We start from the raw sequence: 68,133 nt of genomic DNA on the forward strand, positions 1-68,133 counted from the left end.
CAGAAAGAAGCGGGCCGTCCTGATCTCTCCCATGTGGAGCCCCAGAGTGAAGAGCCCTGGCTCAGTGGCCTTGATCAGCTGGTAGGAGAGCCAGGCATTCTGGCCAGAGTCTGCATCCACGGCCACCACCTTAGTGACCAGGTAGCCTGGCTCAGAGGAGCGAGGGGCCAGCTCTATCCCCGTGGAGCCGTCAGTGGGAGGAGAGGGGTACAGGATTTGGGGAGCATTGTCATTCTGGTCCAGGATGAAGAGAGTCACTGAGACGTTGGAGCTGAGTGGTGGAGAGCCTCCGTCCTGGGCCTTGACCACAAACTTAATCTCTTGGATCTCTTCATAATCAAAGGATCGTAGGGCATAGATTACTCCAGTCTCAGAGTTTATAGAAAGGCAGGAGGAGAAGTAGGAATAACTCATCTCACCTTCAGTGATTGAATAAGTTATTTTGCCATTCATCTCCCAGTCAGGATCAGTTGCTTTTAGTGTTAAAAGAGAGGATCCAGGTGAAGTATTTTCTGTAACTGAAGTAACATAGGACCTCTTTTCAAAGGTGGGTGGATTATCATTTTTATCTAATATTTTCAGCTGAATAATGGTGGTTGTGGAGAGAGGAGGATTTCCTTTATCTGTTGCAATAACTGTAACATTGTAATTAGATACATCTTCTCGGTCCAGGGTTCCGCTAGTCACTAAACTGTAATAATTATCAAACGTTTTCTCTAAATGAAATGGCGGGTTGCCAAAGATGGAGCATGTAACCAGCCCATTGTCTTCTGAATCCCTGTCTATTACTTTTAACAGTGCAATTACAGTTCCTTCTGGGCAGTCTTCACTCACAGCATTAGTAAGAGATGTGACTGCAATTTCTGGTGCATTATCATTTACATCGGTAATAGCCAACAAAATATTTGCTCGACCTGATAACCCTCTTCCATCACGAGCTTGAACCTCCATTTCATACAAAGCACATTCTTCAAAATCTATCTCCTGCTTCACCCTTACTTCTCCAGTTCTCGAATCCAAATGAAAACTATTCGAAGCCTTTTCTGATACCTGCCTGAATGCATATGTTATCTCTGAATTAATGCCTTCATCCAGATCAGTAGCATTGACTGTTACAAGCAGGGAATTAACAGGAATGTTTTCTGCAGTGGTCACTTTGTAAACAGATTCCGAAAAAACTGGTGCATTGTCATTTGCATCTTCAACGGAAACTTTGATGTGTGCGGTTCCGGATTTGACAGGATTCCCCCCATCACTGGCTGTAAGGATTAAGTCATGGAAAGCTTCTACTTCTCGATCCATAGACCTTTCCAGTACTAACTCAGCATATTTGGCTCCACTTGCTGTCATTTGCACATCAAGAAAGAAGTGTCTGTTAGGGCTGATTTGATAGCTCTGTAAAGAGTTCACTCCTAAGTCTGGGTCTTGTGCATCTGGAAGAAGAAATCGAGATCCCACAGCTGTATTTTCTCGGATATTTAGCTGCAATGTCTCCACTTGGAATGCCGGTGCATTGTCATTGATATCTTCGATTTCAATTTCTACTGTATAGACTTTTAGCTGCTCCTGAATAAGAATCTCCAACTTCAAAATACAAGTTAACAGACGTCCACATATCTCTTCTCTATCTAGTCTTTCATTAATATATAAATAACCATTTTGGAAATTGAGGGCAAAATATTGTGTCCTACCTTCTGTAATAATCCGGACACCACCAGGCAAGAGTTGCTTCATATCCAATCCCAGATCCTGTGAGAGATCCCCAACAAAAGAACCTTCCTGCAGTTCCTCAGGAACTGAATAATGGATCTGTCCAGTAACTGCCTGAAAAACAGCTAGCAGCACAAGGCAGGATGTCTGTCTCCTTCTATCCAAGAGTATACAAGCCATTTCAGCCTCTGCCAGGTCCTATCAGTCCATAGATAACAGGCACCAAACTAGGCTCTCTTAACAGACTAATGTGCCTATTTAAGACTTCCTTTTATTTTCCATCAAACAAGATCCTCCTTTTTCCTTTAGGTCAGAGATTATAATAAACCTTTTGTGTTTTTGCATCTCGGTGGTCTAGCTGGTTCAATCCAGTTTCTCTCCTTATTGGTGAACAGTGACACCCAATGGATTAGTCAGTAAATGCAGTGTTTTAAAAAACTTTGCAAAATAACATTTCATTCCTTTTTATTTAATAATAGGTATAAAAACAAACAAATAATAGGTATAAAAACATACTGCACCCTGTCTAGAAAGCTCAATGGAGATTACACAGTGTACCTCCTCATCAACAGGATTGTGTCGAAAGTAACCAGTGACTATTGATCTAATGACAATTTCCATCTTAGATATATATTTAATCAACCTAATTCAGAGTACAACCACATGGTTTTTTTTAAAGTGTCTTCTCCCAATGTGGGAGTAGGGTTGCTGGAATGAGGGAGAGAAGGGGGAGGAGCCGTGTGTGTGTGTGTTTGGAGATGTGGGCTCAGATTTTACGCTACATAGCCTTGCCTACGCCTTCACTCAGAGGTAAACTGCTGGTGAATATTTAGTGTGTAGAGTGGACAGATCCTGAAGCTTAGGCTCCAATACTTTGGCCACCTCATGAGAAGAGAAGATTCCCTGGAAAAGACCCTGATGTTGGGAAAGATGGAGGGCACAAGGAGAAGGGGATGACAGAGGACGAGATGGTTGGACAGTGTTCTCGAAGCTACCAGCATGAGTTTGACCAAACTGCGGGAGGCAGTGGAAGACAGGAGTGCCTAGCGTGCTCTGGTCCAGGGCGTCACGAAGAGTTGGACACGACTAAACGACCAAACAACAACAACAAGGGTGGTAGAAGACAACAGTCATTTAGTAGTGAGGGAAAAGCACTCTGCACCTGCTCAGACACGCTTTTTTCCCCATATTACAGGTTCAGGTCTGCTATTGAAGACAGATTCTTAGACTAAGTTCTGGAGAGTCCTTACACAAGTTAAGTCAGGGAAGACAGAGGCAAGAATAGTTTGCCTTAGAAAGAAAGAGGGAGTTACTGGAGGAGGGAAAATGAAGAGTGGCCAGTGAGTTGTGCTGATATTGGACTAGTCCTTTATTATTATGCTTTGCTTCTCCTTCTTTGTAAAATGGGGCCTCTAGCCTCTTTTGACAGTCCTGTTACTGAAGGAGGGCTTATAAAACTGGCAATCAATTAAACATGCTGCATGTACTGTAGGTGTGCTATGTGTATTTGACTGTCATCGGTTATCTTATTTGGAACTACCTGCTTGAATGCACTTTTAATTTTTGTTTTTGTTTTGTAACACCTTTGAATCTGAATTTTGTTGGGCCACCTTTGCCCTCTGGGTCATTGTGCTCGACTAGCCCCATCCACTCATGCACAACAATGCATTGAATGCTATATTGTCTACAACTTTGTGAGGTCAGTTTCAGCTTCTGCAGCCTGAAGACATGGACAGGGTGCTTGCAGGGATACCCTCTCAATCCCTGCCCATCGTGGCTGTTGAAATTGAGCCTGGGGCTTGACTGGATGGGTCCAAGCAGCAAATGTCTTTATTTTTATTTTTGCATGAAGGAGTGGCACTTGCTGACTTAAAGAAGTTGGTGTGGGCACTACTGAAAAAGCCAGCCCTGGACAAATTGGCTTGCAGTAACTATTACCAAGTCACAAGTAGCTTCATTCTGGGGAAGGTGATTGAAAGAGTTTTGGTGGAACAACTGCAACATTCCTGGATGAGAATGATTTTCTGGATCCATTCCTGTCTGGTTGATGCCTGGGTTTGGGACTGAATAAGCCTTGGTCTCTCTGACAGATGGCTATCCTTGATTCTTTGGCTTGATATCTCAGCAGCTTTCAGTACCATTGATAAAGTGCACCAGTGAAGACATCTTGGACCCTGACCCCTCTCTGGTGTGTGCAAGCAATGTGCAAGTGTGACTTGAAATGTAGCTAGGAAAATCTACCTCGCTGTGTTTTAAGCTGCTAGTGTTTACATAGCCTTAGTGTACACCAACAGAAAGGCATGGCAAACAAGGATGGTATAAAATTCACTAGCTCCCAGGTGATTAGCAATCTGCCCTTCCCTCCCTCAGTGTCCTTTCTACCCAAGCACAGGCATCTCATCTTAAGAATCATAGCCACCGTGGTGTAGTGGTTAAGAGTGGTGGACTTGTAATCTGGTGAACCGGGTTCGCTTCCCCACTCCTCCACATGCAGCTGCTGGGTGACCTTGGGCCAGTCACACTTCTCTGAAGTCTCTCAGCCTCACTCACCTCACAGAGTGTTTGTTGTGGGGGAGGAAGGGAAAGGAGATTGTTAGCCGCTTTGAGACTCCTTCGGGTAGTGATAAAGTGGGATATCAAATCCAAACTCTTCTTCTTCATAGTGGGAAAGAATCCATTTTTATATTGTGTTGCATTGCTGTCAAATGGCTAGTGGAGTGCAAGTAGATTCAGGTTTGGTGGTCAGTCTCAGCTTCAGGTTTTGGAGGGCCCACCTGCTCCCCACTCCCATAATCACTAGGTACTACTGCTTTCCCCCAAGCCGGAAAGGACAGGATAGCCTTCTGGTCATTGCCTGGTCTGACCTGACCTAAGGTACAACCACCTACTAACTAAACCCAGTTCATATATGGAATATATGGAAACTTCTGTTTTCAATTCTGGTGCCTCAATTGTGGTCCAGCAGAGTTTTTGTAATGACAGTAGAAAAGAAGTGTTCCAAAAATAGGGAAGGCAAGAAGTTAAGGAAATGCCAGCAGAGAACTGAAACCAAGGATTGATCAGTTGTAGCCAGAGTTGTTGAATGTTAAGGAAAGCTACTTTGTTTGCAGCAGCAATTATTTCAGTTGTCTGCTCCATATATCTAAAACCATCTGTCACCAGAGATTTCAAGACAATTTAGAAAAAATAGAACAAGTAGAACAATAATAAATACACTCAGCTCTTGCCTCCTCCAGCCGTGTTCAGTGAGAGGTGAGCAGTGGTAGCTGCACATTTTCCTCCCTCCTATCTCTGACTCAGAGACAGCATCTGAACAAGCAAGGAGAAGCATCTGGAATCAGAGACCTCAGGGATTGCTCGTAGGCCCCTTGCTGTGGCCCAATAATGCCAGTTCCCAATGCCAGCTTGACTTAGGATAGTTCAAGCAGCTACTTGCCAAGAGCAATGAACCTCTCCCTGGTGATATAGATAAATCCAACCCAGTAACGAACCAAAATGACATCTGTTAAGGAAATACTTTAATAGGTCCTCTTGTCTGCAAGTATTTGTTCCTTTATGCCCATTTCTTTCCCATTACTTGGCACTAAAAAATTCAGCCATGGTCCCTAGACAGCAAATAAAGTGCAAAGAAAGCGGGGGGGGGGGCAAAATGCCACTCACTTTCTGAATTTATGAAGTGCAAATCAACTAATGTTTGGTGGGGTATTACTGAAAATACATGGCTAAACGCTTGTAAAATAAATACAAATCCACTTTGCACAATTCTTAGCTCAGTGCCCAATGAGCTCTGCAGACTGTATCACATTCAACTTGTTTCTGCTTTGTGCATTGTAAAATGTGAGCAATCTTAATTTTAGAAAATGAAACTCACCTGCTCAGAGTTTTGTCGTACTGTATCAGTGCTTGGATCTTCCATAGTTAATAAAGGACCTAAATTATCGGCAGCTGGATGAGATGAGAGAATGTCTGTACAACTTCCAATTGGAAAAACAATTTTATTGTTTTGGGAGCAGGTAGTTAGTGAGCCGTCAGGGCAGTAAGACTGAAGAAAAGCCCGGACACCATCAATGCCCACAAACTGTGAAACAGGTACTCCATTGAAATTTCCAAATCCTGAGTCACACAATTGTGAGTTTCTCCACCTATAAAGTCTAAAAGCTAGTAACAAAAGCAGAAAGGTGAAGAACAAGCAGGAGACAGCAGCTACTGCAGTCACCAGATACGAAGTGAGCTCACCATCAGATTGTGGGTCTTCAGATACTGAGATGCTGCTCAGGTCTGACAGGATTGCAGGGATGGTGTCAGCCAGCACCACAGTCAGAGTGGCTGAAGCAGAGAGAGGTGGCTGCCCATTGTCCTTCACTAAAACCACCAGGCTTTGCTTGAGGGCATCTTTCTCCAGAAAGAAGCGGGCCGTCCTGATCTCTCCCGTGTGGAGCCCCAGAGTGAAGAGCCCTGGCTCGGTGGCCTTGATCAGCTGGTAGGAGAGCCAGGCATTCTGGCCAGAGTCTGCATCCACGGCCACCACCTTAGTGACCAGGTAGCCTGGCTCTGATGAGCGAGGGGCCAGCTCTATCCCTGTGGAGTCGTCGGTAGGAGGGGAGGGGTACAGCATTTGGGGAGCGTTGTCATTCTGGTCCAGGATGAAGAGAGTCACTGAGACGTTGGAGCTGAGTGGTGGAGAACCTCCGTCCTGAGCCTTGACCAGGAACTTAATCTCCCTGATCTCTTCATAATCAAAGGAGTGTAGGGCATAGATTGCTCCAGTTTCAGAGTTAATTGAGAGGTAGGTAGGAAGGAAGGAATTTCTGACTTTAGTCTCATGCTCACTTATCTGAGAGTAAGTCCCATTGAGCTCATTGGAATTCACTTCTGAGTCGACTTTCTTAGCATTGGTCTGCACAATATCTCTTTCAATGATAGAGTAAATAATTCTGCCATTTTCCTCACAATCAGAGTCATGTGCCTTCAAAATAGTAATGAATTCACTTCTGTGGTTATTTTCCTCAAGATAAAAAGTGAATGCTGTATTTTTAAAGGTGGGTGGGTTGTCATTTTCATCTAATATTTCTAGTGGGAAGTAAGCAGTTGTTGAGAGAGAAGGAATCCCGTGGTCACTTGCTATTATTGTGATGTTATATTCTGAGACCCTCTCCCTGTCAAGGACACTTGCAATCTCCAAGTTGTAATAGTTGTCAAACGCTTTCTTCAACAGAAACGGAAGTCCTGCTGGTATAGAACATGAGACCTCTCCATTTTCCCCGTCATCTCTGTCATTTATATTTATAAGACCTATTACAGTTCCTGGAGGAGAACTTTCTTCAACCTTGCTGAAAAGTGGTGTAATTGCAATCTCTGGTGGATTGTCATTCGCATCCGTGACTCTTATGACTACTCTAGCGCGAGTAGACAAGCCAGCCCCATCTTGTGCTTGGACTTCCATTTCATGTGTTACAGATTCTTCAAAGTCAATATTCCCAATGACTGATATCTGCCCTGTTGCGGAATCCAAGTGGAATATTTTGGAAGCTTTGTCTGAAATTTTTCTGAATGAATACATTACCTTTGAGTTTATTCCCTCATCAAGGTCAGTTGCATTCAGAATTAACACGTGCGACCCTTTAAGCATGTTTTCCATAACGTCCGCTTCATACAGAGACTTACTGAAAATAGGAGTGTTGTCATTTACATCTGCAACAGAAACACGGATTTGCACCGTACCAGACCTGGCAGGTTCTCCTTTGTCAGCAGCAGTGAGAATTAGTTGGTGCACTTTCTGTTCTTCTCGATCTAACAGCTTTTCAAGGATTAGTTCTGCGTATTTGATCCCATCAACTCCAGTTTGTACTTCCAAGGAAAAGTGTCTGTTACTACTGAGATGGTAGCTCTGGAGAGAATTAGTCCCTAGATCTGGATCCTGAGCCCCTGGTAAAAGAAACCTTGCCCCAAGACCTGAGTTTTCAGCAATTGTTAATTCAAACTCTTCTACAGGGAAGCTGGGTGAGTTGTCATTAATATCAGTTATTTCAACTTTAGCCATAAAAAACTTCACTTTATCCTTCACAAGAATCTCAAAATTTAACAGACATTTTTCTACCTGGTGGCAAATCTGCTCCCTGTCAATTACTTCCTTGACAAACAAATGTCCATTTCTCAAATCAAGTGAAAAATATTGCTTCATACCTCTGGAAATTATCCTGGTGTCTCCACTTGATAACTCCTTTACGCTCAGTCCAAGATCCTTTGCAATATCTCCTACAAAAGAACCTTTCTCCATTTCCTCAGGAATCAAATAATGTATTTGCCCAGAAGCTACCTCCCAGACCATCGCCAGCACAAAGCAAAGCACACTGTTCTTTTGATAGCACAGAATCCTTCCAGCCATTTCCAGGTAGACTGTCAGATTGTTATGCCCTTATTGTCCAGTTTGGACCTTACAAAGGTTCCAAAGGCTCCCTAGATATTTCCTCCTGCAAATCCAGACTTGCTGAACGCGGATGTGAGCTTTGTGTATTCTTTGCAGAATGAGAGCAGAACAGGGATTTGTAGTTCTTGGCTTATGAGCAAACAGCGACACTTAGAGGTTCAATGAATAATTACACCAGTTTTAGTCCTTCCTCAGTGTTTTCAGGGGGCGGGGGAGAGAGACTTCAAGCAAAACCCAATTAATTTTAGATAATAGCCTATTATTCCTAAGGAACATCAAATAGCAACTAGTCATGTGTACCAATTTGCTTTACATTTTTTAAGTCAACTATGGAAAGGTGCTGTTATGTTAATTGTTCTGATCTAGGGACGCAGGTGGCGCTGTGGGTTAAAGCCTCAGCGCCTAGGACTTGCCGATCGAAAGGTCGGCGGTTCGAATCCCTGCGGCGGGGTGGGCTCCCGCTGCTCGGTCCCAGCGCCTGCCAACCTAGCAGTTCGAAAGCACCTCCGGGTGCAAGTAGATAAATAGGGACCGCTTACCAGCGGGAAGGTAAACAGCGTTTCCGTGTGCGGCTCTGGCTCGCCAGATGCAGCTTTGTCACGCTGGCCACGTGACCCGGAAGTGTCTCCGGACAGCGCTGGCCGCTGGCCTCTTAAGTGAGATGGGCACACAACCCCAGAGTCTGTCAAGACTGGCCTGTACGGGCAGGGGTACCTTTACCTTTACCTTTATGTCCCAATTTCATGCCTATGATGCTCAAGGTTTTCTTACATCTGATGAACTGGGCCACAAAACTGTTTTCTTTCTGCAACAAGCTAAGATGTCTAGCCCTCTGAATATGTTTCCCTATTGTTCCTATTTTTCATCAGTAATAATAATAATAATAATAATAATAATTTTATTATTTATACCCCACTGATCTAGCTAGCTTGCCCCAGAGTATTGAAAATAAACACAGAGCATGCAATAAATACATATATAATACTGGGGAAAAGCAAGTGAGAGGGGACAGATTTTGAACTATGTAAACAAGCTTTTTTAATTTTCTATTTTCATTATCAGGTGTAGAAGGGGAGTATGTTTAGTAAAACAGTGAATTTTTAAGTGTTGTACAATGCATGAATGCAGTGACTACATTATTACAGGAGCACTTATTCGAAATAAGATAGGTTTATGAAGCATTCTATATCCACCCACCACGCTGATGAAGAATTCTACGAAACAGTAGTCAATATCTGGAATTACTGTTCAGTATTGGACATCATAGGGACGCAGGTGGTGCTGTGGGTTAAACCACAGAGCCTAGGACTTGCTGATCAGAAGGTCGGCGGTTCGAATCCCCGCGACGAGGTGAGGTCCTGTTGCTCGGTCCCTGCTCCTGCCACCCTAGCAGTTTGAAAGCACGTCAAGTGCAAGTAGATAAATAGGTACCGCTCCGGCGGGAAGGTAAACGGCGTTTCCGTGCACTGCTCCGGTTCACCAAAAGCGGCTTAGTCATGCTGGCCACATGACCCGGAAGCTGTACGCCAGCTCCCTCGGCCAGTAAAGCGAGATGAGCGCCGCAACCCCAGAGTCGGCCACGACTGGACCTAATGGTCAGGGGTCCCTTTACCTTTTTATTGGAGATCATTGTTGAATACACAAAGCTTCACAGTTTGTCTTCCACCATACAAAGTTTGGTACCTCACTTTATTTAAAAATTTTCAGAGACTTTGAGACTAAAGATTTCATTTTGAACTTTTTATGATTTGAAGGAATTCTGTAAAGATTGTCTATTATGTATGTATATGGTCATCGTGTTGCCTAGACATTGTTGACGTTCTCTTTGCAACACAGGGGTTTGTTTGGATACCAGCTGGGACCCAGGCAGCTGAGCCAAGCCAGACAGATCTTAGGCTGGTTTAAGTCCTCAAAAGTAGACATAGTGGGGGAGGAGCCGGGGAGGACTTATGCTGGATCCTAAGCTCATTGAGAATGGTCAGATAACCCAGGTTAGCAAAGTAGGTTGGCAAGGAGGGTGATGTAACCCAAACACCCGTTTTCAAGGCTTGTTTTCCCTCTGCCAGGCTTAGACATGCTTCAGAATGGAGTTTGGCTCTGGCATACTTTACCCCAGCTTAACTTCACACCAGGTTTTTATGTATAGGATTGCCCTAACCCTGCCTATGTATTACTATTTGTTCTCTGAGAGCCAGTGTGATGCAATGGTTAGATTGTCAGACTAGGACCTGGGAGACGCAGGTTCAAATCCCCACTTGGCCTTGAAGCTCACTGTGTGACCTTGGCCATTCTCAGTCTGTCAGCCTAACCTACCTCGCAGGGTTGTTGTGAAGGCAAGATAGGAAGGAAGAGACCTATATATGAGCTCCTTGGAGGAAAGTGGGATACAAATGAAATAAATGAATAATACATTCAAATAAGAGAAAGAAAATGAATTTTAGTCCCCCCCCGCAAACAAGGGAAGAATACCGGGTTGATATTTAACCGTCTTGGGGCACAGTTCAAATCCTGATAAAAGTTGGAAATACCCAAACATTTCTTGGCATATCTGGCATATCAGGATTTGTGTAGCACCCAAAAAAGGTGAAATCATATTTAAAGAATACTAGTTAAGCCCCTTGTTGAATCAAATGCAATAGGAGCTCAGGAATTGGACAAAATAGAATTTATATCGACTTGGACATTGTCAGAATAATGTAATTGTCAAAATTCCTGTTCCTGTTCCAGAACTTGCCAACCTCGATCTCTCCCAAACAATTTAAGATCTGGCCAAGTAGTTATATGCATGGGAGTAAAAAGCCCAGAGTCAACAATCAGATTCTGTAGATTCCAAATTTACAGCCCTTACTTTGATGCAGTTCAGATTAGACATTTATGTTCCTTAATCAATAATGAAGATGGCAAACCTTGTGTTGGGATAGTGTTATTGTACCCATCTTACAGAGCAATTCCATTTCTCCCAAGAGAACCAATTTCCTTACAACTTTCTAACCCGTCCCTGCAGGTGGCTCTCAATATCTGGAACTTATTACAGCTAAATCCCTTTGCTTTTACTATTTCTGTGTAAATAACTTACCTATCAAGGAGAAACGGATCCCAGAAGTGCACTAAAAACTGGTTTCAGTATAATCAATTAATGCACTTCCTGTTAGATCTGGGGATAGCAGCCCAGGCAACCTGCGGTTTTGTGGGAAATATGATGTTTTTGTTGGGAACCAAGATTATGTGAACTAGACATTGCAGCCACAGAAAATGAAATTGTGGGTGAAAAAAAACTTTTTGCTCCTTGTCAGTCCATATATGAGGAATTCTTTAAAACTGATATCTAAATGGTGTCTTACTCCCATGAAACTTTTCAGAATCACTAATACAGCAAGCTCACATTGAAGGAGATTATGTGGTGAACTTGGGACTTACCTTCATATGTGATGGCACTGTCCAGTGGAACAAATCTTTTTGTCAAGTGTATTTTCAGAGATTATTCTTAGCACAGGTTAACCTTTGAAGATGGCACCAGTTTTAGCTGTGTTAAACTTTTCTGAAGGTCCTAATCAAGATGTGTGGTTTAAGGATCTAATACTCCTACTAGTGGCTACATACTTGGAAGCAGAACACAAATGGTGGACTCTGGAGGGTATATTCCTAAACTCATAGGTGTGTCTGGAAAATGGCTTTAATCAAAGAATTCACATGTCAAACCAGAAAATGAAATAAACTTTGCTTTCCGGAACTGATTGCATGATCCTTACTTATACGGGCTGCTGCATATTTTATTTGTTTGGGAATGTATATTTTTACCTGTCTCTTCATTGGAGGGGCTTATGGAATTAACTTAGAAACCCAGCAAATATCCTAAGGCTTAAATATTAAGGTAGTGAATACCTCATTGTTTATGTAAGAACTGGCACATCTCTTAACCTGTGGTTGACAAGGGGAGCCATTGTGGAGGTTCTTTAGTTCAGTGTGGAATCCAACATAATAAAGGAAAATCTTTGTAAGCCTGGGAGATAGGCAAACAGAGGGCTGCTACTTAGGAGTAAGATTCTCCTGAGAGTCTGGTGAGTTGAAGGACTGCTTAGTCCCAGGAAAGTAGATGGTGCTTTAATTGGCTTTATTTTGCTATTTTGCTCCAAGGGGGGTGGTTTTCAGTAACTTTTGCATTACACATCTTTCTTTTAAAACTCCATATTTTCCCCCGTCTTTCTACACACTTTATTTGTTTCATAACCAATGTGGTCTCAGCTTATTTTAACACCCTCACACTTAGAAGCTATGTTAAAAGGTAAAGGTACCCCTGCCCGTACGGGCCAGTCTTGCCAGACTCTGGGGTTGTGCGCCCATCTCACTTAAGAGGCCAGGGGCCAGCGCTGTCCGGAGACACTTCCGGGTCACGTGGCCAGCGTGACATCGCTGCTCTGGCGAGCCAGAGCCGCACACGGAAACGCCGTTTACCTTCCCGCTGGTAAGCGGTCCCTATTTATCTACTTGCACCCGGAGGTGCTTTCGAACTGCTAGGTTGGCAGGCGCTGGGACCGAGCAGCGGGAGCGCACCCCGCCGCAGGGATTCGAACCGCCGACCTTTCGATCGGCAAGTCCTAGGCGCTGAGGCTTTAACCCACAGCGCCACCTGCGTCCCTATAGAAGCTATGTTACATTACCTTAAAAGGCATCAGGGAAAGCACAGGAAATTAGGAGACTGATAAGGGACAGTCTTGTGGGAATAACCTCTTGTCACTAGGTAGCAATCCAGGAAATGTTCCAAGGACTTAACTGTGACTTTGTTGTTGTCTTCTTATGTTTGATTGTTTGAAGACCAAGTTACATGGTGAAAGTTTGAAGGAGCTAGGTATATATAATCTGGAGAAGAGAAGATTAAGAGGACATATCTGTCTTCAAATGTTTGAAGGCTTTTCACTTCCTTCTTTTTTGTGTTTTATCTTATTCAGTGCACTTGTAATTTTGTGCTTTTTATTTAAAGTGTATGTATGTGTGTATAGGCAGCAGGGTAAGCTATAAGGTATCCCGGCAGTTAGTAATACAAGTAGTGAATAATATAGTCAAGCTGAGGGAAACTGACAGAATACCTTCATTCTCCAGGTGTCCTCTAAACTCCCATCCCAATGTTTCTTGTAAGGAAATGTCTCTAAATTATTACAACCACAATAGGTTGGTGAAGCAGATCAGGGAGAATTTCTTCCCTCTGGCCCATGCCTGGTCTGTAAAGCAGGCTATGGTTTGTGGCCTTTGCAGTTTGCCTTTCTGATGCTTGCTGCCCCACCCCAGGGATCCTGTTTCACAAAGCATTTCCATCCATAGATTTTAGAAAGTGATTTTATTATTTTATGAACATACAAAAATGATATTCAAATCTAGCAAACAATATGTAAAAGTACACAGCATCTTTTTCATCCTCTCATAACAAAAAGATGACATTGACAGTGCATAAAAGAAATATGTGCATTCTATATCTGTTTCCCTGCTGATTCCAGTTGTATATAAATTGCACTCTTTCCTATCCTGTTTCACTATAAGACTACTTGCCACTTCCCTTCATCCACAGACTTCAAAATGCTTCACTATTGTGAATTTTTTTCATTGTAAGAATATAATACAATTCCCAAAACACAAAGATTTACTGAAAATTCTATTCCAAACTGCACAACTACATAACCACATAACTGTGAAACCACACTGTTATAATATAGTCTATAATTCCTGTTTTAGAGTGTTTACAGTAGCAGTTTATCATAGGCTGACAGCTGGTTTAACACTAAATTGTCCCTGTCACTGTAGAGAATGGAGATTGGAATCAATTTGGTGTTAAGTCCATCTAGTTACCACCGAAGTAGTTCCAAACACCATAAATAAACCAACATTAAAGGCCAGCTTTAAATAATGTGATTTAGCATAGTTTACATTGTTCTTTTCAAATACAGTACGCTTCATTATCCCATTGCTGGAAAGAAGTATTGATTAGCTTGCAAAAAAATTCTCAGCATCAGCCGCAGTGTTCGAAACTCCCATTTTTCTAGGCACATTTTGCGGCAGGGAATTTCATTAGCGCGAGCAGTTTCAGAGCTCTGGGTGCATTTCTGTGACTAAGATTTCAGATTAAAACTGCAGAGTGGAAGGAAAAGATGACCTTTTTTCTGTCTCCCTACTTCCAGCTACTCTCTGAAGACTGGAGAAGAAACTATCTTAAGAATATTAGGGGGTGGGCAGGGGAAGGACTAGACCATGTGAAAAATGAACATAATATTTTATCTGCAGTTCATTTTCAGTTTTGTATTCTCCCTATAATCAAGCACACCTAGACATTTCATTGTTGCGCCCATAACCTAGGTTTAAGGTTCCTTTTAGCTCCTAGCTTTCATATCTCAGTTTTTAACACTGGCCGCAGATTGTGGGTCAATTGCAGGAAAACAGGAATAGTTAAATTTCGGGGAAAAACATGTGCACATGTATGTGTATGCACACTTGCAGTGTGTGTATGTGGACTCGACAGCCTGGTTTGCACATAACACTAAGCTATGGTTTATTAATTTATGCTTCATTAAACTGCAGCTGACTGTTATGTGTGAACCCAGCTCAACAGTTTAACTATGGTTCATTAACCAAAATTTGTAGCTGGTTTATATATCTTAGTATTAACCACAATGTAAGCGCTACATGTCAGCCCAGACCTCCTCCAAAAGCTACAGAGCTGCAAGTGGCAAAAAATTCAAACTGTTCTCTAGGCTTGACTGCTCTCGCTTGTGCTTTTAACTGTTCTGTGATATAATAATGAAGTGATCATCTAGATTTAGTTCAGTGTTATGTGCAAACTAGGCCAATGAAAGAGAAGTTGTTAAAACAAATATAGCTACAGGAAACGGTAGAATTGAGCATTTAGACAGGAAAGTGCACACACAGTGTAACTCTGACTAGAAAATAAAGTGTAAATTCACTGAGAAATGGAAGTCCTATGTGCAAGCTTCGCTGAAATAAATGGGAGAAATATTCTCTTACAAAGCTCCCATTCCTTTCAATGTCCCAGTGGACTATGTCCAGACTTCTCCCCCCTTACTGATTATATTCATTCATTTGTCTCGCTAGGTCTTCAAATGAAGCTACTGGATACTACTAACAGCTGCATTACAACCAGCAAACAGAATTTATGAGAAATTGCTATAACCATTGAAAATATTTGAAGGAAAGCAGCAAAGCTAGCATAAAAACAAAGTAAGGAATAATTACAACAATGAGCATGCAATAAAGTCACCTACATTTCTTTAACCAGCTAGATCAAAAGAGCAGTGGGCTATTGTAAAATCCTACAAAGCATAAATATAATTGTCTACTAGGTCAATGTATGTGGACAATCCAGTTACACATTCTCCTACATAAGCTCCATCGAAATGAATGAGAACAGCACAAGAGCATTTCTGTTCTTATCTATTTGCTTGCACAAGAGAGTTTCCTGGTATCTTTCTCCTTTAGGCAGAGAGAGGACCCATTTTTTTTAGGCCAGGGGTCAAGTTTCTTGCATGAGACTTGATCATTTGGTTATTTGTCTTCAGAGAAAGAAAGATGGATGGAGTTTGTCGTCCTCATCTATTGATAGGTAAGCCAGTCATTTTGACCACAGTTTATATTTGCCCCAGTTGCCTGATTAACAATGCAACCCGGGGCTCCAGATCTGGGAGCAGCGTCTTCAGAGAGAGATGCTCTGGCCTGCAAAGGACATAAAAAAGTGCATTGTAATTTTCTGAAAGCTGATGTGGTTTTCATTAGATAAATGTTGCCAAGGCATTAAGCTGCAGTAAGAAGAGTGTAATGAAATGCCATGCTTACCAGACAGGAACATAGCAAATGTTTTCTGAAAACCTAAAATATGAACTGTGACTGTGAGATACAACAAAACCCAAAATATGAACTGACTGTGAGATACAACAACGTTCTACTGCTAAGGATGGTAGTACTATGAGTTTGGTGACAATCCCGTTTCTTTTCAGCTTGAACAAACTCAAGACAATGCCTGAGATCATAGCAGGGAATTCATTATACCAAAAACAACTATACCTTTTGTCCAGCAGCAGTTTTGTAACATATACGTTTGCTACTAACCTCCATTCCCAAGCCTTCTTTCCTTCATTAGAGTGACACAAATAGTTGTTAGCTTGTTTACACAATCTGTACCCTACTTCTCTATGAGGCAGCTCACAACATTTTCAATAAAACAAGAATAAAATCCAAAATCAGGAAAGCAGCCCAGCTCAAAATAAATACACAAGCTAAGAGACTTTTGCCACAATTACTTACCAACAATCACCACAAAAAAAATCTACAGCTAAGCCAAGGTTTGGCTTAGATGGTGGAGGAAAATGGAGCATAGCAGTTGATCTAGATGTGCAGGCAAATATGCACGGGAGGACACAACTCTTAAGGCATGCAAGCAATGTTCAACATATTTTATCAGCCATATTTTGACCACTATGGCAGGGAATGATTCCTTCCTGAAACCCTAAAAAGTGTTTGCAATGCTGTGCTAGAGGGACCAATGGTCTGTGTCAGGGAACTGCCATCGGAGCTCAGGGTGGTGGAGAGGCTCCCGGATGCTGGGAGACCCTCGGATGCTGAGGAGGGAACCAGCAGGGGGAGAGGGAGAGTTTCCGCTGAAGAAGGAGGGGAGGAGGAGACAGTGTTGGAGGTGAGGCGCAGAGACGCTTCAAGCGAGACCAGTGGTGAGAGCTCGGGACCTCCCCTTGGGACGCCCACTCTGCGCAGAAAGCTGTCGCACAGAGAATCAAGGAGGAGACTTTCTGTCAAAGAACTTTTATGTTGGAAGAAATTCAGGAAACGCCCACTGGCAGATTCTGCCAGTGATTAAGGCAGCCACGCACTCATGGCTGTCCGGTTAGAGAGAGTTTAAAACTAACCACAAAACTGGGAGCGTTTTAGTGCTTACGCACAAGCAACCCCTTATCCCATTACAGTCTGGCTTGGTATAAGGCAGCTTTCTATGGGCCAACTGAAGTTTTCAGGTGCTCTGCAAAGACAGTCCCAACTTAATTCACATTATAGCAGTCTAATGTGTATATTACTTTGGCGTGGGTCACTGTTGCCAGAAAGGGCATGGCTGGCACACTGGTCAGAGTTAATGAAGAGGTTCTCCTGCTCAGACTGCCACCTGGAGGTCCAGGAGCCTCCTCCTAAGAGGGAGGAGCACAATGCCATCCCAAACAAGTTATGATTTTGGATCATATGATTACCTGGCCAACAGTGCTTCCTTGTTATCTAGATGAAGTTTCAACTTTCATTCTATCTCTATAAATTATACGCCTCTACTTTATCCAATATCACTCACTGAGTTTAAGTGGCTGAATGAAAGATGTGAAGTTACTGCTCTAGTTACAGCACACCTTAGCACCAAATGAATAACTCCTCATAATTGCCTTCATGATTCTTTTGAGTCTTACACCATACTTTAATAATGAGTTTTTAGCTTCATAACTCTCACAATTTAAAAAAATATATATCTTTTGTTTCCCAAATGGTTCTCTTACCCGGTTTCTGTTCAGCCAATTTTAGTCTTCCATGCTGCTGTTGGAAATTGGGACTTCCTTCCAGAAGATTTATTGTATTGTTCTAATCCCCATATTCTCACCAAGGAATGACATATCTTCAATAACTCCCCATAATTATCATTCTTCCACTCACCGTATATTCTCCTCCCCTTTAGCAAGAACATCATTTACACAGAGCATTCACAATATATATTCATAAAAAAGTCTCATTGCCAATAATGTATTCCAGTTTCATTAATTCACAATCTGTCTTAAATTTCTCTGAAATAATATTTACTATGTAGTGATGAATATATTGGATTCTCAATTTACTACCCTATTTAAGCCATATATAGCAAAAGCCCAATTGATTTGCAAATTAAGCCTCCAACTTAAAGCATTCTCTCATTTCAAAAAGGCTTCCCTTAGGTAAAATACCCTAACTCAGAGTTATTTACAGAAGTGGAAAGAATGAATTTCTGGGTAAATGTGTTTAATGAAGTTTGGTAGTCAATGGACAGACATTATATTTGAAGAATCGGCAACGAAATACTGCAATCCATTTCCACAAATGACATGTAAACTTGTTTTTGTCTTTCCCATATATGTAATATTAAATCTGGTCTGAAAGTTTGGGGAATGTGCAGTGGAACAAAAGGAGGGAAGTATATTGTGTGAGCGTTTTGACTATTGATCCAAACCCCTAAAATGTATTTTATATAATTGACTTTTCATTTCTATTCTTTATATACAGTGGGACCTCAGGTTATGAACTAAATTCGTTCTGGAGGTCCGTTCTTAACCTGAGGCGCGCTTTCGCTAATGGGGCTTCCTGCTGCCGTCATGCCGCCGGCGCGTGGTTTCCGTTCTCATCCTGGGGAAAAGTTCAGAACCTGAGGTACTACTTCTGGGTTAGCGGAGTTTGTAACCCGAGGTGTTTGTAACCTGAAGTGTTTGTAACCCGAGGTACCACCGTATCATATTGTTTTATTGCTATGGCCGATGGCTGATGCAAATGAAGATTCATTGTGTGAGTGAACCTCATTCCACACAAGCATACCTCACTTAGCACTTGGTTGAATCCCATCCTTAAAAATTAAATATTAGAAAACAAATTCCCAACAGTGTTCTCACCTGAACCCCATGTTGACTTTCACCTGCATGACTGGGGACTCCTTCAGAATCATTGGAACTCCTTGGATTCAGCTGAGTGTTAGGAGGCTCCACAGAGAAAACAGGAAACAGGGGCCTGAGAAACCGGAACTCGCTGTTCAGAGACCCACCAGCTAAGCACACCTCATAGTTGTAAGCCTGAGATAGAGATCCAGCACCAGAATCCACAGAGTTCTCCTGGGAATCAAGTCCCACCGGGAAATTGGCTCCAGAGTTGTAGGTTCCTATGAACTTTTCACGTTTCTGCAACTTGATTACAACAAACGCCACTACAGAAATGAGAAAGATGCTTGAGATGGCAGCCAAGCAGATGATCAAATACATCGTCAGGCTGGAGTCTTCCTCCTCCACGGTTTCCTCCTTTGGGAGAGCCACACTTTTCAGATAAGGGTCAGAGAAGCCGTCCACTAGAAGGATTCTGAGCGTGGCAGAGGTGGACTGGGGAGGATGGCCATTGTCTCGGACCACCACAATCAGATTCTGCTTGAAGCTGTCTCGGTTGCTGACCGGCCTCAGGGTGGTCACTTCTCCATTCTGGGCCCCCACCGTGAACAGACCCGGTTCTGTGGCCTTCAGCAGCTGGTAGGAAAGCCAAGAGTTCTGCGCAGAATCCCTGTCCACAGCCACCACCTTGGTGACCAGGTAGCCAGTCTCTGCCCCTCGGGGAACCAGGTCATTTGAGGGGGAAGTGCCATTCTGGAGAGGGTAGAGGATGAAGGGGGCATTGTCATTTTCATCCACGACCTGAACGCGGATGGGAACTTCTGAGCTCAGTGGAGGGGAACCTGAATCCACAGCCCTCACTCTCACCTGGAAATCTTTTACTTCCTCATAATCCAGAGACCGGATGGCATACAGGTTCCCCGTTTCAGAGTTGATGGAGATGTAAGAGGATGTGGGGCCACCATTGACCTTCCCAGGCAAAAGCGAGTAGGTCACTTTGGCATTCTGCGCTGTGTCCAGATCAACAGCATGGACCGAATTGATCAGAAGACCAGGAATATTGTTTTCTCTTAACTGCATTTGATAGAAAGGCTTTTCAAAGACTGGAGGGTTGTCATTGACATCTGACACTTCAACATGAAGTATTCTTGTGGAAGTGAGTCTGGGAGAGCCTCTGTCTGTGGCTGTGATGGTGATGTTATACTCAGAGGCTTGTTCTCTATCCAGTGGTTGTTGGGTCACCAGCTGGTAATAGTTGTTCTCCGTTGGTTTTAGTACAAATGGCAGATTTACTTCAGTGGTGCAGGCAGTTCTGCCACTGTCTCCAGAGTCCACATCTGTGATACTGAAGAGGGCCACCACTGTGTCTGGGGGAGAGTCTTCAGGTAAGGGACTGGTGATGGAAGTGATGGTAATCTCTGGAGCATTGTCGTTCTCATCCTCAATCTCTACAATGACTTTACAGTAAGCAGAAAGTCCCCCTCCATCTGTAGCTCTGATGTTCATCTCATAATTTGTGTTTTCTTCATAATCAATTATACCTGAGATAGTAAGTTCCCCAGTATTTTTATTTAACCTGAACGATCTCAGCACATTTTCTGGCACTTGGCTTAAAGAGTAAGTGATGTGAGCATTGGAACCAATATCCTTGTCTCTGGCTTCAACTCTTGTGACTAATGTTTCCAATGGGCTGTTTTCCATCAGTTTTTCCTGGTACATAGATTTATTAAATAGAGGAGCATTATCATTGGTGTCCAGAACATCTATGATGATTTGTGCTGTTCCAGTTTTGCGGGGTATTCCTCCATCAACAGCTGACAGGATTAGGAAAAGCTGTGATTCCACCTCACGGTCTAATGGTTTCTCCAATACTAGGTCTGCATATTTAGTACCATCACTGTGACTCTGCACATTCAACCTAAAATACTTATTAGGACTAAGTGTGTAATTCTGAACAGTATTTTCTCCTTTGTCTGAATCTTGAGCTCTCTCCAAAGGGAATACAGTATTTATGTGAGTTTGTTCAGGTATTTCAAAAATAAATTGATCTTTCGAGAATTTGGGGGAATTATCATTCACATCCTCTATTTGAACTTCAATTCTATACAGCTTCAATGGATCTTCTAGCACAATTTCAGAGAGCAGAACACAATGGTCATTCTGACCACAGAGAGCTTCTCGATCTATTCTATCCTTTAATATCATGTTGCCAGAATGAGGATCCAGCTGGAAATACTGCTTGCTGCTCTTAGAAACCAGCCGGGCTCTCCGAGCAGACAGCTCCTTTGCATCCACTTTCAAATCTTTCAGCACATTGGCCACCAAGGACCCTGTTTTCCTTTCCTCGGGCACTGAATATAGGATGGAATTGCATATTGCCCCATACATGCAGAGAGACAGAAAGAAAAAAGTCACTTGCCTGTTCCTGTTATTCATTTCCATTGTTCCAGATTCACTCAAGACAGATTGAACAACAGAAAAATATGTTGTTGTACTTAGCTGTATCCATTTGCTGTATTTATTCCTGAAAATGCATACTGCTGTCTCCCTCCTCCTGATTTTATGCAATGAAGAGCTGTATCTCTTTTGCTTCCAGATTGTTTTGCCCTTGTCTATGCTTTCCAAACATTAATCTTTTCTTTAAGAATATGTGCTGTGCAATGGCACCATCTTGTGTTTGAAATACATATAACTGCAATCTTTGTCAGTTAGCTGGTCCTCACCCCTTACTATTAATATCTATACAAAGTTCCTTATAGAGAAAGATATGGATGCAGATCTTGGGGTTTGCAGTTAATGTGAGCCTGTTTGTGAAGGTGAATAAATAACATTGACCCCATATTAACTGGAAGGTATGGAATGTGTATACAAATTCATTATATGAACATGGAATTTTGCACACAGCTCAGGCCATCACTCAACTAAAGCCAGATAATGTAAACTAACCTCTGGATACATTTCACACATTAATGAGACAATATCTGAAAAATACAAACAATTGCCAATAATGGAGGCTGGCATGTTAAGGCAAATGGGTTACTTCCCCATCCACCTCTTTGTCTTGATTCTTACATACTACCAGTTCTGGAGGTGGCACTGCTCCTCACATTCTCCCCACTTAGTTTCAGTGTTGCCCTTGCAGACCTCAGAATGGAGTTTGGATCTTGCTATCATTAGTTCTGGCTCCACCTACTGTTGGTCTCCCTTCCTTCTGTCCTACCAGTCCCAATAGATATGGTGGTATTAGCTGTATATATGGGTGGCACCGTGCAAGGAGGTTAGAGGTCGCAAGCGGGATATTTAAGTTAGTCAAATTTAAGTTACCTGGCGCTCTGTTAATCCCACATGGTGTCAGAATGGAGACTTTCTATATTCCCTGCAGGGTTCTGACATTCTCACAAAACAGAAAGGTAGTCACAGGTTAACACTCAGAGAATACTAGGAGGCCCACCTACTGCAGCCACAGTGTTTATCTCTCAAAATAACAGGCAAAAGAGAGGCCTGGAAACTGAGAGTACCTGCAGGAAGGTTCTGCTGTTGCAGCTACTGATGGGGTATCACTCCAGAAAAGGAGGAAAGAAAACAGTGGGAGAGGCGAGACCTGGAACTAAGAGAGTCTACAATGACCCATAAAGGTGAGTCCAAGCCATCTATGACCCCTCTGAACAGGGCTACTCCATCCCTGGTTGATTTCCACATTGCACAAATAATTTGATTTCCAGCCCTCTGAAGGCTGGCCACTTTAGATAAGCAGATTCCAAAGGTTCTTCCAGACATCTGGACACAGGAACAGCAAGTAAACACTCTTTTGTGCACAATGGAGCCAGCAGAAGGGAATATAATCCTCTCAAGGAGACTCACAAATGTCCAGAAGAGCTAGAGAAGCACTTTCTACCTCATTGCAAAGTAATTTTTGAGCCGGTTTAATTCCACTCTCGCAAGCAGGATGGTCAGAGAAAGAAAACTTGGGAGTCAGCAGGAGGTTGCCGACTTAGACACTACAAACTAACTCATGTGATGTTAACCTGGCAAGGGGAAGGAATACAGCAGGTAACCCAAACACTGCCCTTAGTGTGGCAAGTCACCCTACAGCAAGAAGACAGTCAGACATTATCAGAAAAGGGGGCATTATGCTGCAGTGTGCTGTTCTAAACACATCATAGCACTGGTTCTCCAAAAAGACCACCTGGGAGCCATTGGTAATGGTCAGAATGAGCCTCCATGGATTACCACCATTGTCTTGGGAGAGCTTTCAATTGAATTTAAAATTGTCATGGGGCAGGTGTCAAAGTGACCCCAACTTCATTGTACAGGAAGCTAAAGGCTTCTACTTTGACTTTATTTTGCTCTCAGAAGGGGTTGGGTCCTTCTGCAGAGTAAAGCATTCTGGGGGAGGTTGCCCAGGAAAATGCCTGTACCACATCTACTTTTCAGAAACTGCTAAACATCCTTTAAAAATGTTGGAATCCTAGAATCCAAGACCCCAGTTTTGGGCAAGGACTCTTTGGTGAGAGAACCTCAGCAGAGATTTAACATCACAAAACAAGCAGCAGAGAAAAAATTGGAAATTTAAGGAAAACCTTAAAATGTGCCCTTCAAGTAAGTCCCCAAATGTCCCGTTTTCAAAGTTCTTTCCACTGTATCCCATTTCCCTAGCATATCAACCACATGTTTTGCAAGCCATAACATGGTTTACTATCATCTGTTTTTCCATACAGCTGCCAGAAAAGATGCACAATCAGTTAAAACATTGCTTAGCTATAAAAGGTAAAAGTTTCTAAATACTGATAGACAAAAACACTAGTTTGAGCCTCTGTTCTGGTATGAAACAAAAAAGGCTGGTTAAAACAATGAGGGTAGAATGACCTCCTTACAACAAAGGCTTATTGACCCATTTCCTCTCAAGGTGAGCAGTGATGACGTAGGCAAAGCCTGGCAGGACAGCTTACTCTATGGTTTAGCCCCTTCATGTGCTATCTAGAGTCAAACATTCTAGAGGTATGTGTGACTGGAACCCTACCATCAAAAAAACTATAGTGGTACCTTGGGTTAAGTACTTAATTCGTTCCGGAGGTCCGTTCTTAACCTAAAACTGTTCTTAACCTGAAGCACCACTTTAGCTAATGGGGCCTCCTGCTGCTGCTGCGCCGCCAGAGCACGATTTCTGTTCTTATCCTGAAGCAAAGTTCTTAACCTGAAGCACTATTTCTGGGTTAGCAGAGTTTGTAACCTGAAGCATATATAACCTGAAGCGTATGTAACCTGAGGTACCACTGTACTTAAAAAATTAAGAGAGAATGACTAACCACTAGCGCTGTATGTTGGCTGTGCATGAAGCACAATTCTGAGGTGTTCATGGGTGATTTGGGTGAGATTTTCACACACTTGATAGTGTCATTAACAAGGTGTCTGGAGTTGGAGCAGAGCTGCTTAAAGTCCTGAGTCTTAGACTGCTACTTTGTTTTTTGTTTTTATTTAAAGAAGAAGTCAGTAACTTAGTCATCTATAAAGCAAAATGTTGAGGGAATGTTCTAGGGATTATTAGGCAGATATGGAGGTGCTGCAATTGCTAAGGTCACTTTGTTGCATTGCTAAGCAATCAGAAGGAAAGAATCGGGAGGCATTCTCTGAATCTTTGCTTTCTTTCAACAGAAACAGCCTGCAGTGAGAGGTACAGCAATGGGAATAAAGCAAATTATGGCTAGCACCTTTAGTATATAGTATGTCTATCTTACAAATATTGATGAGGGCAGGCCTTTTCTTTTATGGAAATACAATTATGGATAAAGCTTCACCCTTTGACATTCTGTCTGTCAGGCAACTTATTACCTGTGTGATATACGTTTGAACCTTTTACTTAAGAACAGCAGCTTGTGACATTAAGAATGCTGAAAACATGTTGAGACTGAATTGAGACTTGAACTGGACAAATTCATTTTGTAAAGGGACAAACTGGAACTAGAACTAATCCCTTTTTGGACAGGATAAAGTAGAACTTTCCAAGCACTGCTAGTAACATGCAGAAGCTTAAATCAATTACAGAAACATAGCATTAATTCATAAATTAATCTGGTTAAAAAGTAAGTGTAATCTAGAAACTTCCTTTATATCTTAATACCTAAATTTAATATTTTCCTTTTCATATCAGGTTATTAAATGTGGTCAGTTTCTTCATTAACCAGATATAAATTAGATATCTTCTTTGATATCAAGTAGGCAGTGAGGTTAACCAATTAAATTCTAGATATTGACAGTTTGGAAGAACTGAAACACTTTTTAAAAAAATTCTGAATTCCTGGCACAGTTCTAGGATTGAGAGAGATGCTACTGCACTTTCCTAGTAAACAAGGCAGAAATCATTGGGTTCTAGGTCACTTGGTCCTACGTATTTGGATATTAGTCCTACCCACTTCGCCCTTGGAGAAGAGAACAATGTGGTCCTTGACAGGAAGATCCCCAACTCCCTGTTCTACAGAGAAGTAAAAAAAATAATGCCCTGAAAAATAAAAATAACAGAAGATCAAAGAGAGGTTCAAGGGAACTAAAATAGCTCCAAGTGAAGAGAGTAGGTGGGTTAAAAAAGAAATGCAAGACCAAATATTATTAAATGGCTATAAAAGATGAATTTTAAAATTTACAAACTGCAACATAAAGACTGAACCAAAATGTGAAGAAACAGATAAAAAAAGTCACTTATGATGTAATATGCTTTCTTCGACTATAATTACTAATTGCTCACCTGTTTCCCTGATTCTTCTTTCCCCACCTGGTCAGGAATATCTTGGGAAGCAGAAGGAGGGGTCTGGTTCACATTGAGGTTTGGGTCCCCCACAGAAAAGACAGGAATGAGGGGCCTGAGGAACCTGAACTCGCTGCTCAAGGACCCCCCGGTTAAGCACACATCGTAGTGGTAACTCCTGGAAAGAGACCCGCTCTGAGAATCGCCACAGTTCTCTGGGATGTCGGGTCTGGCAGGTGGGAAGTGAGGAGGGGCAGCGATAAAACTTTCCCTGGGATCCCTCCTGCAGATCTTGATGGCAGCAAAGGAAACAAGGCAAACGAGGAACACAAAGGAGACTGCAGCCAGGCAGATCACCAAATACAAGGTCAAGCTCCCATCTTCTTCCTGTTCCTCTTTACTGACCTCCACAGCCTTCATAAAAGGATCCGAAAAGCCACCCACGGGAAGGACATGGAGCATGGCAGTGCTGCTCTGGGGAGGGAGCCCGTTGTCCCTGACCACTATCAGGAGTCTCTGCTTGCTGGTGTCTCGCTCGCTCAGGGCTCTCCTGGTTCTCACTTCCCCATTCTGGGCTCCTATGCTGAAAAGACCAGGGTCTGTGGCCTTCAGCAGCTCATAGGAAAGCCACGAGTTCTGGCCAGAATCTCCATCCACAGCCACCACCTTGGTGACCAGGTAGCCGGCCTCCACCGACTTGGGGACCAGCTCATTGCAGGGGGATGTGCTGTTCTGAAGAGGGTAGAGGAAGAAGGGAGCGTTGTCGTTTTCGTCTAGGATTACGACTCGGACAGTAACTTCTGAGCTGAGGGGAGGAGACCCTCCATCTGTAGCCCTCACCGTCACTTTGAAATCTTTGATCTGCTCATAATCCAGAGATCGGAGGGCATACAGATTTCCGCTTTCAGAGTTGACTGAGATGTAAGAGGCCACAAGGCCATGAGGGACCTTCCCAGGCAAAAGGGAGTAGGTGACCTTGGCATTCTTCTCGGTGTCCAGATCAGCAGCACGGACTGAGCCAATGAGCAGTCCTGGAATATTGTTTTCCCGTATCTGCATTTCACATGAAGACTTTTCAAATACTGGAGGGTTGTCGTTGACATCTGAGATCTGAACATTAATCATTCTTGTTGAAGTGAGCCTGGGGGAGCCCTGGTCAATGGCTGTGATGGTGACATTATAATCTGAGACCTTCTCTCTGTCCAAGGGACTTTGAACTACAAGCTGGTAATAGTTATCCATTGTGCGTTTTAAGGCAAAGGGAAGGTTTGTCTCCACAGAGCACACAGTTCTGCCATTGTCTCCTGAGTCTCGGTCTGTGACAGTGAAGAGAGCCACAAGTGTCTCTAGGGGAGAATCCTCTGCCAAAGGACTAGTGATGGATATGATGGACACTTCAGGGACATTGTCATTCACATCTTCAATCTCTACCAGGACCTTGCAGTGACCTGAAAGATCCCCTCCATCTGTTGCTCTGATGCTCATGCTGTAACTGGTTTCTTTTTCATAATCAATTTGTCCCAAAACAGTTATTTCCCCAGTGAGATTATTTAAGTGGAAGCAATGGTGTATTTTTTCGGGTACCCGATCAAATGAGTACGTTATTCGTGCATTTGAACCAAAATCTGAATCTCTCGCTTCTACTTTGGAGACCAAAGTGCCCCCTAGGCTGTTTTCCTTTAACCTTACTTTATATTCAGAATGAGTAAACTGAGGGAAATTATCATTGATGTCCAAAACCTTGATATTTATCTGAACTGTGCCTGTTCTCTGTGGCTCCCCTCCATCCGCAGCTGTGAGAGTCAGTCCAATCTCTGCTGCTTCTTCCCTATCTAGAGGTTTCACCAAAACAAGGTCCAAATATTTGTTTCCACTTTCATCACTTTTTACTTGGAGCCAGAAATGCTCATTGGAACTGAGAGTGTAGTTTTGGATGTTATTTTTATCCAAATCTGTATCTTGTGCAGATTCCAAAGGGAATTGGGTGTTGACAGGGACATTCTCTGGAATATACAGCTTGAATTCCTTTTTTGAGAATTTGGGCATATTGTCATTTACATCTTCTATCTCTATCCCTATACTGTAGATCTTTAAGGGGTTTTGGAGCACAATTTCAGAGAGCAGCAAGCAAGGATCAGTCTCACCACACAAAGCTTCCCTGTCTACTTTATCATTTATCAGCAGATTCCCAGTCTGGGTATCAAGGTGGAAATATTGCTGTGTGCTTTTGGACACTAGCTGGGCTCTGCGAGCAGAGAGCTCCCCTGTTCCCAGTTTCAAATCCTTCAGCACATTAGCCACCAGAAATCCACTTTTCTTTTCTTCAGGCACAGAATAGCGCATTGAGATACACATCACTCTAGACACAGAGAATAAGACGAAGAGATACAGACCTTGCCTGTTCCTGATGCAGTCTTTCATGGTTTCTCTCCCTTCTTGATAAGATGTATAGGTTCCGGCCAAAAGACCAATCTTTAGGTTTTCTCCAGTGGCACCCTGTGCTGTTGTGTAAATTGTTTCTTTTCCCCCCTGTCGTGGTCAATGCTTGCTCCCTTGAATTTTGTATTTCCTTTCTAGGAAAGGAGCCTGCACCTCTCTAGTTCAGTTTTGTCTGTTCATAGCTTCCCCTCAGTGCTGCTACAATGCAATATTGTGAATAAAAAATAATGTGCTTGCCAATATTGCCACCTTGTGGTTCATCTAAGAAAGATGCATTAATAGCCTATAAAGTCTATTTAATACCAGCCCAGTGAAAATTGAGTTTAGATTCATGCTCATTTAACTGTTAGCTCATGTGTACATGCGATCATAATTTTCTTAATCATACCAATAAATAGGAAAAAGAATAAATTGATAAGTACATTACATTTCAAACCTTACTTACATTTCCGCGTATCCTGTTCTTTCACTGAGCTTAAGTCATCAACCAAGTATCATTGATTGAATATAATTATTTTTATTCATTCAGAATATAATCATATTATACTAATTATCCTCACCTGACATCTCAGACGCGTTTCTTCTACATTACAAGGCACTTCTTGGGACCCACTAGAACTCCTTGGATTCCCCTGAGTGTTGGGAGGCTCCACAGAGAAAACAGGAAACAGGGGCCTGAGAAACCGGAACTCGCTGTTCAGAGACCCACCAGCTAAGCACACCTCATAGTTGTAAGCCTGGGATAGAGATCCAGCACCAGAATCCGCACAGTTCTCCTGGGAATCAGGTCCCACCGGGAAATTGGTCCCAGAGTTGTAGGTTCCTATGAGCTTTTCACGTTTCTGCAACTTGATTACAATAAATGCCACCACAGAAATGAGAAAGATGCTTGAGATGGCAGCCAAGCAGATGATCAAATACATCGTCAGGCTGGAGTCTTCCTCCTCCACGGTTTCCTCCTTTGGGAGAGCCACACTTTTCAGATAAGGGTCAGAGAAGCCGTCCACTAGAAGGATTCTGAGCGTGGCAGAGGTGGACTGGGGAGGATGGCCGTTGTCTCGGACCACCACAATCAGATTCTGCTTGAAGCTGTCTCGGTTGCTGACCGGTCTCAGGGTGGTCACTTCTCCATTCTGGGCCCCCACCGTGAACAGACCCGGTTCTGTGGCCTTCAGCAGCTGGTAGGAAAGCCAAGAGTTCTGCGCAGAATCCCTGTCCACAGCCACCACCTTGGTGACCAGGTAGCCAGTCTCTGCCCCTCGGGGAACCAGGTCATTTGAGGGGGAAGTGCCATTCTGGAGAGGGTAGAGGATGAAGGGGGCATTGTCATTTTCATCCACGACCTGAACGCGGATGGGAACTTCTGAGCTCAGTGGAGGGGAACCTGAATCCACAGCCCTCACTCTCACCTGGAAATCTTTTACTTCCTCATAATCCAGAGACCGGATGGCATACAGGTTCCCCGTTTCAGAGTTGATGGAGATGTAAGAGGATGTGGGGCCATCATTGACCTTCCCAGGCAAAAGCGAGTAGGTCACTTTGGCATTCTGCGCTGTGTCCAGATCAACAGCATGGACTGAATTGATCAGAAGACCAGGAATATTGTTTTCTCTTAACTGCATTTGATAGAATGGCTTTTCAAACGCTGGAGGGTTGTCATTGACATCTGACACTTCAACATGAAGTATTCTTGTGGAAGTGAGTCTGGGAGAGCCTCTGTCTGTGGCTGTGATGGTGATGTTATACTCAGAGGCTTGTTCTCTGTCCAGTGGCTGTTGGGTCACCAGCTGGTAGTAGTTGTTCTCTGTGGGTTTGAGCACAAATGGCAGGTTGACTTCAGTGGTGCAGGCAGTTCTGCCACTGTCTCCAGAGTCCACATCTGTGATACTGAAAAGCGCCACCACTGTGTCTGGGGGAGAGTCCTCAGGTAGGGGACTGGTGATGGATGTGATGGTAATCTCTGGAGCATTGTCGTTCTCATCCTCAATCTCTACAATGACTTTGCAGTAAGCAGAAAGGCCTCCTCCATCTGTAGCTCTGATGTTCATCTCATAATTTGTGTTTTCTTCATAATCAATTGTTGCTGCAGTAGTAAGTTCCCCGGAGTGTTTGTTTAACTTGAACATTCTCAACACATTTTCTGAGACTTGCCTGAATGAATAAGTGATATGTGCATAGGAACCAAGATCCCTGTCAGAGGCTTCAACTTTGGTGACCAGTGTACCTGGTGGAACGTTTTCCAGTAGTTGCACATTATATACAGATTTATTAAAGTGAGGGGCATTGTCATTGGTGTCCAGAACCTGAACAATAATTTGTGTACTTCCGCTTCTTCTTGGGATTCCTCCATCAACAGCTGACAGCATTAATGTAATCTGTGGCTTCTCCTCACGGTCCAAAGGCTTTTCCAATACCAGTTCTGCATATTTGCCACCATCAGTGTGACTTTCCACATCCAGCCTAAAATGTTCATTTGGACTAAGACTATAGTTCTGAACAGCATTTTGTCCTTTGTCTGAATCTTCAGCTTTTTCCAAAAGGAATCGGGTATTTGTGGGTGTCTGCTCAGGTATTTCCAAGACAAATTGTTTTTCAGAGAATATGGGGGAATTATCATTCACGTCCTCTATTTGAATCTCAATTCTGTGCAGCTGCCATGGCTTTTCCAGCACCATTTCACAAAGCAGAACACAAGGGTCATTCTGACCACACAGGGACTCTCGGTCTATTTTATCTTTTATTATCACATCCCCAGATTGGGAATCCAGCTCAAAATACTGCTTGGCAGTCTTAGAAAGCAGCTGCGCTCTCCGAGCAGACAGATCCTTTACGTCCATTTTCAAATCTTTCAGCAGATTAGCCACCACAGACCCACTTTTCTTTTCCTCCGGCACTGAATAGCGGAAGGACTCACACACCACACCACAGGTACAGAGATAGATAAAGAAGAGACAAACTTGCCTGCTATAATGGAGGATTTTCATTTTCTTTCCCAGCTTTGTTCTCAAGGCAGATTGGAATCCAAGGTGCCTCTTTGTAAAGCAGTTGCCAGAATTGCCCTTTTCTCTGTTATAAGGTCCCTTTGTTGTCCTTGTTTCGTGAAGTAGATGCAGCAGTGCTTGGCTCCTACAAGAGCTGCTACCCTTTTTTCAGATTCCTTTCTTCTAATGGTCACAGCTTTCTGACACGGCGCAGCAGCTCTGATTTCTACTGCCTGTGCAATTGCACCACCTTGTGTTAGAAGTTAAATGCAGCAGCTGTAAGAGCACTCAGACATTGTTGATAAGCACAGAACGGTTCTTCTCAAACTCTTTCCGCCCCCTGCACCAAGACTGATCACTGCCAAATAGCTGAGTGTCTTGGTGGACCACCTAATGATCTTTTAGCTTGTGGTAGCAACTGTAATGAGCTGTTGCTAGATTGTATTTGTATAGTGTTGTATTTTTGTTGCTTTTTTATTTCCTATATTGTATTTTATTATATTATCATCTGAATTCCATAGACAAAATACAAAATACTGTAATAAAAGTAAAATTCAACATAAGAAGTAAAATAAGCAATAAAAGTACAATGGGAAGCTAATGTGCTAAACCCCCCATTCATAGGCGCTGGTCTCCACGGATGACCTGAATAAAGCTTGCAGACCACTGGTGGTCTACAGGCAACAGTTTGGAAACCCCTAGCATAGAATATTCTTCAATATTTAATGCCTGTTACATTTACATTTTATAAACAGTAAATAATTATACTCATACATACACACAAACACATTTCTTCACCATAAAACTCAGTGAGATGTTTAGAATATGAAGGGAACAACATTGGCATGACTATATCCTCATAGCAAAAAGGTGTACAGGGAGGCCAAGGAAAAAGAAGTGTAAGATGAGCACTGATCTTTAAGGTCCCTCTTCATCTGATAATGTTTAGGATGCCCAGGGAAAACCATGAAGATGTCCAGCCCTCATCTAGACCTATCATCAGAAAGTTCACAGTTCCATTCACAAAGATTCAGGAATTGAAATTCCATTAGTAAAATGTCTCCAGCATCCCTTTGTGGAAGTGACCCTGGCAAGGCTCTCTCATTACTTCATTTAAGATGGCTTTTAAGCTTCTCACCCAAGTCATGCTGCTTTGCTATGAATCTCTGACTGAGTTCTAGAAGTGCCTGTTGCTGGTGATGCAATGACAAGGAGAAATAGAGCAGCTAGAGCTCTCACTTGGTCCCCGCTAGTAAGCCCACCACCACTGTGGCCAGGTAGGGGACACACACACACACATACTGTATGGAAGTGAGAGCTGGACCATAAAGAAGGCTGATCGCCGAAGAATTGAAGCTTTTGAATTATGGTGCTGGAAGAGACTCTTGAGAGTCCCATGGACTGCAAGAAGATCAAACCTCTCCATTCTGAAGGAAATCAGCCCTGAGTGCTCACTGGAAGGACAGATCCTGAAGCTGAGGCTCCAATACTTTGGCCACCTCATGAGAAGAGAAGACTCCCTGGAAAAGACCTTGATGTTGGGAAAGATGGAGGGCACAAGGAGAAGGGGATGGCAGAGGACGAGATGGTTGGACAGTGTTCTGATAGCTACCAACATGAGTTTGACCAAACTGCGGGAGGTCGTGGAAGACAGGAGTGCCTGGTGTGCTCTGCTCCATGGGGTCACAGAGAGTTGGACACGACTAAACAACAACAACAAAAATCTAACTAAAAAGGCAGTGGCTTGCTAATAATGATGGGAGAGGAAGTAAAGAGATGTAACTTGGTGAACACCCTGATTCACCATTTGGGTTATTTAGATGAGTAAAGGGGGTTTCTTCTGACAAGCCTTTCAGGGGTCCTGGGCTTGAAAAGTCAGAATCCTCTGCTCAGTTACACAAAACTAGTTGTGCTCAGAGAAGGTGTGACTCTGATCTGGTCTGCCTTGGCAAGTCTTTGGATCTGTGGGCAGTGAGGAGCAGGACGGGGTCTTCCTGACTAGTGTCTCCACAATCTCACCCAAGTGTTTTTTTTTAAAAAATACCTCCCTGGGCAACTACCATGAAAAAGAGTGTATCTCACTGCAGTCTTACAAAATAATACAGCTCCAGCCCTTCAACCCCAAAATCTTGAGTCCTCATTCCTTATTCTTGGGCTGATGTACTATATAACTGCAATACTCACTTCCCATAAATATGTATATGCACTTTCAGTTGCCTTGCAGACTTTGGCGCTGAATAAAGCACCTAACATTTTGTAATGCTACCCCTAATATTTGCAGCTCCCACTGCCTATACCTAACCCTATGACAGTAGACTTCTTCCCCCCAAAAGGCCCTAAGCACCTGGCTGCCCCAGTTCCTGCCTGCCTCAGTCTCAACTCCCTCTCCACATCCTGCATCATCTGTCAGCCTTGATCACCATTCTCCCAAACTGAAATAAAGGAATACAAAGTAAGCATCAGGAGGTCAAGTGAGTGGCAGCACCTGAGTGCCCACAGCCCCCATATTGTTGTCAGCTTTAGTACTGCCCCACACCTGCTGAAGGAGAGAGTATTGGAGCTGAAAGACAAATGCTAAGTATTGGTACACACAGGCCAAGGTGTAAGAAGCACAAAATTTGAGACTCTACACCGTCTTTACATGGCTTTTGGGAACATGAGTGAACTTAACAGGTTGCAACTGTGACCTGCAGCTGTTTACAAATACAGTGGTACCTTGGGTTAAGTACTTAATTCGTTCCGGAGGTCCGTTCTTAACCTGAAACTGTTCTTAACCTGAACCTTAACTAATGGGGCCTCTTGCTGCCACCACACCGCCAGAGCACGATTTCTGTTCTCATCCTGAACCAAAGTTCTTAACCCGAGGTACGATTTCTGGGTTAGCGGAGTCTGTAACCTGAAGCATATGTAACCTGAAGCATATGTAACCTGAGGTACCACTGTAACATCCTATGCACTGAATAGTGTGAGGGGTTGGATTTTGAGTGAAGAAATATACTGTTAGCTAGAGCAAGAAAGACCAATTGTGAGACAGATTAATTAATTAAATATGTTTCAAGAAAGTTCCGGAAAAGTTGTCAAACAAAGATCAGTATCAGGTGGTATATTTTTCCTGTATGATTCCTGCATTTGCTCTATTAGAATTCATATATTTTCATGGATTGTTTAAACATGAAAGCTATTCAGCCAACAACCTGTTCCATATCACGGCCTAGGACCCTCGTACCTACGGGACCGCCTCTCCCGGTCTGCCCCACGGAGAGCCTCAAGGTCCATAAATAGCAACACCCTAGTGGTCCCAGGCCCTAAGGAAGTTAGATTGGCTTCAACCAGAGCCAGGGCCTTTTCAACACTGGCTCCGGCCCGGTGGAACGCTCTGCCTCATGAGACCAGGGCCCTGCAGGATCTGATTTCTTTCCGCAGGGCCTGTAAGTCAGAGTTGTTCCGCCTGGCCTTTGGCTTGGAGCCAATTTGATTCCCTCCCTCTCTTTCTTTTTTCTTTTCCTTCTCCTCCTGCATTTTAATATTTTAATGTTTCATTATTTTAATGTTGTATTTTAATTTTGTTTTTTAAGTTGTAATCATTCAACTTGTTTTTATTATTGCTTGTAAGCCGCTCTGAGCCCGGCCTTGGCTGGGGAGGGCGGAGTATAAATAAAAATTATTATTATTATTATTATTCGTTTAAAATATTCCAAATTTACACATTAAGCTCTTGTTCTCAAATGTGATGAAGATCACTGAACGTGTTGGATACAACACACTGTTGTCTTGCTTTCTGTTACACCTCTTCTGCATATACCATATCAGATTTGGACGATAAAACATATGATTAGTAATAGAGACAAGCAATTTAAACACACACAAACAAATTACTCTGTTTAATTATTTGAATCAGTACTTGCAATCTTAACTCAAAACCTCAACTAAAACTCTGAACACGTGTTAACCATACATTTAAAGCACAAGGCTTCCTCCAAAAAATAATAGGAACTGCAGTTTATCTCTCATAAAGCTTTAGATGTGCTATAAATATATGGTGCGGATGTGGCCTCCATTTCAGCCTGCACTTTTAAGGAATCTGGGTGAGTATAAACTGAAAAGGAAGATATGTGCTGTTGGGAGAAGAGAAGAGGAACCTGGACCAAGAGTAGACAGAGGCGGTGGGAGAGGGGAGCCAGAGAGGTGATGTGAGAAGGATAAAGGAAGGTGGCCTCATGTAAAACACCTCCATAATGTAAAGCATTCAGGGAAGGGATATCCGGTGAGCAGAGAAGCAATAGCTTGTGGTGGAGTCAAGTCACCCCATTCTCTCTACATTACCTTAAAATGTTGCAGGATCTGAAGGTGTTGCCAGCGGGGATTTGGGACTTACTCAATATTTGACAGGCAGAAAAGCAGTGTTTAATGTCTGGACAAAATACAAAGACTTATTGGAAAATAAAACTCCAAGGTGGCTCTCACCCTTGGAAGCTAAGGCTTGGAAAAGACCCAATATGGAAGCCTATTGGCCAAAATATTGGGAACTGTTAGAAAAAGATGGGGATAATTGGAAATTGCAGAGTATGGAGAAAATGAAGGATAAAGTGCGAGACTGGTTACATTACGCTCAGATTAAGGAAATCTTTAAAAGTGACAAAAAACTAGGATTCCAGGTGGAGAAATCGAAGTTGGAAACAGAACTGTTAGAACCTAAGACTAAGGTACTTTCAAGAATGTATAATTTGCTGCTGAAATGGAATACGCAAGACGAAATGGTTAAGTCGGCTATGATAAAATGGGCACAGGACATTGGGCATAACATTATGTTTGAGGACTGGGAAAGGTTGTGGACCACTGGGTTGAATTTCACTGCATGTAATGCTTTGAAAGAAAATGTAATGAAAATGATATACAGATGGTACATGACCCCAGTTAAACTTGCCAAAATATACCATTCGTCTGATAATAAATGTTGGAAATGTAAAGAAAATGAAGGAACATTCTTCCACCTCTGGTGGACTTGCCCTAAAGTGAAGGCCTTCTGGGAAATGATATATAATGAGTTGAAAAAGGTGTTTAAATATACCTTTGCCAAGAAACCAGAGGCCTTTCGTCTGGGCATAGTCGACCAGAAGGTGTTAAAGAAAGATAGAACATTTTTCATGTACGCAACAACAGCAGCAAGGATACTACTCGCTAAGAACTGGAAAACTCAAGATCTACCCACACTGGAAGAATGGCAGATGCAACTGATGGACTATATGCAACTGGCGGAGATGACTGGCAGAATCCGAGACCTGGGAGAAGAGAGGATTGAAGAAGATTGGAAGAAATTCAAGATTTACCTGCAGAAATATTGTGACTTAGTGGAATGTTAAGAAGGATGCTTGGTTATAAATAATTGGCCATCATTAAAATAGATTAAGAATTGATGATAAGAGAGATTAAGAGAAATAATCAGAAGGAGAATTATTTTATGGTATTTTAGCAAGTGGTTATAGATTTGGAAATAAGATGATAATTTGCTTGACAAAAATTTATTAAAGATGTAAATGGGAGTGGGAGACGTGAGGAAGTTCAAGGATATTATGAAATTTTGTTAAAACAAAGTAATAATATGTGTTGGTATTGTATTCTTTTTCTAAAAACTCTAATAAATATTTATATAAAAAAAAAAATATTTGACAGGCTTCCATACATTTATACTTTTGTGCTTATGGTGGAGGTTCCTATCCTCCACCATTGCCCTTGCAGGTTGTTACATTTTTATTCCCTTTTCGCTCCCGAAAGGTCATAATTCAAAATCCTACCATTGGTTTATCTACGCCAGTAATGTCTGATTAGAAGTCGCTCTCCAAGTTTTCAATACCTTGATGGACTAAGACTGAGATACAATAGATTTCAGAGGCCATCCAGTGAGTTAATGGCTCAACAGGGATTTGAAACAAGGTCTCTGAGTGCAACCCCCCTAATAAGGGCACAAGGGTGCATGAAAGGAAAGAGAAGGATCCTGAAACAGGTGCAATGGGACAGTTAAGACCTGCATCAGTGGAATAACTACAGGCAGAGAACCGTCACTGATCCACAATGGATGTGTGAGGGTAACTGCAGTCAAAACCCCACTCAGCCCTAACCAGCTCTCACATATAGTCGCCTCACTTTACCAAATAGCACAGCTAGGTTGTTGAGGTGCTTCACAGAATATCATTGCAGAAATCATATTTGCATCTTTCCCTCCCCCCCCTCTATATTCAGTAAAAGGTTCTTTAAAATTATCTCACCTGTTCCATTGGCTTCCTGCTCTCCAAAGCATCAGGAATATCTTGGGAAGCAGACGGAGGGGTCTGGTTCACATTGAGGTTTGGGTCCCCCACAGAAAAAACAGGAATGAGGGGCCTGAGGAACCTGAACTCGCTGCTCAAGGACCCCCCGGTTAAGCACACATCGTAGTGGTAACTCCTGGAAAGAGACCCGCTCTGAGAATCGCCACAGTTCTCTGGGATGTCGGGTCTGGCAGGGGGGAAGTGAGGAGGGGCAGCGATAAAACTTTCCCTGGGATCCCTCCTGCAGATCTTGATGGCAGCAAAGGAAACAATGCAAACGAGGAAGACAAAGGAGACTGCAGCCAGGCAGATCACCAAGTACAAGGTCAAGCTCCCATCTTCTTCCTGTTCCTCTTTACTGACCTCCACAGCCTTCATATAAGGATCCGAAAAGCCACCCACGGGAAGGACATGGAGCATGGCAGTGCTGCTCTGGGGAGGGAGCCCGTTGTCCCTGACCACTATCAGGAGTCTCTGCTTGCTGGTGTCTCGCTCGCTCAGGGCTCTCCTGGTTCTCACTTCCCCATTCTGGGCTCCTATGCTGAAAAGACCAGGGTCTGTGGCCTTCAGCAGCTCATAGGAAAGCCACGAGTTCTGGCCAGAATCTCCATCCACAGCCACCACCTTGGTGACCAGGTAGCCGGCCTCCACCGACTTGGGGACCAGCTCATTGCAGGGGGATGTGCTGTTCTGAAGAGGGTAGAGGAAGAAGGGAGCGTTGTCGTTTTCGTCTAGGATTACGACTCGGACAGTAACTTCTGAGCTGAGGGGAGGAGACCCTCCATCTGTAGCCCTCACCGTCACTTTGAAATCTTTGATCTGCTCATAATCCAGAGATCGGAGGGCATACAGATTTCCGCTTTCAGAGTTGACTGAGATGTAAGAGGCCACAAGGCCATCAGGGACCTTCCCAGGCAAAAGGGAGTAGGTGACCTTGGCATTCTTCTCGGTGTCCAGATCAGCAGCACGGACTGAGCCAATGAGCAGTCCTGGAATATTGTTTTCCCGTATCTGCATTTCACATGAAGACTTTTCAAATACTGGAGGGTTGTCATTGACATCTGAGATCTGAACATTAATAATTCTTGTTGAAGTGAGCCTGGGAGAGCCCTGGTCAACGGCTGTGATGGTGATATTATATTCTGAGACCTTCTCTCTGTCCAAGGGACTTTGGACCACAAGCTGGTAATAGTTATTCATGGTGGGTTTTAAGACAAAAGGAAGGTTTACTTCTACAGAGCACATGGTTCTGCCATTGTCTCCGGAGTCTCGGTCTGTGACACTGAAGAGAGCAACCAGTGTCTCCAGGGGAGAATCCTCTGCCAGAGGACTAGTGATGGATATGACGGACACTTCTGGGACATTGTCATTTACATCCTCAATCTCTACCAGGACCTTGCAGTGACCTGAGAGACCCCCTCCATCTGTTGCTCTAATGTTCATGTCATACCTGGTTTCTTTTTCATAATCAAGCTGACCAGAAAGAGTGATTTCCCCCGTGATTTCATTTAAATAAAAGAAACTGTATATTTTTTCCGGTGCCTGGTGGAATGAGTAGGTGATCTGTGCATTCGAACCAAAATCAAAATCTGTAGCTTCCACTTTGAAGACCAGAGTGCCCTGTGGGCTGTTTTCTTTTAACCTAGCTTTGTATTCAGGCTGGGTAAACAGAGGAAAGTTGTCATTATTGTCAAGAACATCAATATTTATTTTAACTGTTCCTGTTCTCTGTGGCACCCCTCCATCCGCAGCCATGAGGGTCAGTCCAAAGTGTGAGTCCTTCTCTCTGTCCAGTGGCTTCTGCAGAACAAGATGCACATATTTCCTTCCATCCTTGTTGCTTTCCACATATAGTCGGAAATGCTCATTGGGACTGAGTGTGTAGTTTTGGATACCGTTTTCTCCTAAGTCCTCATCTTGGGCAGATTCCAAGAGAAACTGTGTGTTTGTAGGAACATTCTCTGGAATTTCCAGATCAAATTTATCTTTAGAGAATTTGGGAGTATTGTCATTCACATCTTCTATCTTCATTTCTATACTGTAGATATTTAAGGGGTTTTGAAGCACAATTTCAGAGAGCAGCATGCAAGGATCAGTCTGGCCACATAAAGCTTCTCTGTCTATTTTATCATGTATCAGCAAATTCCCAGAGTGAGTATCAAGGTGGAAATACTGCTTTGTGCTTTTGGACACTAGCTGGGCTCTGCGAGCAGAGAGCTCCCCTTTTCCCAGTTTCAAATCCTCCAGCACATTAGCCACCAAAAACCCCTTTTTCTTTTCTTCAGGTACAGAATAGCGAAATGAAATGCAGACTGTTTTCAACACAAAGAAAAAAAGCAAAAGATACAGACCTTTCATCTTTCTGAAGCTATCGTTCATGGTTTCCCCCTCTTCCAGAGTGTTAAAGCACTGACCAAAGCTTCTTTCATCCTCTGATCATCTTTGCAGCTTGATGAATAATCTTTGTGCTGCAATTTTTATTGTTTTTCATTCTCCTGAGCCTCATATCTTCACACCAGCATCTACCTCCCGTATCATTGCTATACTGCCTCTTCAAGGTTTCAATAAACGCAACAATGCAATATTCTCAGTGTCCATGAAAATGTTGGCCAATTCTGCCACCTTGTGGTTAAATAAAAATAAAACCAATATTGCACTTATATAAGAGATACACTTGTGTGGAAATCTCCATTTTATTCCTAATAATCTGTTATGTGGTTTAATCGTCAGCAGCTAATATATACATAGGATCATTAAGAATTTCCAAAATCAATGGATGAATGAAAAAAAATAGAGAGAACAACATTCTCCCCATTTACAATTCATTGTGCTCATGCTTAAATGCCTCTGTAATAAGTAGACTATAGTACAGACAGGGAAATAATCATAAACATACCTTGCAATGTTAAAAATGAAGAAAAGTATATTCTCACCTGGAGGATATGTTGACTTTCACCTGCATGACTGGAGACACCTTCAGAATCATTGGAACTCCTTGGATTCAGCTGAGTGTTAGGAGGCTCCACAGAGAAAACAGGAAACAGGGGCCTGAGAAACCGGAACTCGCTGTTCAGAGACCCACCAGCTAAGCACACCTCATAGTTGTAAGCCTGAGATAGAGATCCAGCACCAGAATCCGCAGAGTTCTCCTGGGAATCAGGTCCCACTGGGAAATTGGCCGCAGAGTTGTAGGTTCCTATGAACTTTTCACGTTTCTGCATCTTGATTACAACAAACGCCACTACAGAAATGAGAAAGATGCTTGAGATGGCAGCCAAGCAGATGATCAGATACATCGTCAGGCTGGGGTCTTCCTCCTCCACGGTTTCCTCCTTTGGGAGAGCCACACTTTTCAGATAAGGGTCAGAGAAGCCGTCCACTAGAAGGATTCTGAGCGTGGCAGAGGTGGACTGGGGAGGATGGCCGTTGTCTCGGACCACCACAATCAGATTCTGCTTGAAGCTGTCTCGGTTGCTGACCGGCCTCAGGGTGGTCACTTCTCCATTCTGGGCCCCCACCGTGAACAGACCCGGTTCTGTGGCCTTCAGCAGCTGGTACGAAAGCCAAGAGTTCTGGCCAGAATCCCTGTCCACAGCCACCACCTTGGTGACCAGGTAGCCAGTCTCTGCCCCTCGGGGAACCAGGTCATTCGAGTGGGAAGTGCCGTTCTGGAGAGGGTAGAGGATGAAGGGGGCATTGTCATTTTCATCCACGACCTGAACGCGGATGGGAACTTCTGAGCTCAGTGGAGGGGAACCTGAATCCACAGCCCTCACTGTCACATGGAAATCTTTTACTTCCTCATAATCCAGAGACCGAATGGCATACAGGTTCCCCGTTTCAGAGTTGATGGAGATGTAAGAGGATGTGGGGCCATCATTGACCTTCCCAGGCAAAAGCGAGTAGGTCACTTTGGCATTCTGCGCTGTGTCCAGATCAACAGCATGGACGAAATCGATCAGAAGACCAGGAATATTGTTTTCTCTTAATTGCATTTGATAGAATGGCTTTTCAAACAATGGAGGGTTGTCGTTCACATCTGAGATTTGAACATGAAGTATTCTTGTGGAAGTGAGTCTGGGAGAGCCTCTGTCTGTGGCTGTGATGGTGATGTTATACTCAGAGGCTTGTTCTCTGTCCAGTGGTTGTTGGGTCATCAGCTGGTAATAGTTGTTCTCGGTGGGTTTGAGCACAAATGGCAGGTTGACTTCAGTGGTGCAGGCAGTTCTGCCACTGTCTCCAGAGTCCACATCTGTGACACTGAAGAGGGCCACCACTGTGTCTGGGGGAGAGTCCTCAGGTAAGGGACTGGTGATGGAAGTGATTGATATCTCTGGGGCATTGTCATTCTCATCTTCAATGTCTACAATGACTTTGCAGTAAGCCGAAAGCCCTCCTCCATCTGTGGCTTTGATGTGCATCTCATAACTGCTGATTTCTTCATAGTCAATCATCCCTACAACAGTGAGTTCCCCAGTGTGTTTGTTTAACTTGAATGATCTCAATACATTTTCTGGAACTTCACTGAAGGAATAAGTGATGTGAGCATTGGAACCAAAATCCCTGTCAGTGGCTTCCACTTTTGCGACCAATGTATCCAATGGGCTGTTTTCCATTAGTTTCACATTGTACTCAGATTGTGGAAACTGAGGTACATTATCATTAGTGTCCAGAATATCAATGAGAAGCTGTGCTGTTCCAGTTCTTTTTGGGATCCCCCCATCGATAGCCGACAGAGTAAGATGAATGTGTGGATTCACCTCACGGTCCAGCGGTTTCTCTAACACCAGTTCTGCATATTTGCTGCCATCACTGTGACTTTTCACATTCAGCCTAAAATGTTCATTAGGACTAAGGGTGTAGTTCTGAACAGCATTTATTCCTTTGTCTGGATCTTCTCCTCTTTCCAAAGGAAATCTGATATCCACAGGAGTCTGCTCAGGTATTTCAAGAAGGAATTGATTTTTGGAGAACTTGGGGGAATTATCATTCACGTCCTCTATCTGAACTTCAATTCTGTGTAGCTGCAATGGCTTTTCCAGCACAATTTCAGACAGTAGAATACATGGTTCATTCTGACCACACAGGGACTCCCGATCTATTTTGTCCTTTACTGTCACATCCCCAGAATGAGGATCCAGCTGGAAATACTGTTTGGAGCTCTTAGAAACCAGCTGGGCTCTCCGAGCAGACAGCTCCTTTGCATCCACTCTCAAATCCTTCAGCACATTCGCTACCAGAGACCCAATTTTCTCCTCCTCTGGCACTGAATAGCGGAAAGACTCACACATTGCTATGCATGCACAGAGACACAGGGAAAAAGACCAAACTTGCCTGATCTTGAGGTGCATTTCCATTCTCCCAGCCTCTCCTCCTGAAATGCAAGGCATTGTCCTCTTGTCTATTCCTAGGTGTGTGTCTTCTTAACTGTCTTTATCTTCTGAATGTGACACTGTGTCCTGCTTATTCCTACTGAAATTTCTGAAGACTGGCTTGCAATAGGGATCTGCTGTTTTCCTGTGCTGATTCCTTTGTCTAACGACTACAGCTCTTAAGGACAGCAACTGCTGCTCCCCAATTTCCTTCTTTTATCTTGTGCAATACCACCACCTTGTGTTTGAACGATGTTATGGCGTTATGAAAACCAAAAGATTTTCCAGAATAAGACCTGGTAAACATGAGCATCCATGTGGAGATGCAAGAGAGCACCCACCCCAATGGAACATAAACCCCATATTCCCAGCTTGCTTGCTTTTTAGAACTTATAGAACCTGAGATAGGAATCAAAATGTACAGACCCCATGTCTTCCCATTTTTTGAGATGCTACCTATTTCCTCCTTTAAGTGTTTTCCTTATCCCTGCCCACCTGAAAAATCCTGTGCACAAGCAACTGGCAAAAATCACAATATTTCAGAATGCATATTCCCTTCACCTGTGTTATATACCAGGGGCTGTGCTCCTTGCTCATTCTGCTTGCCAATGCCCTTACATTTGCCCAACATTAACCCCCAAGAGCTTCCCCTTCTCAATGCAACTATTTGCCTTTCACCTTCCAACTCCATTTCTGGGGTCACTCCTCTTCTGCAGTCCCAATTTGTAGCCAACTTTGTAATCCAGTTTTTACCTTCGTCCCATATCCATGCCTCCCCCCTACTATTGTGCAACACCCCCTCCACACAAACCACTCCCTTACTAACTTGCTACATCTTCTTCCAAAACAAAAAAAATTCCTTCCAGTAGCAGCTTAAAGACCAACTAAGTTAGTTCTTGGTATGAGCTTTCGTGTGCATTCACACTTCTTCAGATGCACACGAAAGCTCATACCAAGAACTAACTTAGTTGGTCTTTAAGGTGCTACTGGAAGGAATTTTATTTGTTTTGACTATGGCAGACCAACACGGCTACCTATCTGTAACATCTTCTTCCAGCTACTGTGCATCTTTTTCACCTTCTCTCCAATTATGAAGCCACCAACGCAGGGGGCAAGACAGAATCTAACAGCAAAAAGCTGACACAACAGAGCCTTCCCAACTCCCTTCTCACTGTAGTCAAACCCTGGTTTAAACCACCACTTCACCCACCTTCAGGGTCTCGCCTGCTCAGGCTACTCAAACCTCCGCCATTGTTTTAAATCACCACTCTTCCCCTCTCAGTTTTTCCCCATTCCTGCTTCATTCAAATGTCTGCAGTTGCATAAAACCACGATTTTTCAACGTCCCCCCATCCATGCTTTACTCAAACCGTTCTGTTGATTAAAACTGCCCCTGTTCCTCTTTCAGTTTTTCTCCCTTCTTGTTCCTGTGTCCTTGGCCATTGCTCTTGCGCAACCTGCCTTCTTGGACCCAAAACTGAGGGGGACCACTGCATGATGCGTGTGTGTGACATCATGCACATGACACATGTAGCACATGTGATATCATGCAACGAGTGCACATTGTTCGTGTGTGACATCATATGCGCAGCTCGTGCACAACATTGCATCGTCAGGAGGAGTTGAAGCATGGAGCCCAGTGTGGTGCGGCTTCAATAGCCGGCAGCTCCACCTCTCTCACACTCAGAAGGAATTTACGCCATGCTCGGCTCCACACTCAACTTCCTCTGCCGCCTAAACATTGATGGGGTCTAGCCCCCTGTCAGCAGATTTTGAGGGGGCAGAAGACCCATTGGCCCTATAGTGTTGGCACACCTGCTGGCTGCTGATCAGAAAAACCTTAAAATGGGAACCATATATGGGCTGTAGGATTTATATGCAGCTAAGTCATACTTGGGAAGAATTGATGCTTTTGAATTATGGTGCTGGAGGAGACTCTTGAGAGTCCCATGGACTGCAAGAAGATCAAACCTCTCCATTCTGAAGGAAATCAGCCCTAAGTGCTCACTGGAAGGACAGACACTGAAGCTGAGGCGCCATGTTTCCAGCCAATTCACTGAACCATTTCCAAACGATGAGTCATGGAACTTATTGCCCATACCCATTTCTCATCATAATAGTGGAAGGTGATTCAGCAAAATCATCCTTAATCAAAGTGCCATAGCTATGACCCTTACCTATAAATCTTTCTCATCTCCTTTGGTCCCCATTCATTTTTGCTCCTAACAGACGCACATGTTTAACTTTTTCTCACAGCAGGCACAAACTGAGCATGTGTGGGAGACACCCTTATGAAATCCCACTGACTAACATTGGCCATAACAATGCATTTTAATAACAACTACAAATATGCTATTCTGCTATTAAGCACGATACAGTACTAACATAGAAATATTCTGGGGAGTGTGGGTCCCAGCAAAGTCTATGGAAGAAAAACGCACAGCACCTGTCAACACGTCATTCATGTTCCTTGTCAAAGAGCTAATTTCTTAAATATGAGCCATTTCTTATCCTATCTATCCCAAATTTAGCATAGACTTTCCTCAGACATATATTTCCTACACTTCCAAGTTTCTGTAAGGCCATTTTCCAACTAAACACTGTAGGACCTGCTCCTCACATCAGAGAGCCATGGCTCAGTGCTAGACCATCAGCTTTGCAGTTAGTCCCAGGTTCAATCCCTTGCATCCTTAGGTAGGTCGGCCGAGATCCCTGTCTGAAATCCTGGGGAGCAGCTGCCAGTCAGTGTAGACAATACTGCGATAGAGCACCACTGGTCTGCTTCAGTACAAGGCAGGTCACTCTGCTAATTCTTATTGTCATCCCACTGCCCCAATTAATTATTATAATGACACCATGATACAGGTCGGAGCGAAACAATACAAACTTAAAGCGTTTGCAGATGACTTAGTTCTGACATTACAGGAGCCAGAATCTAGTACGAAAAGAGTACTACAACTAATTCAGGATTTTGGTCGGGTGGCGGGATTTAAACTAAATAAGCAAAAAACCAAGGTGTTGGGAAAAAACTTGACAGATATTGAGTCGGAACGGTTTCAGAGAGAGACAGAGTTAACTGTGGTTAAGAAAGTTAAATACCTAGGGGTAAACATAACAGCAAAGAATTTGAGTCTGTTTAAAGATAATTATGAAAAATGTTGGTCTGAAATTAAGAGAGACTTGGATAGCTGGTCAAAATTGAAACTTTCATTGTTAGGTCGAATAGCTGCTATTAAGATGAATGTATTGCCAAAAATGTTATTTTTGTTTCAGACATTGCAGATTGTAGATAAAACGGAGTGCTTCCGGAAGTGGCAGAAAGATATCTCCAAATTTGTCTGGCAGGGCAAAAAGCCCAGAATTAAGTTTAAGATATTAACGGACGCAAAAGAAAGAGGGGGCTTTGCCCTGCCAGACTTAAAGTTGTACTATGAAGCCGCAGCTTTCTGCTGGCTAAAAGACTGGCTACTTCTGGAGGACACGGATGTGCTGGATTTGGAAGGTTTTAACAATGCATTTGGATGGCATGCATATCTATGGTACGACAAGGTTAAGATCAACAAGGTCTTTAAGAACCATATTGTCAGAAAAGCAATATTTAATGTCTGGACAAGATACAAAGACTTATTAGAAAACAAAACACCGAGGTGGCTGTCACCTTTGGAGGCCAAGGCCCGAAAAAGACCCAATATGGAGGCCAATTGGCCAAAATATTGGGAAATACTAGAAAGGGATGGAGACAATTGGAAACTGCAGAGTTTAGAGAAAATGAAAGATAAAGTGCGAGACTGGTTACACTATGCTCAGATTAAGGAAGTGTTTAAGATTGATAAAAAGTTAGGATTCCAGGTGGAGAAATCGAAACTGGAGACAGAACTGCTAGAACCTAAGACCAAGGTACTTTCAAAAATGTATAACTTGCTGCTGAAATGGAATACACAAGACGAATTGGTTAAATCGGCTATGATAAAGTGGGCCCAGGATATTGGGCACAACATTATGTTTGAGGACTGGGAAAGGTTATGGACTACCGGGCTGAACTTCACAGCATGTAATGCTCTGAAGGAAAATGTAATGAAAATGATATATAGATGGTACATGACCCCAGTGAAATTGGCTAAAATATACCATTCGTCTGATAACAAATGTTGGAAATGTAAGGAAAATGAAGGAACATTCTTTCACCTCTGGTGGACCTGCCCTAAAGTGAAGGCCTTTTGGGAAATGATATATAATGAGTTAAAAAAGGTATTTAAGTATACCTTCACCAAGAAACCAGAGGCCTTCCTTCTGGGCATGGTCGGCCAGAACGTGTTAAAGAAGGATAGAACATTTTTTATGTACGCTACAACGGCGGCAAGGATACTTATCGCTAAGAGCTGGAAAACCCAAGATCTACCAACACTGGAAGAATGGCAGATGCAGCTGATGGACTATATGCAACTGGCTGAGATGACTGGCAGAATCCGCGACCTGGGAGAGGAGAGGGTTGAAGAAGACTGGAAGAAATTTAAGATTTATTTACAAAAGTACTGTAATTTGGTTGAATCCTAACAAGGAAGCCAGAGCAGAAATAACTGTCTACCATTAAATTATAATTTTTTATTTGAGTTTAATCTAAATATTGCACTTAAGAGTATAAACAAGATGATAATTTGCTTGGAAAAATTCGTTTTTAATGATAAAAGTGGAAGCGGGAGACGTGAGGGAGTCCGCAATAGAATGAAAAGATGTTATGAAACCTATTTTGTTTGTTAAATATGTATCTGTAAAAAACCTTAATAAAAACTTTTATAAAAAATAATAAAAAAAAAAAATATAATGACACCATGAGATTCAGCTAACTAACCCTTAACATATTAGCAGTTCAAATGGCAAAACAGAACACAATGGGAGTCCAAATTTTGTTTGTTTGAAATGAAAAAGCTCGTAATCCAGCGCCAAAAAGGCCAGAAAGATGGTTCTGGGCAAGTCTCCCTTGGGAGGCCACTCTGCAAATGGGGTGCAACTACCAACTAACAACCAACTAACAATTTCTATAACCAGGAGGTCCATCTCATAAAGGGCCCCTGTGTGCATGTAACTGGGTTTTAAGCTGTCATAGACACCTTAGGGGTATATTCTAGTACACACAGCTGTATATGCAGCAACTGTAATTAAAACATAGCATTTTGAGCTATGTTAATACAGAGAAGACTCAACAATAAGGGAACAAAGGAACATGAAGAAGAATAGGATGTAGAGTAAGCGGAAGCAATTGTGACATGGATTTGAAATAAAATTAGAAACTGAAGCCCTGTCTCTCTAGTCACTGTATATCTTATCAACAAAGAACGGAAGAAGAACATCTGATGTTATTAATAACCAAGCAAAAGGCATTATTAAACACAAATTAACTCACTGGCATAATCCCTCACCTTTTTCTCTGATTCTTTTTCTTCCACCAGATTAGGAATATCTTGGGAAGCAGAAGGAGGGGTCTGGTTCACATTGAGGTTTGGGTCCCCCACAGAAAAAACAGGAATGAGGGGCCTGAGGAACCTGAACTCGCTGCTCAAGGACCCCCCGGTTAAGCACACATCGTAGTGGTAACTCCTGGAAAGAGACCCGCTCTGAGAATCGCCACAGTTCTCTGGGATGTCGGGTCTGGCAGGGGGGAAGTGAGGAGGGGCAGCGATAAAACTTTCCCTGGGATCCCTCCTGCAGATCTTGATGGCAGCAAAGGAAACAATGCAAACGAGGAAGACAAAGGAGACTGCAGCCAGGCAGATCACCAAGTACAAGGTCAAGCTCCCATCTTCTTCCTGTTCCTCTTTACTGACCTCCACAGCCTTCATATAAGGATCCGAAAAGCCACCCACGGGAAGGACATGGAGCATGGCAGTGCTGCTCTGGGGAGGGAGCCCGTTGTCCCTGACCACTATCAGGAGTCTCTGCTTGCTGGTGTCTCGCTCGCTCAGGGCTCTCCTGGTTCTCACTTCCCCATTCTGGGCTCCTATGCTGAAAAGACCAGGGTCTGTGGCCTTCAGCAGCTCATAGGAAAGCCACGAGTTCTGGCCAGAATCTCCATCCACAGCCACCACCTTGGTGACCAGGTAGCCGGCCTCCACCGACTTGGGGACCAGCTCATTGCAGGGGGATGTGCTGTTCTGAAGAGGGTAGAGGAAGAAGGGAGCGTTGTCGTTTTCGTCTAGGATTACGACTCGGACAGTAACTTCTGAGCTGAGGGGAGGAGACCCTCCATCTGTAGCCCTCACCGTCACTTTGAAATCTTTGATCTGCTCATAATCCAGAGATCGGAGGGCATACAGATTTCCGCTTTCAGAGTTGACTGAGATGTAAGAGGCCACAAGGCCATCAGGGACCTTCCCAGGCAAAAGGGAGTAGGTGACCTTGGCATTCTTCTCGGTGTCCAGATCAGCAGCACGGACTGAGCCAATGAGCAATCCTGGAATATTGTTTTCCCGTATCTGCATTTCACATGAAGACTTTTCAAATACTGGAGGGTTGTCATTGACGTCTGAGATCTGAACATTAATAACTCTTGTTGAAGTGAGCCTGGGGGAGCCTCGGTCAACGGATGTGATGGTGACATTATACTCTGAGACCTTCTCTCTGTCCAAGGGACTTTGGACCACAAGCTGGTAATAGTTATTCATAGTGGATTTTAACATAAAAGGAAGATTTACCTCCACAGAGCACATGGTTCTGCCATTGTCTCCAGAGTCTTGATCTGTTACAGTGAAGAGAGCCACAAGTGTCTCCAGGGGAGAATCCTCTGCCAATGGACTAGCAATGGATATGATGGACACTTCAGGGACATTGTCATTTACATCCTCAATCTCTACCAGGACCTTGCAATGACCTGAAAGACCCCCTCCATCTGTTGCTCTGATGCTCATGCCATAGTTGGTTTCTTTTTCATAATCAAACTGACCAGAAAGAGTGATTTCCCCAGTGATTTCATTTAGGTGAAACAGATCAAATATTTTTTCTGGTACCCGGTTGAATGAGTAGGTGATCTGTGCATTTGAGCCAAAATCCAAATCTGTAGCTTCCACTTTGAAGACCAGAGTGCCCTGTGGGCTGTTTTCCTTTAACCTTACTTTATATTCTGAATGAGTAAACTGTGGGGAATTGTCATTGATGTCAAGAACATCAATATTTATTTGAACTGTGCCTGTTCTCTGTGGCTCCCCTCCATCCACAGTCATGAGAGTCAAGCCAAAGTGTGGCTCCTTCTCCCTGTCCAGTGGCTTCTCCAGGACAAGATCCACATACTTGTTTCCATCCTCTTCACTTTTAACATCAAGCCGGAAATGTTCATTGGGGCTGAGTGTGTAGTTTTGGATGTTATTCATTCCCAGGTCCTCATCTTGGGCAGAGTCCAAGGGGAAATGTGTATTTGGAGAGACATTTTCAGGAATTTCCAGATCAAATGCCTTTTTAGAGAATTTGGGGACATTATCATTCACATCTTCTATCTTGATTTCAATACTGAAGATCTTTAAGGGATTTTGCAACACAATTTCAGTGTGTAATAAGCAAGGATCAGTCTGGCCACATAATGTTTCTCGGTCTATTTTATCATTTATCAACAAATTCCCAGTCTGGGTATCCATATGAAAATATTGCTTAGTGTTCTTAGAAACCAGCTGGGCTCTGCGAACAGAGAGCTCCCCTTTTCCCAGTTTCAAATCCTCCAGCACATTAGCCACCAAAGACCCCCTTTTCTTTTCTTCAGGCACAGAATAGTGAAGTGAAATACTCAGTGCTCGAGGAAGGCAAAGAAAAAGCAAAAAATACAGACCTTGTTCCTTTCTGTAGCTGTCTCCCATGGCTCAATAATCTCTGGCCAAAAGATGAAGTTTCTGACAATCATCCAATGATAATCTCTGCTGCTGTGGAAATGAATTTGATGCTGCAGTGTTGATGGCTTTGCTGTGCTGTATGTTATCTCTTTATCGCATAGGAAAGTCACCCGTCCTTTGTTCCAGCCACCTTTTTGCTCATGGCTTCCTGTGAGTTCCTCCACAAAATTCTGAATTCCAGTTCATGTCTTTGCCTGTACTACCACCGTGTGGCTGAGCAAAGAAAAGCCACTAAGATTCAGTAAATAACACTGAATGCAGTGCACATTATACTGGACAGGAAAAGTTCAGATTCACTGTTTCTCTGTTCATAAACGTCTGTTTTATTACTAGGAAGATGCCTCTTTTCCATATGAATGAATGCAGGTATCACAAAACAATGCATTACTTTCTATAGTTCTTGAACACTGTTGTGCATGGGAGTCAATCTAATACGGGGAATTCAAGTTGCACAGCACATATGGTGCTCTGGTGGAACAATCTCCGTCCCTCCCACCTCAATCAAACATTTTGCAATAAAGAAATAGGCAGGAAAACACCTTGGAAAATGTAGGGTTACTATTGCTTGATTCAAGTGCCATATGGCTTTTCACACAGAGAATATAGCAGGCTATGAAGATCTACATAAGTATTAGGATAACAACACTACAGTATATCAATTTATATACACAGCTGTGTTCTTTTTTTCCTCACTTCTCTCCACTCCCTCTTTAAAACTTTCTTTCTTTCTTTCTTTCTTTCTTTCTTTCTTTCTTTCTTTCTTTTTCTTAAGTAGTAAGAATGAATGATCAATAAACAGATCATATGGAAGCAACCTGTATCTCAGCTTTTGCATGACACCCCCTTCCATACAGAGAGTTTAAAGAGGTTATGACGTTATTCTATAACACATCAAACCACAAAACTATAAATATGAAAGTGTATATCCCTCTATGCAAGGGCAGAAAGAACAATATCAGAATATGACAACACAGGGAAACTGAACAGGCAAAATATGGGAAGAATTTCAAATTTGCATTCAGATTTCCTGCACTCAGCTGAATTCAGGCTTGCAGCTCACAGATATAGGGGGACCAAACTAGAGAGAGAAAAGGTTATTAACTGAAAGATAATTATTTGAAAATCATTAATAGTTGGTATTTAACTCAGAGTAGGTTGGCTAAGATTTATAAAACAGAATCAGATAAATGTTGGAAGTGTAAAGAAACGGAGGGAACTTTTTTTTCACATGTGGTGGACATGTAAAAAGGTAAAAGTATATGGGGAAATTGAAAATTGAAAAAAATGTTTAAAACTACTTTAAAAGACACACACACACCAGTGTTATTTTTGTTGGGAAAAACCCAAACTAAAATTCCTGGGTGTGAGAAAAGGTTATTTATGTATGCCACAATTGTGGTCCATGCATTTTTAGCCCCAAAATGGAAAATGTGCTAGGTCCCAACTAAAGAGGATCAGCAACTTAAGTTGACAGGATATGCAGAACATGCAGATTTAACACAAAGAATAAGAGAGCAAGAAGAACACACATTAAAGAAGAGTGGAAAACATTTACTAAATATAAGAAAAATGACTTTATACAGCTGAAAACACTGGCAGCACTAAGATAAATTCAATAGAGAAAATAATTTTTGATGGAGGTAAAAGTGGAAAACTTACTTGAATGCTTATAGTAAAATAGGGATATGAAAAATGAATCATGGAAGGAGAAGGGAAATCATGGGATATTTTAAATGCTTATTTGAAAATGTAAAATTGAAAATTTAATAAAAATTTATTATCAAACTAGAGGGAGAAATGTTTGAAATTAAACCATTCAAATGGTACTCTCACCTGGAGGATATGTTGACTTTCACCTGCATGACTGGGGACTCTGTCAGAATCATTGGAACTCCTTGGATTCACCTGAGTGTTAGGAGGCTCCACAGAGAAAACAGGAAACACGGGCCTGAGAAACCGGAACTCGCTGTTCAGAGACCCACCAGCTAAGCACACCTCATAGTTGTAAGCCTGAGATAGAGATCCAGCACCAGAATCTGCAGAGTTCTCCTGAGAATCAGGTCCTTCTCTGATGGTCTTCTGCTGGTTCCCTCACTGCGATAATTGAAGTTACAGGGAACCAGGCAGAGGGCCTTCTTGGCAGTGGCACCCTGCCTGTGTAATGCCCTCCCTTCAGATGTCAAGGAGACAAAGAACTACACAGCTTTTAGAAGACATCTGAAAGCAGCCCTGTTTGGGAGGTTTTTAATGTTTGATGTTTTATTATGTTTTAATATATTCTGTAAGCAGCCCAGAGTGGCTGGGAAACCCAGATGGATGGACGGGGCATAAATATTATTATTAATATTAATATTTCTGTTTAAGAGGTAAAGAGAGGCTTGGAATGAAGTAGAATTCCCAGTCACAATGTATACTTTCGAGAGTGAGAGTCACTTTTACTAATTGAATTGGGTTCCATGTTCATACAAGTAGGAGCCCATAACAAAATGCTGCATGGATTAGTAAAGCGGTTTCGTGCCCCCCAAAAAACCTCACTCCTCTTCCCCATGCAAAATTCATTCTCTGGCTTCATGTTCCACACTCCTAGCTGTTGCTCCCATTTCTCTTTTTCCATTTTCTCCATTGCTTGTTCCAACATTTCTGGATATCATTCCCTTGTATAAACACAAAATGGAAAATAAAGCGCACTGCCAGGTTTCCAGCCAATTCACTGATTTCCAATTTCCAAACAATGAGTCAGGGAACCTATCGCCCACACCCATTTTTCATCATAATGGTGGAAGGTGATTCAGCAAAATCATCCTTAACCAAAGTGTCATAGCTATGACCCTTACCTATAAATCTTTCTCATCTCCTTTGGTCCCCATTCATTTTTGCTCCTAACAGACGCACATGTTTAACTTTTTCTCACAGCAGGCACAAACTGAGCATGTGTGGGAGACACCCTTATTAAATCCCACTGACTAACATTGGCCATAACAATGCATTTTAATAACTACAAATATGTTATTCTGCTATTAAGCACGATACAGTACTAACATAGAAATATTCTGGGGAGTGTGGGTCCCAGCAAAGTCTATGGAAGAAAAACGCACAGCACCTGTCATCACGTCATTCAAGTTCCTTGTCAAAGAGCTAATTTCTTAAATATGAGCCATTTCTTATCCTATCTATCCCAAATTTAGCATGGACTTTCCTCAGACATATATTTCCTTCACTTCCAAGTTTCTGTAAGGCCATTTTCTAACTAAACACTGTAGGACCTGCTCCTCACATCAGAGAGCCATGGCTCAGTGCTAGACCATCAGCTTTGCAGTTAGTCCCAGGTTCATTCCCTTGCATCCTTAGGTAGGTCGGCCGAGATCCCTGTCTGAAATCCTGGGGAGCAGCTGCCAGTCAGTGTAGACAATACTGCAATAGTCACAACTGGTCTGCATCAGTAGAAGGCAGGTCACTCTGCTAATTCTTATTGTCATCCCACTGCCCCAATTAATTATTATAATGACACCATGTGACCCAGCCAACCAACCCTTAACATATTAGCAGTTCAAATGGCAAAACAGAACACAATGAGAGTCCAGATTTAGTTTGTTTGAAATGAAAACTGTTTTAAAAGTCTGGGTCAATAAAAAGCTCTTAATCCAGCACCAAAAAGGCAAGAAAGATGGTTCTGGGCAAGTCTCCCTTGGGAGGCCACTCTGCAAATGGGGTGCAACTACCAACTAACAACCAACTAACAATTTCTATAACCAGGAGGTCCATCTCATAAAGGGCCCCTGTGTGCATGTAACTGGGTTTTAAGCTGTCATAGACACCTTAGGGGTATATACTAGTACACACAGCTGTATATGCAGCAACTGTGATTAGTACATAGCATTTTGAGCTACGTTTGATACAGAGAAGACTCAACAATAAGGTAACAAAGGAATAGAAGAAGAATAGGATGTAGAGTAAGCGGAAGCAATTGTGACATGGATTTGAAATAAATTTAAAAACTGAAGCCCTGTCTCTCTGGTCACTGTATATCTTATCAACAAAGAACAACGGAAGAAGAACATCTGATGTTATTAATAACCAAGTAAAATGGCATTATTAATCACAAGTTACCTCACTGGCATAATCCCTCACCTTTTTCTCTGATTCTTTTTCTTCCACCAGATTAGGAATATCTTGGGAAGCAGAAGGAGGGGTCTGGTTCACATTGAGGTTTGGGTCCCCCACAGAAAAAACAGGAATGAGGGGCCTGAGGAACCTGAACTCGCTGCTCAAGGACCCCCCGGTTAAGCACACATCGTAGTGGTAACTCCTGGAAAGAGACCCGCTCTGAGAATCGCCACAGTTCTCTGGGATGTCGGGTCTGGCAGGGGGGAAGTGAGGAGGGGCAGCGATAAAACTTTCCCTGGGATCCCTCCTGCAGATCTTGATGGCAGCAAAGGAAACAATGCAAACGAGGAACACAAAGGAGACTGCAGCCAGGCAGATCACCAAGTACAAGGTCAAGCTCCCATCTTCTTCGTGCTCCTCTTTACTGACCTCCACAGCCTTCATATAAGGATCCGAAAAGCCACCCACGGGAAGGACATGGAGCATGGCAGTGCTGCTCTGGGGAGGGAGCCCGTTGTCCCTGACCACTATCAGGAGTCTCTGCTTGCTGGTGTCTCGCTCGCTCAGGGCTCTCCTGGTTCTCACTTCCCCATTCTGGGCTCCTATGCTGAAAAGACCAGGGTCTGTGGCCTTCAGCAGCTCATAGGAAAGCCACGAGTTCTGGCCAGAATCTCCATCCACAGCCACCACCTTGGTGACCAGGTAGCCGGCCTCCACCGACTTGGGGACCAGCTCATTGCAGGGGGATGTGCTGTTCTGAAGAGGGTAGAGGAAGAAGGGAGCGTTGTCGTTTTCGTCTAGGATTACGACTCGGACAGTAACTTCTGAGCTGAGGGGAGGAGACCCTCCATCTGTAGCCCTCACCGCCACTTTGAAATCTTTGATCTGCTCATAATCCAGAGATCGGAGGGCATACAGATTTCCGCTTTCAGAGTTGACTGAGATGTAAGAGGCCACAAGGCCATCAGGGACCTTCCCAGGCAAAAGGGAGTAGGTGACCTTGGCATTCTTCTCGGTGTCCAGATCAGCAGCACGGACTGAGCCAATGAGCAGTCCTGGAATATTGTTTTCCCGTATCTGCATTTCACATGAAGACTTTTCAAATACTGGAGGGTTGTCATTGACGTCTGAGATCTGAACATTAATAACTCTTGTTGAAGTGAGCCTGGGGGAGCCCTGGTCAACGGCTGTGATGGTGACATTATAATCTGAGACCTTCTCTCTGTCCAAGGGATTTTGGACCACAAGCTGGTAATAGTTATTCATAGTGAGTTTTAACATAAAAGGAAGGTTTACTTCTACAGAGCACATGGTTCTGCCATTGTCTCCTGAGTCTCGGTCTGTGACACTGAAGAGAGCCACAAGTGTCTCCAGGGGAGAATCCTCTGCCAAAGGACTAGTGATGGATATGATGGACACTTCAGGGACATTATCATTCATGTCTTCAACATCTACCAGGACCTTGCAGTGACCTGAAAGACCCCCTCCATCTGTTGCTCTGATGCTCATGTCATAGCTGGTTTCTTTTTCATAATCAAGCTGACCAGAAAGGGTGATTTCCCCAGTGATTTCATTTAGGTGAAACAGATCATATATTTCTTCTGGTACCCGGTTGAATGAATACGTTATCTGAGCATTTGAGCCAAAATCCAAATCTGTAGCTTCCACTTTGAAGACCAGAGTACCCCGTGGGCTGTTTTCTTGTAACTTAGCTTTGTATTCTGAATGTGTAAACTGTGGGGAATTATCATTATTGTCAAGAACATCAATATTTATTTGAACTGTGCCTGTTCTGCGTGGCTCCCCTCCATCCACAGCTGTGAGAGTCAGTCCAAAGTGTGGCTCCTTCTCCCTGTCCAGTGGCTTCTCCAGGACAAGATCCACATATTTCCTTCCATTTTTGTTGCTCTCCATGCTAAGCATGAAATGTTCATTGGGACTGAGAGTGTAATTTTGGATGTTATTCATTCCCAGGTCCTCATCTCGGGCAGATTCCAAGGGGAAATTAGTATTTGGAGGGACATTCTCAGGAATTTCCAGATCAAATGCCTTTTTAGAGAATTTGGGGACATTATCATTCACATCTTCTATCTTGATTTCAATGCTGTAGATCTTTAAAGGGTTTTGTAACACAATTTCAGACTGTAATAAGCAAGGATCAGTCTGGCCACATAATGTTTCTCGGTCTATTTTATCATTTATCAACAAATTCCCAGTAATGGTATCAAGATGAAAATATTGCTTAGTGTTCTTAGAAACCAGCTGGGCTCTGCGAGCAGAGAGCTCCCCTGTTCCCAGTTTCAAATCCTCCAGCACATTAGCCACCAAAGACCCCCTTTTCTTTTCTTCAGGCACAGAATAGTGAAGTGAAATACTCAGTGCTCCAGGAAGGCAAAGAAAAAGCAAAAAATACAGACCTTGTTCCTTTATGTAGCAGTCTCCCATGGCTCAAGAATCTCTGGCCAAAAGATGAAGTTTCTGACAGTCTTCCAATGATAATCTCTGCTGCTGTGGAAATGAATTTGATGCTGCCGTGTTGATGGCTTTGCTGTGCTGTATGTAATCTCTTTATCGCATAGGAAAGTCACCCGTCCTTTGTTCCAGCCACCTTTTTGCTCATGGCTTCCTGTGAGTTCCTTCACAAAATTCTGAATTCCAGTTCATGTCTTTGCCTGTACTACCACCGTGTGGCTGAGCAAAGAAAAGCCACTAAGATTCAGTAAATAACACTGAATGCAGTGCACATTATACTGGACAGGAAAAGTTCAGATTCACTGTTTCTCTGTTCATAAACATCTGTTTTATTACTAGGAAGATGCCTCTTTTCCATATGAATGAATGCAGGTATCACAAAACAATGCATTACTTTCTATAGTTCTTGAACACTGTTGTGCATGGGATTCAATCTAATACGCAGAAATTCAAGATGCACAGCACATATGTTGCTCTTGTGGAACAATCTCCCTCCCTGGCCCTCAATCAAACAGTTTGCAGTGAGGAAAAAGACATGAAAATACCTTGGAAAGTGTAGGATAACTATTGCTTGATGCCATATGGCCTGCACACAGAGAATGTAGCTGGCTATTAATATGTATGTATAGATTACAATAGGGACACAGGTGGCGCTGTGGGTTAAAGCCTCAGCGCCTAGGACTTGCTGATCGAAAGGTCGGCGGTTCGAATCCCTGCTGCGGGGTGCGCTCCTGCTGCTCAGTCCCAGCGCCTGCCAACCTAGCAGTTCGAAAGCACCTCCGGGTGCAAGTAGATAAATAGGGACCGCTTACCAGCGGGAAGGTAAACGGCGTTTCCGTGTGCAGCTCTGGCTCACCAGAGCAGCGATGTCACACTGGCCATGTGACCCGGAAGTGTCTCCGGACAGCGCTGGCCCCTGGCCTCTTAAGTGAGATGGGCGCACAACCCCAGAGTCTGTCAAGACTGGCCCGTACGGGCAGGGGTACCTTTACCTTTACCTTTATAGATTACAATATGGGAGTGCATTACATTGATTTTTTCTATTTTTTTCCTTATACACAGCATTGTTCTTCTTTTTCCTCATTCCCCTCTTTTTTTCATTGTATCACTTTATTTCTTTTTTAAAAAAGTAATAAACTGGTCATCTGAAAGCAATCTGTATCTCAGCTTTTGAGTGACACCCCCCTCCCATACAGAGAGTTTAAAGAGGTTATGAAGTTATTCTATAGCACATCAAACCACAAAAATATTAATGTAAAAGTATATATTCCTCTATGCAAGGACAGAAACAACAATATCAAAATACAAGGTCACAGGTAAACTGAACAGAATTTTAAAAGTAGAATTTCAAACCCGCATTCATATTTTCTGCACTCAGCTGAATTCAGGCTACGACCTCACAGATACAAGGGGACCAAACTAGAGAGAGAAAATGAAATTAAACCATACTGAAAGGATTCAAATGCTGCACTCACCTGGAGAATGTTTTGACTTTCACCTGCAGGACTGTGGACTCCCTCAGAATCATTGGAACTCCTTGGATTCACCTGAGTGTTAGGAGGCTCCACAGAGAAAACAGGAAACAGGGGCCTGAGAAACCGGAACTCGCTGTTCAGAGACCCACCAGCTAAGCACACCTCATAGTTGTAAGCCTGAGATAGAGATCCAGCACCAGAATCCGCAGAGTTCTCCTGGGAATCAGGTCCCACCGGGAAATTGGCCCCAGAGTTGTAGGTTCCTATGAACTTTTCACGTTTCTGCAACTTGATTACAACAAACGCCACTACGGAAATGAGAAAGATGCTTGAGATGGCAGCCAAGCAGATGATCAAATACATCGTCAGGCTGGAGTCTTCCTCCTCCACGGTTTCCTCCTTTGGGAGAGCCACACTTTTCAGATAAGGGTCAGAGAAGCCGTCCACTAGAAGGATTCTGAGCGTGGCAGAGGTGGACTGGGGAGGATGGCCGTTGTCTCGGACCACCACAATCAGATTCTGCTTGAAGCTGTCTCGGTTGCTGACCGGCCTCAGGGTGGTCACTTCTCCATTCTGGGCCCCCACCGTGAACAGACCCGGCTCTGTGGCCTTCAGCAGCTGGTAGGAAAGCCAAGAGTTCTGCGCAGAATCCCTGTCCACAGCCACCACCTTGGTGACCAGGTAGCCAGTCTCTGCCCCTCGGGGAACCAGGTCATTCAAGGGGGAAGTGCCATTCTGGAGAGGGTAGAGGATGAAGGGGGCATTGTCATTTTCATCCACGACCTGAACGCGGATGGGAACTTCTGAGCTCAGTGGAGGGGAACCTGAATCCACGGCCCTCACTGTCACATGGAAATCTTTTACTTCCTCATAATCCAGAGACCGGATGGCATACAGGTTCCCCGTTTCAGAGTTGATGGAGATGTAAGAGGATGTGGGGCCATCATTGACCTTCCCAGGCAAAAGCGAGTAGGTCACTTTGGCATTCTGCGCTGTGTCCAGATCAACAGCATGGACAGAATTGATCAGAAGACCAGGAATATTGTTTTCTCTTAACTGCATTTCATAGAATGGCTTTTCAAACACTGGAGGGTTGTCGTTCACATCTGAGATTTGAACATGAAGTATTATTGTGGAAGTGAGTCTGGGAGAGCCTCTGTCTGTGGCTGTGATGGTGATGTTATACTCAGAGGCTTGTTCTCTGTCCAGTGGTTGTTGGGTCACCAGCTGGTAATAGTTGTTCTCGGTGGGTTTGAGCACAAATGGCAGGTTGACTTCAGTGGTGCAGGCAGTTCTGCCACTGTCTCCAGAGTCCACATCTGTGACACTGAAGAGGGCCACCACTGTGTCTGGGGGGGAGTCCTCAGGTAAGGGACTGGTGATGGATGTGATAGTAATCTCTGGAGCATTGTCGTTCTCATCCTCAATCTCTACAATGACTTTGCAGTAAGCAGAAAGGCCTCCTCCATCTGTAGCTCTTATGTTGATCTTATAATTTGTATTTTCTTCATAATCAATTGTTCCTGCAGTAGTAAGCTCCCCGGAATATTTGTTTAACTTGAATGATCTGACGACATTTTCTGGCACTTGGCTGAATGAATAAGTGATTTGTGCATAGGAACCAAGATCCCTGTCAGTGGCTTCAACTTTGGTGACCAGCGTATCCAATGGGCTATTTTCCATTAGCTTCACTTTGTACTCAGGTTGTGGAAACTGAGGCAAATTATCATTAGCATCCAGAACATTAATAATTATTTGTGCTGTTCCAGTTCTTTTGGGGATTCCTCCATCAACTGCTGACAGAATAAGGGAAATCTGTGGATTCTCCTCACGGTCTAGCGGTTTCTCTAACACCAGTTCTGCATATTTGCTACCATCACTGTGACTTTGTACATCCAGCCTAAAATGTTCATTAGGACTAAGGGTGTAGTTCTGAACAGCATTTTCTCCTTTGTCTGGATCTTCTGCACTTTCCAAAGGGAATCTGATATCCACAGGAGTCTGCTCAGGTATTTCAAAAATAAATTGATTTTTAGAGAATTTGGGGGAATTATCATTCACGTCCTCTATCTGAACTTCTATTCTGTGTAACTGCCACGGCTCTTCCAGCACAATTTCAGACAGTAGAACACAAGGTTCATTCTGACCACACAGGGACTCCCGATCTATTTTGTCCTTTACTGTCACATCCCCAGAATGAGGATCCAGCTGGAAATACTGCTTGGAGCTCTTAGAAACCAGCCGGGCTCTCCGAGCAGACAGCTCCTTTGCATCCACTCTCAAATCTTTTAGCACATTCGCTACCAGAGACCCCCTTTTCTCCTCTTCTGGCACTGAATAGCGGAAGGACTCACACATTGCTATGCATGCACAGAGATACAGGGAAAAAGACCAAACTTGCCTGATTTTGAGGTGCATTTCCATTCTCCCAGCCTCTCCTCCTGAAATGCAAGGCATTGTCCTCTTGTCTATTCCAAGGTGTGTGTCTTCTTAACTGTATTTATCTTTTGAATGTGACACTGCTTATTCCTGCTTATTCCTACTGAAATTTCTGAAGACTGGCTTGCAATAGGAATCTGCTGTTTTTCCTGTGCTGATTCCTTTGTCTAATGGCTTCAGCTCTTGAGGTGAGCAACTGCTGCTCCCCAATTTCCTTCTTTTATCTTGTGCAATACCACCACCTTGTGTTTGAATGATGTTATGGCGTTACGAAAACCAAAAGATTTTCCAGAATAAGAGCATCCATGTGGAGAGGCAAGAGAGCTGCCACCCCAATGGAACATAAACCCCATATTCCCAGCTTTCTTTCTTTTTAAGAATTTCTAGCATCTTTAGAACCTGAGATATGAAATACAGTAAGACATATATTTTTCTCCTTTTGATGATGATGACAATTTGGTGAGAAATTATAGTATTATCACCCTACATTTGCTTCCATGAGTTCCTGCAGAAACAATATGGGCTGTACGATTTGTGTCCAGCTAAGTCATTCACAGTGTACACGCAATTAAATCAATGCGCATGATCTTTTTTTTTTTTTTTACATCCACTGGTCTCTTTGAGTTCCACTTAGTTGAATACAATCCTTGGAACCTTCTTCCTGCTCCCAAAATTATTATGTCATGTTTTATATTTCTTAGGCTGCTGAAACCTCCCCAACACACACACCCATCACACCTAACCTACCCCACAGGGCTGCTTGGAGGATAAAATGGGAAGCAGGAGAACTATGTAGACCACATCGAACAACTTTTCCATTATTACTGTAAAAATAAATAAATAAAAACAGTCTATCTGCGGGGAAAGAGAGGCTTGGAATGAAGAAGAGTTCCCAGCCATGATGACTGACTGATGAATATACTTCAAAGGGCATTTCATTAGAATGAACGTCATGTCCTACAGGCAACCCCCCCTCTTTCTCTAAAGTATACGCCACACACACGCTCTTCCAGACATGCTAGCATTCTGTATTATTAAGGTTTCCCTGGCCATTCAGTCCTTTCACTTCCACACAGAAGATGAATATGTGCATTTCAATATAAAGTTCACATTCATCTGTAAACATGGGCATGTGAGGAAGAGTCACTGTTACTTACTACTCATTTAACTGGGTTCCTTCTTCCTAATCTGATATATACAAGTAGGAGCCTAGTATAAAATGTTGTACAGATTAGTAAAACAGTTCAGTGCCCCCACACAAACACGCTATTCTTTCTCTCTCTTGCTTCCCTTCCCCATGGGACATTCTTTCTCTAGTCCCCTCTTTTCCAGCTGAACGTTCTCTATAGCTGGTCCCAGAGAGGAACCTCTGTGTCAGATCTTATCCCCAGTCAGTTGGGTCTCCCACCTTGTGACACCTGGCATATCTGCACACACACAGTTCAGTCAACACACGGCACTCCGATCAGCCATGGGTAGAAATATAGTAGGACAGTGGCCATAATGCATATACTTAATACAGATGTTTATGTTGATATTTATACTTTATGTATAAATTTCATAACCTAAGATAATACAGATCTTGTAGAACACAATGAAAGACAAGTTTCTAAATACTTCGTGATCCATCATGTGGTGTGGAAGTTGTTTATAGGACATGACATTTGTTCCAATGAAATATCATTTAAAGAATCATGTAGGAATAGAACAAACTTCAGTTCCATCCTGAACAACCCAACATGCACCCGTGGAATTGATTTATGATGTATGACAGCATTTTTGCAGGTTGGGAATACAACAGGAGACAATACTGCTTAAGTCTCAGGTGGTTGTTGTGACCAGCAGAATCTTTTTCTATCTCTTTTAGACACCTGGTATTTCTGGGGTGTTTTACAACACCATCCTAACCAAGTCTAATCAGAGGAAAGTACTATTCAATTGAATGGTGCTTTTTCCTAGGTAAGTGGGGTTAGGATTGCAGCCCTAGTCATCATCATATGCTGTGGTCCAAAGATGCTGCCTAGACATACTTATGTAGTTGCCACCAACCCTCTTCCCCACTTCTGGGTTCTCTAGCACATGCTTGTTGGCTCAGGGGATAGGACCTAGTTGCTTCTTTAATTTGTGCTGGGGGTGTGGAGAATGCAGGGAACAGCAAGAGTCTCTTCCAAGCAATGGTAAAGACTTCTGATGTGCTTGATCTTACATCAGTCTGGTTACAGGGTCTGTGCATGGCTGAGTGTTCTGTTCAGTAGATCTTACAGCACAATCTTAGCCATGTCTAATCATGTCCTGCACTTGCAGGAAGGCACTATACAAAACATATGTTGCCAAGTTTCAAAGTATAAGCCATAGAACTTAATGCCTCCACGCCTCATTTCTCATTATAATGGTGGGATGTGATTCAGCCAAATCAGCCTTGACTAAGTTGCCACAGCTATGAACATATAGCACTTTTTCATCTCCTTCCCCTTCGCTTTTCTGTCCCTCACTCAGCCACACTCTCTCAGTGTCTTCAACTGAAACTCACTTGCAAACTGCACAACAGTCTCCTCCATCTTTTTCAGGGTGAGGACATCCTCTTGGCCAAAAAAAAATATTAAATAAAGACTATGAATATCTTTCACTACCATTAAAACACATACTAGACTTTCCTGTTGACCTAAGTCAGCAAAGCATTTGGCAAAAGATACAATCCAAAAGAGAAACCTTTCCAGGAAAAGCCCCCCATTGACGTACATTTAAGAAAATGCAGAGCACCTGCCAATTTGCCACCAAAGTCCCTCATTACACAACCAGCTCATTCTAGCCTAGGTTTGGTATGGACCATCCTCAAAGGTACTTCTTTACAAAGCCAGGTTTCAATTCAGTCTGTTGCACCATTTTGCAACTATAAACTGCAGAACCTGATTCTTACATCAAAGAGCATGTTGTTCAGTGGTTTAAAAAAAACTGCTCTGCATACAAAGCATGCCTGGTTCAAACCCTGGCATCCTCAAGTAGGTCTGAAAAGATACCTGGACCAATGGTTTGATTCATTAAAATACAGACTTCTATTGCTTATGTTTCCCTCTCCCACATTGTTTATAATAATGGCAGATTACAAGTCAGCCTACCTGCCCTTAACATATTAACAGTTCAAATTATAAAACAGAAAACTATGAGGGCCCAGATTTGTTTGCTCAAAATGCTGATGGTTTAAAAGGCCCAGATAAATAAAAAGGTAATCTAACCCTGAAAAGGGTACTCAGTGATCCTCCCTTGGAAGGCAATTCCACAGGTGGGGTGCCACCAGCAAGAAGTCCCTCTAAATAATGCCATGTATATAACTGGGAAGCCTGCTCTAATCATGACTCCCGTGTACAGGTACTTCAGCAGCTGCAGCTAAAGGTATGTCGTCCACACCTTGGAGGTATATTCTGGGACACATTGGTGTATCTGCAGTGGCTATGATGTTCTGAGTGAGTTTTAATATACAGAAAGTCCAAAGGCAGAGGACCTAAATAGCAGGAGGGCTGAAGGAAGGAATCTGAACTCAACAATGGGCTTGGAAGAGGTGGCCTGCCTGAGAAATGGAAGGGTGGAAGAAGAGAGGAGGACAGAGGAAACATCAAGAGGGACAGAGGGAAATGAGGGGGAAAAGTCTCACATGAACTTGAAATAAACAGATCGTTTTTAAACTGACGCATGCTCTAAAATGTAAAATATATTGTCAATAAATTTCAAAAGCAACACAAGAACATCTGATATGCCTAATTACCAAGCAAAAAGAATTATCAATGTCGAAGTGACTAACTGGTGTATTTGGAAATTATTTCACCTGTTTCCCTGATTCTTCTTTCCCCGCCTGGTCAGCAATATCTTGGGAAGCAGACGGAGGGGTCTGGTTCACATTGAGGTTTGGCTCCCCCACAGAAAAAACAGGAATGAGGGGCCTGAGGAACCTGAAGTCGCTGCTCAAGGACCCACCGGTTAAGCACACATCGTAGTGGTAACTCCTGGAAAGAGACCCGCTCTGAGAATCGCCACAGTTCTCTGGGATGTCGGGTCTGGCTGGTGGGAAGTGAGGAGGGGCAGCGATAAAACTTTCCCTGGGATCCCTCCTGCAGATCTTGATGGCAGCAAAGGAAACAATGCAAACGAGGAACACAAAGGAGACTGCAGCCAGGCAGATCACCAAATACAAGGTCAAGCTCCCATCTTCTTCCTGTTCCTCTTTACTGATCTCCACAGCCTTCATATAAGGATCCGAAAAGCCACCCACGGGAAGGACATGGAGCATGGCAGTGCTGCTCTGGGGAGGGAGCCCGTTGTCCCTGACCACTATCAGGAGTCTCTGCTTGCTGGTGTCTCGCTCGCTCAGGGCTCTCCTGGTTCTCACTTCCCCATTCTGGGCTCCTATGCTGAAAAGACCAGGGTCTGTGGCCTTCAGCAGCTCATAGGAAAGCCACGAGTTCTGGCCAGAATCTCCATCCACAGCCACCACCTTGGTGACCAGGTAGCCGGCCTCCACCGACTTGGGGACCAGCTCATTGCAGGGGGATGTGCTGTTCTGAAGAGGGTAGAGGAAGAAGGGAGCGTTGTCGTTTTCGTCTAGGATTACGACTCGGACAGTAACTTCTGAGCTGAGGGGAGGAGACCCTCCATCTGTAGCCCTCACCGTCACTTTGAAATCTTTGATCTGCTCGTAATCCAGAGATCGGAGGGCATACAGATTTCCGCTTTCAGAGTTGACTGAGATGCAAGAGGCCACAAGGCCATCAGGGACCTTCCCAGGCAAAAGGGAGTAGGTGACCTTGGCATTCTTCTCGGTGTCCAGATCAGCAGCACGGACTGAGCCAATGAGCAGTCCTGGAATATTGTTTTCCCGTATCTGCATTTCACATGAAGACTTTTCAAATACTGGAGGGTTGTCATTGACATCTGAGATCTGAACATTAATAACTCTTGTTGAAGTGAGCCTGGGAGAGCCCTGGTCAACGGCTGTCATGGTGATATTATACGCTGAGACCTTCTCTCTGTCCAAGGGACTTTGGACCACAAGCTGGTAATAGTTATTCATAGTGAGTTTTAACATAAAAGGAAGGTTTACTTCAACAGAGCACACGGTTCTGCCATTGTCTCCGGAGTCCTGATCTGTTACAGTGAAGAGAGCCACAAGTGTCTCCAGGGGAGAATCCTCTGCCAAAAAACTAGTGATGGATATGATGGACACTTCAGGGACATTGTCATTCACATCCTCAATCTCTACCAGGACCTTGCAGTGTCCCAAAAGACCCCCTCCATCTGTTGCTCTGATGCTCATGCTATAGCTGGTTTCTGTTTCATAATCAAGCTGACCAGAAAGGGTGATTTCCCCTGTGATTTCATTTAGGTGGAACAAATCATATATTTCTTCAGGCACTCTGTAGAATGAGTAGATGATCTGTGCATTTGAACCAAAATCCAAATCTGTAGCTTCCAATTTGGAGACCAGAGTTCCCTGTGGACTGTTTTCTTTTAACCTTACTTTATATTCGGAATGAGTAAACTGTGGGGAATTGTCATTGATGTCAAGAACATCAATATTTATTTGAACTGTGCCTGTTCTCTGTGGCTTCCCTCCATCCACAGCTGTGAGAGTCAGTCCAAAGTGTGGCTCCTTCTCCCTGTCCAGTGGCTTCTCCAGGACGAGATCCACATACTTGTTTCCATCCTCTTCACTTTTAACATCAAGCCGGAAATGTTCATTGGGGCTGAGTGTGTAGTTTTGGATGTTATTTATCCCTAGGTCCTCATCTTGGGCAGAGTCCAAGGGGAAATGTGTATTTGGAGAGACATTTTCAGGAATTTCCAGATCAAATGCCTTTTTAGAGAATTTGGGGACATTATCATTCACATCTTCTATCTTGATTTCAATACTGAAGATCTTTAAGGGATTTTGCAACACAATTTCAGTGTGTAATAAGCAAGGATCAGTCTGGCCACATAATGTTTCTCGGTCTATTTTATCATTTATCAACAAATTCCCAGCCTGGGTATCCATATGAAAATATTGCTTAGTGTTCTTAGAAACCAGCTGGGCTCTGCGAACAGAGAGCTCCCCTTTTCCCAGTTTCAAATCCTCCAGCACATTAGCCACCAAAGACCCCCTTTTCTTTTCTTCAGGCACAGAATAGTGAAGTGAAATACTCAGTGCTCCAGGAAGGCAAAGAAAAAGCAAAAAATACAGACCTTGTTCCTTTCTGTAGCTGTCTTCCATGGCTCAAGAATCTCTGGCCAAAAGATGAAGTTTCTGACAGTCTTCCAATGATAATCTCTGCTGCTGCAAAAATGAATTTGATGCTGCAGTGTTGATGGCTTTGCTGTGCCTTATGTTATCTCTTTATCGCATATGAAAGCCACCCCTCCTTTGTTCCAGCCACCTTTTTGCTCATGGCTTCCTGTGAGTTCCTTCACAAAATTCTGAATTCCAGTTCATGTCTTTGCCTGTACTACCACCGTGTGGCTAAGCATAGAAAAGCCACTAAGATTCAGTAAATAACACTGAATGCAGTGCACATTATACTCAACAGGAAAGGTTCATATTCACAGTTTCCCTGTTCATAAAAGACTGTTTTATTACTAGGAAGATGCCTCTTTTCCATATGAATGAATGCAGGTATCACAAAACAATGCATTTACTTTCTATAGTTCTTGAACACTGTTGTGTATGGGAGTCAATCTAATACTGGGAAATTCAAGTTGCACAGCACATATGGTGTCTGGTGGAACAATCTCCCTCCCTCCCACCTCAATCAAACATTTTGCAATAAAGAAATAGGCAGGAAAACACCTTGGAAAATGTAGGGTTACTATTGCTTGATTCAAGTGCCATATGGCTTTCACACAGAGAATGTAGCAGGCTATGGATATCTACATAAGTATTAGGATAACAACACTATATCAATTTATATACACAACTGTGTTATTTTTTTCCTCACTTCTCCCCCCTCCTCCTTTAAAACTTCCTTCCTTCCTTCCTTCCTTCCTTCCTTCCTTCCTTCCTTCCTTCCTTCCTTTTAAGTAGCTATAATGAATGATCAATAAACAGATCATATGGAAGCAACCTGTATCTCAGCTTTTGCATGACACCCCCCTCCCATACAGAGAGTTTAAA

The 68,133-nt window shown here is 43.2% G+C and overlaps 2 protein-coding genes and 3 pseudogenes across 5 annotated transcripts in view; all 5 read right to left on the reverse strand.

Moving 5' to 3' along the window:
- Window positions 1–2,144, reverse strand: part of LOC309374831 (protocadherin gamma-A5 pseudogene) — a 4,811-nt pseudogene extending 2,667 nt beyond the window's left edge. The window contains exon 1 of the transcript XR_014173498.1: window positions 1–2,144. This exon is cut by the window's left edge and continues 522 nt beyond it. The product of XR_014173498.1 is annotated as a protocadherin gamma-A5 pseudogene (transcript).
- A 3,419-nt stretch (window positions 2,145–5,563) lies between these two features.
- LOC309374832 (protocadherin gamma-A12 pseudogene) lies at window positions 5,564–7,987 on the reverse strand (annotated as a pseudogene). Its single transcript has one exon. The product of its transcript is annotated as a protocadherin gamma-A12 pseudogene (transcript).
- Window positions 7,988–13,450: 5,463 nt separating this feature from the next.
- LOC309374833 (uncharacterized protein) lies at window positions 13,451–30,923 on the reverse strand. The gene is made up of 3 exons (XM_081920006.1): window positions 28,537–30,923; window positions 25,538–28,066; window positions 13,451–15,850 (listed from the first exon to the last, which is right to left on the reverse strand). Exons 1-3 carry the CDS (start codon window positions 30,811–30,813, stop codon window positions 15,731–15,733), a joined length of 4,926 nt encoding a protein of 1,641 aa, XP_081776132.1. The 5' UTR covers window positions 30,814–30,923; the 3' UTR covers window positions 13,451–15,730.
- A 23,659-nt stretch (window positions 30,924–54,582) lies between these two features.
- LOC309374834 (uncharacterized protein) lies at window positions 54,583–61,290 on the reverse strand. Its single transcript, XM_081920007.1, has 2 exons — window positions 58,557–61,290; window positions 54,583–57,033 (listed from the first exon to the last, which is right to left on the reverse strand). The coding sequence occupies exons 1-2, from the start codon at window positions 61,011–61,013 to the stop codon at window positions 54,598–54,600; spliced, it is 4,893 nt and encodes a 1,630-aa protein (XP_081776133.1). The 5' UTR covers window positions 61,014–61,290; the 3' UTR covers window positions 54,583–54,597.
- Window positions 61,291–64,806: 3,516 nt separating this feature from the next.
- On the reverse strand, window positions 64,807–67,424 carry LOC309373511 (protocadherin beta-16 pseudogene; annotated as a pseudogene). The gene has a single exon. The product of its transcript is annotated as a protocadherin beta-16 pseudogene (transcript).
- Between the last annotated feature and the right edge of the window lie 709 nt (window positions 67,425–68,133).

Source organism: Podarcis melisellensis (genome assembly GCF_964234715.1).
Source record: "Podarcis melisellensis genome assembly, chromosome: 7".
In the NCBI taxonomy this organism is placed as follows: Eukaryota; Metazoa; Chordata; class Lepidosauria; order Squamata; family Lacertidae; genus Podarcis; species Podarcis melisellensis.

What these genes read in the sequence shown, in the direction of transcription:
- LOC309374834 (XM_081920007.1), bottom strand. Translation starts at nt 61,013, where the DNA reads ATGCCTTGCATTTCAGGAGGAGAGGCTGGGAGAATGGAAATGCACCTC. An exon ending in AAAGTCAAAACATTCTCCAG is followed by an intron (nt 57,034 to 58,556) that starts GTGAGTGCAGCA and finishes TGCTACATAAAG; the next exon opens with GAACAAGGTCTGTATTTTTT.
- LOC309374833 (XM_081920006.1), bottom strand. Translation starts at nt 30,813, where the DNA reads ATGGACGTAAAGGATCTGTCTGCTCGGAGAGCGCAGCTGCTTTCTAAG. An exon ending in AAACGCGTCTGAGATGTCAG is followed by an intron (nt 28,067 to 28,536) that starts GTGAGGATAATT and finishes TGACCACGACAG; the next exon opens with GGGGGAAAAGAAACAATTTA. An exon ending in AAGAAGAATCAGGGAAACAG is followed by an intron (nt 15,851 to 25,537) that starts GTGAGCAATTAG and finishes TGTCCTTTGCAG; the next exon opens with GCCAGAGCATCTCTCTCTGA.